Here is a 72,089-nt window from a genome sequence, read left to right on the forward strand (position 1 = left end):
TTGTCTCGGGTATCAAAACAGAGGTTTTGTTTGATTCTTGTGGGTTTTTGTCTCGGGTATCAAAACAGAGGTTTTGAATGTGTTTTCGGTTCCTCATATGAGATCAACTGTGTTTCGGTTTTGATTCTTGTGGGTTTTTGTCTCGGGTATCAACTGAGTATATTGTTCAAAATGTATCATTAATTTCTATAGTTTCAGATCTCATGTGATCATTTGGCTGATTCTTGTGGGTTTTTCTCTAAAAACAATTAGAGTACAGATCTAGGTTGTTTATTCAAACTATGATACTTATGTGTTTTAATTTCTGAATCAAATGCGAAGAAACAAATGATGGAAATTGATAAAGCGCATCAGTGTGTAGTTATTTGAACACATCAATATTGATACATGAAATGTGAAAGTTGATTTTTGGTTGTTTGAGAACTGTTTAAAAAGATGAACTAAATCAGAATTAAATTTTATACAAATGAACTGATCGGATCAGTTTCGGATTGATGTGTTCCTCATATTGATTTTTGGTTTGATTCGATGATTTGGTTCCTCATATTGGTCATTTGAATGTGTTTTATTGTACAGAATGACTGCGGATGTAAAGATACGCAAAACACCAACTACGAAGGCGAGAACACTTGACAACCTCCTGGAAGATGGTGCGGTGCACATAAGGAAGTAATTGATCAGAACGATCAATTGTATATGAATGAATATAACCCAGTGGCAGATATGTAATTAGCGAGCTCTGGAATTTCAAGGAAAATTGAAGAGCTACACTAGGGTTGTATTCATTCATATGAATGAATATAACCCAAGTGGTAAATATGTAATTAGCTACACTGGGGTTATATTCATTCATATCTGCTACATTCCGAAGTGCACCCGTCAGTAAAGATCCACAATTGCTTGTGGTGGTATGACGTTTTGTCTCTGTATTGTATGTTACGGTCTTTTGTTATCGAGTCTGTAAGTCCTGTCAAGTCTACGAAGTTGGTATGACGTTTTGTCTCTGTATTGTATGTATTAAAAGTTTACATTTAATATACAATTTAGGCTTTAATAATTTGCTATATATAGTATACATATAATTATTAGATTGCATTTATTTAAAAAAAGTTAATTATTAGATTGCATTTATTTAAAAAGAGTTAATTTGAATTATTAAATCAATGATTTCTTAACAAAAAAGCAAGAAAAGAATTTAGGGGCTCAGGTTGATATTTCACTAATACCATAGGGACGCTAAGTGTTATTAAAATATGCCAAAAGACGGTCTTACCCCTGGCTCAAATAGTCAAACAGGCGGATTGCATTTTTCTCAAAAAATTATTAGTTCAGGTTTGATATAGAAATAAGCTAAGTAATTGATAATATGTTGTCTAAAAATCAAATTATTAATCATTTCTTCATGTTTTCTAACCATTTGTGTCTAAATAACCCGAACAACATGTCATATACTTGTATATAGACTCGTATGCAAAGGCAATGTCATTTTATTGCCCATTGTGCCGTCGATCGCCTAAAACCACTTGGAATGCCCTGCCAAAGTATAGATACCATGATTGCATATCGAGCAGCAAAGGCAAAGCTGATTTTAAGGAACCTTTGCTTTAGTTCATGTGTCATCTTTTATCTTTTACGAACTATAAACACACAGGCATTCTAAGTAAAGCAGAACAATTATATTTCTTAAACTGAGTTTCTATTTTTTTCATGTCTAACTGGGATATAAGGTGTGGCCATAAGCATCAGTATCACTAATAAGAAGAAAATGACCAAAATTCTGATAAAGTATAAAATTTCAAAATTTGACAAATCAAAACAAACTCTTAAATAATAAGTCAAGAAGTCGAACACATACAAAAGAGAAATATTGATCATGATGTTTTTATTTCCATGTTTATAAACTTGGGTTATTTTTTTTCTATTACATATCAAATTAGCCCCTGAATAAAATGTCACACCCTGGCATTGCGGAAGCGTGGTTAATTTGGTGTGACTTCTTAATACCATAGCTTAATCATAACAAGCTATATGAATTAAAAATATGCAAGATCATCCATTGATAATAGAAATATTAAAACATTGTCTTAACGGGTTAACACCCAACAACCATAACTTGTCTAAACATTACAAATGCAAACTTAAAGTAAACATGGTTCAGGGACTGTGACTTGTCCAGGAAAGAGTCACAAGCCTCGAACCCTGGATGACCTTGGGCCTAATGCAGCGGAAAACAAGCCATACCGCGCCAGATCGTTAATTTCCTGAAACACATGTAAGTTGAAAAATCAACAATAATGTTGAGCGAGTTCATGCGAAAGTGAGTAAACAAACCTTTCTCTTTATCAAAAACCTGGTATGTAGCAAATAAGGAAAAAAAGAGATCACCAATGGTTTGCAAGGCCATTGATATGTGTGAAGTGCAAGTAGGGATGACTCAAACCTAGCGGATTTATGCGTCGGGCACTAAGTCACCCCGAGGTCCGTTATGCTGGACCTGGGGCTGGGCTCGCTACACCCAGATAGATCTACCGCTCCTGTCCCTCGGTCCTACTACGAGGATTAATGGCCTCAAGTTGTGCCTACCCACTCACATGATCTAAGTAGTAAACCTCCTTACGCTAACCATACCATGTATCAAGTATCCAAAATCATAGTAACATGTATTTCACCCCCGCAGTTTATAAAACTGAAAACAGTTAAGAGAAAAGGGGGACATGAACTCACAGTGAGTGCGTCACAACACCAAGTAATCCAAATATCCAACTGCTGCGCAACGACCTACATGTGCTAATTCTATTAGACGGATGGCCGTGCCTTAGCTTTATAGTTTTAATTTTTCGGGAAACGGTTAGACAACCGTTCCGTATATATACTTGGTAGAAAATCTCCTTCCCAAGGATGGGGGAATTAATACATGTGCGTTTACAATATTAAGTCTCACTTAATATATTTTATTTCTCATTCCAAAATATAATTATTTTTCTCAAAAATAATATATTTTCTCTTCGTATAATACTTTCCAAAATAATACGTCGACAAGATACGCATTCGTGAATATTTCCGTATAAAGCGTAAGTTACGTTTTGGCGATTAAGTGGTAATAGTAATTACCAGTGTAACTTATATGCTTGCCGTGTAGGCGTTTGTATTATTTTGGGTTCGACAAAGTTAGTAAATATTATTTTTACTCTAAAAATAATATTTATACATTTTCACAAAATAATCATAAACAGTGTGGTGAAAAATATATTTATCGAATAAATATTTACCACGTCTAGTTTTTGTGAAAACCCCACCTCCGATTATTTGATAAATAAAGTCATGGCGAAATATATTTGAAAATATGTCAAAAGTAGTCTAACACTTGTAAATAATTCTAAGTGTTAGATTTTTATAAAAATTTCGCCAGAGTTTCCCCTGTAACTGGAGGTGGCCACGCTATCAAGCGTATCATTTTCTTTTACAAAATCATTTCAACACTTCCTTAAATCAACCAATCAATTTCCAACACATTAAACAAGTTTCAACAAATCATACTTGCCAACTTGTATGTAAGATCGCATTATTACATGAACTTGAAATTTTTCCGAAAGTCGTAATGTAGATCACCTTATATTTAGTGGATCTATGTATAAAATAATTTAGTCTTGTAAAAACCCCGTTTTTAGAACAAATCTTCCTTTACAACTTCCCGACAACTTTTATAAAAATTGTTATTTTGTCGGATTTTTCGTTTCACAAGTTTCTATACACTTGTAGTTTAAAAATCACCTTTGTTAACATGTTATCCAACTTATATAAAACATGATTTTGTCGACACCCGGTTCTACGAATATACCACTTGTACATACGTAGATCGGCTCGTTTTAAATACTATTTTACATGTCAAAACACTTTTACACAAGTTCATGCTTCCCGTGTGGTGGAGTTTCACCTTTTAACCCTCGTACCGCTAGAAACAAGCTTATGTTAAGATACATGATCTTAACAAAGTCGGGTTAAACGATGATAAGAGCCACCACATCGTAGATCGGGTCTCTACAACCAACATATTCGAATACTACGACTTTTACACAAGACATGACCTTTTAACCAACAATATTCGAGTTTTAGTAGACTTTATAGATTCAAAAGATGGGTTTCCGACTTTTAACCGTTAAAAATCCTTTTAACCACTTTAGATACGATCAAGAGCGAGTTTTAAATGTTATACCTCTAGCTCGGGGCTAGGGAAGATCTTTGGCGAAAATGGCGTGGATAAAAGCAAAAGAACGTGGTCCTTCAACTTCCGCTTGCTTCAAGCTTCCTCGTACGTGATCCCCGACACTTGTGTGAGCTTGGAATGGCAAGACAAGAACCGAAAATATGATGGATGGGGGTGGGTGGTCACGGCCGAGAGGAGAGGGAGCAAGAGAGAGAGAGAGTGATGGTGAGATGGTGATGTCTTGTGTGTGTGTGTGTGGAGGGTATTTATAGAGAAATTTGTGCCATCGTCCAACGGTTTCCTATGCTTTCTAGATATCCACAACATCTAATAAAATAATAAAAAGTTGTACCCTTAGTTCCATTAGAATGGAACCGGCCCAAAGGGGGTGGGGTCACCCGGTTGGATCTCGATCGTTCAGTTAGAGTTCAGTTAAGTTAAGTTGGTTAAGTTTAGAGATTAACCCCGTTAGTTGTTAGACGCGTTATAAAGCGGGTGTTAGGGTAATCAGGGACCCTAACTGGCTCAGAAAAAGACTAATAATATTTTTGGCAATATTTTTATGTTCCGGGTATAGTCCGGTTGTTCGGTCGGATAGTAATCCGTTAAAGTGCTTAAGTAATCCTTTAAGCGTCGTAATTAATATTTTTAGCGACACAATTCATTCTGCAAAGTGTCAGGAATATTTCCTCATGTTTTGGCACTTTATTAATTAGCTAGAAGCTAGTGTGTTGATAAAAGTGCTGTGTTTTGTGCTTAGAGTACGTTTTAGGCACATCCAATCTCTGTATCTTATTCCTAGAGACGCAATTATACAACCCTTGTATCTCTACACACACTATGGGTGTAGTAAAATATTTCTGGCTCATTCAGGCCTTTAGAGGCAGTGTCTGCCTGATGCTGGCTATATCAGCATGTCAAATAGGTTATCCGTTCAAGTGCTACTGTGCTTTTGTGCATCATGTTTGTCACTAGAGTTCAGTAAGTAAATATTGTAGTGACGGAAAAATCAAAGTATGATGCAGATATGTACAAGTATCAACAATCAAGTAGCAGTTTATCAGAAATCTCAGTTAAGCACAGCAATTAGGCAACAATTTATAGTTAATTAAGTCGTACGGATACCTTGTTTTGTGAGGGTTGTCACATTCTCCCCCCGTTAAATAAATTTCGTCCCGAAATTTTAAATTCTGCTTGTAGAAGCAGGGTTCTCAGGAAATAAGTGGGGGTATTTCTCTTTCATTCGGTCTTCACGCTCCCAGGTGAACTCAGGACCATGCCTAGCATTCCAGCGAACTTTGACGAGCTTGACACTGCTCCGGCGGGTCTTGTTAACTTTCCAATCCGTGACCTCGACAGGTTCTTCAACGAAGTGGAGCGTGTCGTCAATATGAATTTCGTCGGTAGGAATGGCAACGTTAACTTGAGTTGGACTTCTCTTCAGATTGGATACATGAAATGTATCGTGAACATTATTCAGTTCGGCAGGTAGATCCAACTTGTATGCTACGGTCCCAATTCTTTCCAAAACCTTGAAAGGACCAATGTAGCGCGGAGTCAACTTCCCACGCTTCCCAAAGCGTGCTACACCCTTCCAGGGTGATACCTTCAACAGGACCATATCCCCAACCTCAAACTCTTAAGGTTTCCTTTTCAGATCTGCGTAGGTCTTCTGACGGTCACGAGCCGCACTAATGCGATCTCGGATTTGCGCGATCTTATCTGTAGTTTCCTGAACTACATCGGGACCTACCAATTGTTTATCACCCGCGTCAGACCAACAGAGCGGCGACCTGCACTTGCGCCCATATAAAGCTTCGAATGGCGCGGCACCAATACTGGTGTGGTAGCTGTTGTTGTATGAAAATTCAACCAGGGGTAAATGCTTATCCCAGCTACCGCCTAAATCCATCACACATGCTCTCAGCATGTCCTCCAACGTCTGAATCGTCCGCTCGCTTTGACCGTCGGTCTGCGGGTGAAAAGCTGTGCTCATATTCAGCTTTGAGCCAAAAGCTTCCTGGAAGGATTGCCATATCCTCGATACGAACCTCCCGTCTCTATCAGAAATAATCGAGAGAGGTACTCCATTGCGTGTAACAATCTCTCTCATGTAGATTTCAGCCAATTTGCTTGTATGATCCTTCTCGCGGATAGGCAAGAAGTGTGCTGACTTCGTTAAGCGATCCACTATCACCCAGATAGTGTCATGGCCTCTTGGCGTCCTTGGCAACTTCGTAATAAAATCCATGGAGATTTCTTCCCACTTCCACTGGGGAATTTTTGGTTGCTGCAGAAGTCCCGAAGGCTTCTGGTATTCCGCCTTAACTTTGGCGCAAGTTAAACATTTGCTCACGTAAATAGCAACATCGCCTTTCATCCTAGGCCACCAGTAATAATCTTTAAGATTCTGGTACATCTTATCCGCTCCAGGGTGGATAGAGTACCGCGACTTGTGAGCTTCATCAAAAATAATCTCTCTTAAACCACCAAACAGAGGAACCCAAATCCTTTTCTCAAAACACAACGTTCCTTCCCTGTTTGGCACCAATATCTTCTCCATCCCACGGAGATATTCTTCCTCAAGGTTTCCCTCCTTGAGAGCTTCCTTCTGTGCTGCCCGAACGCGTGAGGAAAGGTCGATTTGAATTATCATTTCCATAGCCCTAACCCTTATGGGCTTGATCCTCTCTTTACGACTTAGGGCATCAGCGACCACATTCGCCTTCCCTGGATGATACTTGATCTCGCAGTCGTAATCGTTCAACAACTCGACCCATCGCCTTTGCCTCATATTCAACTCCTTCTGATTGAATATATGCTGGAGGCTCTTGTGATCTGTGAAGATTGTACACTTTGTACCGTAAAGGTAGTGTCTCCAGATCTTTAAGGCAAAAACCACTGCGCCTAGCTCCAAATCATGAGTGGTATAGTTCTTTTCGTGCACCTTCAGTTGGCGTGATGCGTAGGCGATAACCTTTTGACGTTGCATCAACACACAACCCAATCCTTGACGCGATGCGTCGCAGTATACCACGAAATCGTCAGTGCCTTCTGGTAGAGCTAAGATTGGCGCGTTGCAAAGCTTATCTTTCAATATCTGAAACGCTTCATCCTGTTTGATTCCCCAATCAAACTTCTTATCCTTCTGCGTGAGGAGTGTCAACGGTTGAGCGATCTTTGAAAAGTTCTCGATGAACCTTCGATAATAGCCTGCCAAACCCAAGAATTGCCGAATCTCAGTTGGCGTCTTTGGCGTTTCCCAATCTTTGATCGCCTCGATCTTGGTTGGATCCACATGGATTCCATCTCCATTCACCACGTGTCCAAGGAATTGCACTTCTCTTAGCCAAAACTCACACTTAGAGAACTTGGCGTACAGCTGTTCTTTCTTCAGCAGCTCCAGAATAGTTCTAAGATGTTGCTCGTGCTCAGCCTTCGTCTTTGAATAAATCAAGATATCGTCGATGAATACAATCACGAACTTATCCAGGTATGGCTTACAAACTCGGTTCATCAAATCCATGAACACAGCAGGTGCGTTTGTCAAACCAAACGGCATAACGAGAAACTCGTAGTGTCCATATCGAGTTCTGAAGGCTGTCTTCGGGATACTCTCCTCCTGTATCCGTAGCTGATGGTATCCAGATCGAAGATCGATCTTTGAATAGAAGCTCGAACCTTGAAGCTGGTCGAACAGATCATCGATTCTTGGCAGGGGATACCTATTCTTGATCGTCAGCTTGTTCAACTCTCTGTAGTCAATACACATACGGAAACTACCGTCCTTCTTCTTCACAAACAAAACTGGAGCTCCCCAAGGCGAGAAGCTTGGTCGGATAAAACCCTTGTCTAACAACTCTTGAAGTTGTGTCGACAGTTCTTGCATCTCAGACGGAGCGAGTCTATAAGGTGCCTTAGCCACAGGCGCGGCGCCTGGAACTAAGTCGATGCGAAACTCCACTTGCCTTTGAGGTGGCAAGCCAGGCAAGTCTTCTGGAAAGACTTCTGGGTATTCCCTCACGACAGGGATGTCTTCGATCTTTGGCTCAGCAGCCTTCTTATCCACAATGTGTGCTAGAAAAGCAACACATCCTTTCCTCAAACACTTCCTTGCTTTCAGGCAGCTAATCATCCTTAACGGCGTCTCACGCTTCTCCCCATGAACAACAATGGTCTCACCATCATCGGTCGGGATACGTATAATCTTCTCGTGACAAACTATCTCTGCCTTGTTACTCGATAACCAATCCATCCCTACTACCACGTCGAAGCTTCCCAACTGGACTGGTAGTAGATCGAGAGCAAACTCACGCTCTCCCAGCTCGATTACGCAACCTCGAATCACCTCGTTAGCTTCTACTAACTTCCCATTCGCTAATTCGATCGAGTATTGAATATCTAACTTACTAGCGGCTAAACCAAGCATGTTCTTAAATTCTAGCGATACGAAGCTATAATCGGCACCAGTATCAAACAAAACGGATGCATAGCGTTGGTTTACAGGGAACGTACCAGTGACAACATTGGGATCCTGGCGCGCTTCCCTGGCTTCCATGTTAAAAACTCTTCCGCGTGCCTGGTTTAATTCTGGGCAATTCCTCTTGAAATGCCCTTGATCTCCACAATTGAAACATCCGGGCCTCTGCCCGTTTCCACCATTGTTTCTAGCTTGATGGTTTCCCTGGTTTCGATTCATGGCGCCCGCTTGGTTAGCATTGTTAACACGGTTCCCATCACCTCCCTGATTTCCTTGTGGGCGGTTCCCAGCACCACCACGGTTGTTCCTATTTCCATTTCCTCCTTGGCCTCCCCGGCCAGTATTAGCCCAACAGAAATCCTTCGTATGACCAGTCTTCCCACATGATTCACAAACTCTCAGGCTGCAACGACCAGAGTGATGTTTTTGGCATGAGTTGCACTTGGGGTGTGCACCCATGTATCCCTTCCCTTTCTTTCTACCACCAGCCGTATCTTGAGCTGGCGCATTCGATTATCCCTTTTTAACCACCATCCCGGTGCTTTGCTTGAAACTCGAAAACTTTCGCTTACTACCACCAGATGACTCCACATGAGTCTCCTTCTTCTTGGGCTCAACCTCAGCAAACTTGTCCAACCGAATCGCCTCTTCGGTGAGAGCCACACTCAGATCAATGGCTTCTGTGATGGTTGCAGGTTTGGAAGAAGTCACCATGCTGATTATCTGAGGAGCCAATCCCCAGATGAAGCGTTCAATCCTTTTGAACTCAGGCGTAACCATGTAGGGTACCACATGCGACAAATCGTGGAACCTCTGAACATACTCAGCTATCTTGGGACCTTCCATCTTCAGGTGCCAGAATTCGGTCTCTAACCTCTGGATTTCAGCGCGAGAACAGTACTTCTTGCGCATAAGTTCTTTCAACTCAGTCCACGTCAGTGCGTAAGCTGCGGCTTCGCCAAGGGTCTGGACCTGTAGATTCCACCAGGATAGGGCTCCATCCATAAATAGCCCTGAGATGTAAGTGACTTGTTGATCCAATGCGCACTTGCTCATGCGAAGTACGGACTCGGTCTTCTCTGCCCAGCGGACGAAAGCAACAGCACCACCTGTGCCGTCGAAGTTTATGGGCTTACAGTCCAAAAATTGTTTGTAGGTGCACCCTGCACATACATTACATCATAGGAACGGCATTAGCATCTGCTAAAGGAATCCATTTAGGCCATGGTATGTCTTAATGACTTAGGGTTACCATGAGGAGGATTTTGGTTGCCGTTAATGTTCGAGCTACTTCCGCTTGGTCCTCCTTGCGAGGCAGCATATTGAGCAATAGCAGCAGCAATAACTTGCTGTAGTTCTTCAGGAGTAGTGGGCATCGGCTGCGGCTGACGTCTTGGTGCCATCTTCTAAAGATGCGTACGTCGATTAGGCCATAATAAACATACGTATATAGTAATAGTAATAGCATATAACATCTCATGTTATCAATATATCACACACAACATCCCATGTCCCAACATCCCATGTCACAAAACATAAATAAGCAATCAAGTGAATCAGATATGGTGAGAATACGGCGATTGTTATATATATCGAGACCATAATGTGGTAAGGGTATCAGTACGTCACTGTATCGTACAATCACAAATCAAATAGGGGCTACATCACCCCTGTCAAAAACAATATCACATCAGTGTCACATACATCCAGTACATCAACAAATATCAACAAAAATCAGTATCGTCAGATGGTCTCCAAAAGGCTGTGCAGTCACAATCGCGGTCGTCTCACCATCGTCTACCACTATGGCACCGATGAGCTCTAAGCGGATGGGGGTGGAGGAGGGGGAAAGTGAGTGTAGAGCAAGCGGCGTAAATGAAGCCAATCCTCCTCCATCGCCTGCTGAGTGCGAATAACAGATGCAATCTGCTGCTCCAAGGTCAAAAGTCGGGCAGCATAGTCAGGAGGTAATGATCGAAAAGGCTGAAAAGATGAGGATGTCTGACCAAGATATGGACCTAGTGATAACTGAGCCCTCTCGAGCTCCTGGAGTCGCTGTGTATGGGAATCATGCTGATGGACATCAAGACGTCCTCTATGGTATGTCCCATATGGAATGGATGATATGGATCAGTGGGTGGCATCGGTGAGGAAGATGACCAAAGCAGTGGCATGCTGGTGGGATCGAATGGTGCTACATGAACAGAAGATGGAACAGGTGTCATCTGAGGTACGAAAGGCATAGGCATCGGTATGTGCCCAAAGGGGTGGGCTGAAGAGCCCTCTCCAGGCCCTGCTGGAGGTACAAACGGTGGGATCTGAAATGAAAAATCAGTATGATGTGCCTCAGTGTGATGTGGTGGAAGCGGTGGAACATCCTCGTCAGCCGGTATCCAACCGTGCTGAGCCTCCTCATCGGGTGGATCCATATGCTCTGCAAATAGAGCGTGCTCAGGCTCAATGGGTACAGGATCAAAAGGAGCAATGACAGGATCAACATGATCAATATGATGGTCAACAGGGACGTCAGCAATCAAGGGTGGGTCAGCAAAAGGATCAACAACATGATCATCAACTAACAAAGGGACATCATCAACAGGAAGATCGCCAACTGGCGGGTCAGCCAAAACGGGCTCAACAGGAACGTTAGCATGTACCAAGTCATGCTCATGTACAGGATCGAAAGCAGCTGCCTGCTCTGGGGCTACGGCAGGCTCTGGGTCATCAAAAGCCATGTCAAAATCAAACTCCGGATCAAAGGGATCGATAGGATCAACAGGATCCTCCATATGCTGGTCCATAGGAATATACTCAATATCGCGGTCAGGATCAAATCCTGGAGGAAAAACGGGATCGGAATCCTCAATATCGTCGTGCTCGAACACAAAGCTCGGAATGGGGGCGGCAGAAGATGCCTGATCGGGGTCCGAGTCATGAACAAAATGCTGAGTGCTCACCTCGTGAGACGGAGCAGATGCCACAGACCCAAAGGAGTCTGGGACTGGTGAGTGGACGGGCGAGTCTCCAGCTGGGGCACCAGCGATCATCAAGAGACCGCCAACGGGTAAAGGGGCTGCATCAGGAACCTCGTCCTCAAAAGGCTCGTCCTCGTAGAGATCAATGTCGCCGTCAGCCTCGGCGTCGGGTAATAACTCGTGTGCTGGGTATGAAGCAAGAGGAATCGGAGCTGGAATCACAACAAGGGGAAGATACTCAGCAGGATCGTCATCAATATGCTCATAGGCACCCTCGGGTAAAGCGAAGGGCAAGGAGTCATCAGTATGCTCATCAGCGAAAGGTATGGGTGCCGGAATCTCTGCCAGACGGCGCTGAAAGTCGTCATCGTCCGTGCTCGTGTAGTCTGAGGTATGCACCTCATGCTCCGATGACACAATGTCATCCGACACTATGGGTAGGGGTCCAGTGGTATCTGAGTCTCCGGTGTCTGATGTATCCATGTGTCTGTATCACAATCACAAGTATGCACAAATAATCAGTAAATCAGGTAATCACATAAGTTACCAAATAATAATCACATAATCCACCTAGTCCCACTAGCCTCCCAGCCTCCCAGACTGTCCTTCCTAGTCCCACTAGCCAACTTTCCTAGCCTCCCAGACTGACTTCCTAGTCCCACTAGCCAATTCTCCCAGCCTCCAGGACTGACTCCCTAGTCCCACTAGCAAATTCTCCCAGCCTCCCAGACGGACTCCCTAGTCCCACTAGACAACTACCTCGATCCATTAGATCGAGCCTCGGCCTCCCAGACCGAGCCTCAGTCTCCCAGACCGAGCCTCAGCCTCCCAGACTGAGCCTAAAAATAATAAATAAAATATGCTCAACATTTGTTTATAAAAACGTTTTGGATCTGGACTTAAGTGGTATGCAGTAAAAATGTTTTCATGAGAGCCCTAGTGATCATAGTCTAGACTCGAGAAAGAATCCTAGTTCGCTATGATCAGAGCTCTGATACCAAGCTGTCACACCCTGGCATTGCGGAAGCGTGGTTAATTTGGTGTGACTTCTTAATACCATAGCTTAATCATAACAAGCTATATTAATTAAAAATATGCAAGATCATCCATTGATAATAGAAATATTAAAACATTGTCTTAACGGGTTAACACCCAACAACCATAACTTGTCTAAACATTACAAATGCAAACTTAAAGTAAACATGGTTCAGGGACTGTGACTTGTCCAGGAAAGAGTCACAAGTCTCGAACCCTGGATGACCTCGGGCCTAATGCAGCGGAAAACAAGCCATACCGCGCCAGATCGTTAATTTCCTGAAACACATGTAAGTTGAAAAATCAACAATAATGTTGAGCGAGTTCATGCGAAAGTGAGTAAACAAACCTTTCTCTTTATCAAAAACCTGGTATGTAGCAAATAAGGAAAAAAAGAGATCACCAATGGTTTGCAAGGCCATTGATATGTGTGAAGTGCAAGTAGGGATGACTCAAACCTAGCGGATTTATGCGTCGGGCACTAAGTCACCCCGAGGTCCGTTATGCTGGACCTGGGGTTGGGCTCGCTACACCCAGATAGATCTACCGCTCCTGTCCCTCGGTCCTACTACGAGGATTAATGGCCTCAAGTTGTGCCTACCCACTCACATGATCTAAGTAGTAAACCTCCTTACGCTAACCATACCATGTATCAAGTATCCAAAATCATAGTAACATGTATTTCACCCCCGCAGTTTATAAAACTAAAAAGAGTTAAGAGAAAAGGGGGACATGAACTCACAGTGAGTGCGTCACAACACCAAGTAATCCAAATATCCAACTGCTGCGCAACGACCTACATGTGCTAATTCTATTAGACGGATGGCCGTGCCTTAGCTTTATAGTTTTAATTTTTCGGGAAACGGTTAGACAACCGTTCCGTGTATATACTTGGTAGAAAATCTCCTTCCCAAGGATGGGGGAATTAATACATGTGCGTTTACAATATTAAGTCTCACTTAATATATTTTATTTCTCATTCCAAAATATAATTATTTTTCTCAAAAATAATATATTTTCTCTTCGTATAATACTTTCCAAAATAATACGTCGACAAGATACGCATTCGTGAATATTTCCGTATAAAGCGTAAGTTACGTTTTGGCGATTAAGTGGTAATAGTAATTACCAGTGTAACTTATATGCTTGCCGTGTAGGCGTTTGTATTATTTTGGGTTCGACAAAGTTAGTAAATATTATTTTTACTCTAAAAATAATATTTATACATTTTCACAAAATAATCATAAACAGTGTGGTGAAAAATATATTTATCGAATAAATATTTACCACGTCTAGTTTTTGTGAAAACCCCACCTCCGATTATTTGATAAATAAAGTCATGGCGAAATATATTTGAAAATATGTCAAAAGTAGTCTAACACTTGTAAATAATTCTAAGTGTTAGATTTTTATAAAAATTTCGCCAGAGTTTCCCCTGTAACTGGAGGTGGCCACGCTATCAAGCGTATCATTTTCTTTTACAAAATCATTTCAACACTTCCTTAAATCAACCAATCAATTTCCAACACATTAAACAAGTTTCAACAAATCATACTTGCCAACTTGTATGTAAGATCGCATTATTACATGAACTTGAAATTTTTCCGAAAGTCGTAATGTAGATCACCTTATATTTAGTGGATCTATGTATAAAATAATTTAGTCTTGTAAAAACCCCGTTTTTAGAACAAATCTTCCTTTACAACTTCCCGACAACTTTTATAAAAATTGTTATTTTGTCGGATTTTTCGTTTCACAAGTTTCTATACACTTGTAGTTTAAAAATCACCTTTGTTAACATGTTATCCAACTTATATAAAACATGATTTTGTCGACACCCGGTTCTACGAATATACCACTTGTACATACGTAGATCGGCTCGTTTTAAATACTATTTTACATGTCAAAACACTTTTACACAAGTTCATGCTTCCCGTGTGGTGGAGTTTCACCTTTTAACCCTCGTACCGCTAGAAACAAGCTTATGTTAAGATACATGATCTTAACAAAGTCGGGTTAAACGATGATAAGAGCCACCACATCGTAGATCGGGTCTCTACAACCAACATATTCGAATACTACGACTTTTACACAAGACATGACCTTTTAACCAACAATATTCGAGTTTTAGTAGACTTTATAGATTCAAAAGATGGGTTTCCGACTTTTAACCGTTAAAAATCCTTTTAACCACTTTAGATACGATCAAGAGCGAGTTTTAAATGTTATACCTCTAGCTCGGGGCTAGGGAAGATCTTTGGCGAAAATGGCGTGGATAAAAGCAAAAGAACGTGGTCCTTCAACTTCCGCTTGCTTCAAGCTTCCTCGTACGTGATCCCCGACACTTGTGTGAGCTTGGAATGGCAAGACAAGAACCGAAAATATGATGGATGGGGGTGGGTGGTCACGGCCGAGAGGAGAGGGAGCAAGAGAGAGAGAGAGAGTGATGGTGAGATGGTGATGTCTTGTGTGTGTGTGTGTGTGGAGGGTATTTATAGAGAAATTTGTGCCATCGTCCAACGGTTTCCTATGCTTTCTAGATATCCACAACATCTAATAAAATAATAAAAAGTTGTACCCTTAGTTCCATTAGAATGGAACCGGCCCAAAGGGGGTGGGGTCACCCGGTTGGATCTCGATCGTTCAGTTAGAGTTCAGTTAAGTTAAGTTGGTTAAGTTTAGAGATTAACCCCGTTAGTTGTTAGACGCGTTATAAAGCGGGTGTTAGGGTAATCAGGGACCCTAACTGGCTCAGAAAAAGACTAATAATATTTTTGGCAATATTTTTATGTTCCGGGTATAGTCCGGTTGTTCGGTCGGATAGTAATCCGTTAAAGTGCTTAAGTAATCCTTTAAGCGTCGTAATTAATATTTTTAGCGACACAATTCATTCTGCAAAGTGTCAGGAATATTTCCTCATGTTTTGGCACTTTATTAATTAGCTAGAAGCTAGTGTGTTGATAAAAGTGCTGTGTTTTGTGCTTAGAGTACGTTTTAGGCACATCCAATCTTTGTATCTTATTCCTAGAGACGCAATTATACAACCCTTGTATCTCTACACACACTATGGGTGTAGTAAAATATTTCTGGCTCATTCAGGCCTTTAGAGGCAGTGTCTGCCTGATGCTGGCTATATCAGCATGTCAAATAGGTTATCCGTTCAAGTGCTACTGTGCTTTTGTGCATCATGTTTGTCACTAGAGTTCAGTAAGTAAATATTGTAGTGACGGAAAAATCAAAGTATGATGCAGATATGTACAAGTATCAACAATCAAGTAGCAGTTTATCAGAAATCTCAGTTAAGCACAGCAATTAGGCAACAATTTATAGTTAATTAAGTCGTACGGATACCTGGTTTTGTGAGGGTTGTCACATAAAACACGGAATAGAACTAACCTTTAACATACCCTAAAAATACCTTACGAACTCACAATTTGTAAACTATGATTCAACCCCGAAACCGACCCTGAATCATTTAAGCATGGCGTCCTGTTTCTGAACTGTTTTGGCAGCCACAACCATCGCTTATAATGGTTGTTTAGACACCATTAGCAGCCCCAAAACTGTACCTAATTGCATGTTGTTGCTATTCCTTTTCTTGTTTTGTTATGGTACTCGTTACCCCTACTATCCAATGTTATTTGACCACTGTTTGCAACATCGAGACCCACGCAGCCACAAACAACCCAAATCGCTGCTGCCCCAACACAATGATTTGCTCCAGAAACCCTAGGACACATGACAATGTGGTCTGGTTCGCTGCACTTTTATAACAAAGTCCTTATGTTAGTTTTTCAATTATAATTAAATCTCCTTTTACTACACCATTACCTATAGAGTAAACTCAATAGAAAGTATCTAATCGTAAATACGAACTCAAGTTACCAGAGACTATCATAAATAAGCGGTTGTAAATTTACCTGTTTAAAAACATTGATTTTTTTTTGTCCAAATAAGCACCAAGCAATATCAAACCCATTCCACAATGACCATTTTTATACACTTGATTTTTACACTACTAGAAAATACACTCCCCTTGACACGCGAACAATGACACGCACATATTTTATGACATTCAAAAGCGTATGTCACGAAAAAAATGTCATGGTTTACAAAATTTAATAAATCTATGACATTCTTTTTTGTGTGTCATGTTTTTAGCGTTATAAAAAAAACAAGATTTATCTTGACACACAAACAATGAAACACGCTCATTTTATGACATTCGAAAGTGACTGTCAAGAATAAAAATGTCATGGTTTTACAAAAAATCAATATATTTATGACACTTTTTTGTTTGTCACCTTTTAGCGTCATAAAAAAGACAAGATCTATCTTGACACGCGGATAATGACACGCGCTTATTTTATGACACTTAAATGCGTGTCAAGAAAAAAATGTCATGGTTGTACAAAATTAATCTATTAATCTCTTATTAAAAATACAACCTTGTGAATCGTATTTTAGGTACATTCAGACTTCCACGTGTGACCCATCCCGTTTCTCAATCTTCCACGTACAAGAGAAAGAGAAACTGTAAACTTGATGGGAGAACGGTAAGGAGTGAAAGAAAGAACCGAAAGAGAGAGAGAGGGAGATATCCGAAGCCACACTACAAGAAAAGTGATCAATAAGGACTAAATTATCAGGGACTAAAATATCAGTCTCAAATACGTAATATTTGTGACTAATTTATTAGTTACTAATAATATTGGGGACTGATTTAGGCTGGCATGGTGTGGTTTAGCTAGTATAGGCTAGTTAAAGCTCCATATCACTGCCACGTAGGAAGCAGGGCTTTAACTAACCCATCATTTAATTAACCCGGTGTGATTTAACTAAATGTTAAAAATAAAAGAAAAGAAATAAGATTGGTTGAATAAAAGGCGGTCCTCACATTTGGAATGGATAACGCCGGTTAATGGCATGAAAAACTCATGCTTGACACCCCCTCTTTAACTACCATGGTTTGATGTTAAATGCGTCAAAGTGCCGAGGTGGAAGGAGGCGCTTGGCCACACAGGCTATCAACATTATTCATAAATAATAATACAAATATTTAGTTTTATTAAACGATAAAAAAGAAATATGTATTAAAACCTTTTGTACTCGTAACTAATATATAAATCTTAATTTTAAATCTCCACATTTATTTATACTTATCGTAATAGATAGAAAAAAAAAATATAGAGATAGATATGTTTTTGATTATTTTTATAATTCATTTATATTACTATTTTTGCTTTAGTTTTTTTTCTTTCCAAAATTCAGTTTCCATCTAAATCCTCCTCTCTGCGCTAAAAATTTGAACTCTCCCTCCTCAAAATTTTAGAGATTCCCCCATACCCCGTCCTAAATCCAATTTGTATGCTCAAGTATGGTTGTTTATGCTACATTTTTGCCAATGAAGAGCGTTAAGGATGATCAATTGTCCATTAGGATGATTGATGGACCAATTAGGGGCAGTAATGGTAAATTAGGGTTGTTCATGCTACATTAGTGTCAATGAAGGCTGCTTAGGATGATTAATCGTCCATTACATAATTGATAGGTCAAGTAGGGACAAGGTGTGCAACCAGGGTTGTTCATGTTCCATTATTGTTTACTAAACAAGCTTATTTTAGGCTTGGGCTTAGGAACATTTAAGCTCGACTCATTTCGAGTTCTTTTCACTAGCTAACTTGGCTTGTTAATACCATTAGATAACACTTATGACTTATATATACATATATATTTGTTGTATAATATACTGTTCAAAAATAAGTGTTGTTTATCCAAAAATACATATATATTTGTAGTAGAATATACTGTTCAAAAACAAGTGTTGTTTATCCAAAAATCAAATTAAATTATATCATAAGTACGAAATCATTTTTTATATATTTAATTTACCTAGTTTTGATTGTGGGGTATGGGGCGGGGGTTGGGGCGTGGGTTGGCTGAAAACGCCCAAACCATCACCCCGGGTGGGCTTGGGTTTGGGCATGGCTCAAGGGGCGTGAGTTTAAGACCGGGCATTGGGCATGCCTAGCGGTCCTACGTGGCCGGCTCCTATTCGCTTGTTGGCTAGGTCATAGCGGGCTACATTTAAAATTCAAATTATAACCGTTTGGCCAAGCCAAGCAGTTCACCCACCAACTCAACTGTCCACATCGCTATATATATAACCCCCTACCCCACCACCGGCTGTCCACCGCTACCCCAACCCAAACACACTTGATCGAAACCGCTACCCACACACACTTGATCGATGGCCTCTTGGACACACAAGGAAGAGCTAGCTCTTGTCACGAGCGTCGTTGACGTAATGAAGGGCCGCCAACCCGGTGAGACCCTTAAGTCTAGTTGAATGTAAAAACACCTCTGTATCAACATCAACATCATCAAATAAAGTCTAAGTTTTTAGCACATGAAAGAATAAAATGTCGTTTTGTCATTATTATTAACCTGAAGAACGAAACTCACAGGTGTGTTTGAAACAGCAACACCTTGTATCGACATCAACATTGTTATAGCCCACAACCATGTTGCTGAAAGCCTTCCCTGCTGCTTTCCTCAATGCCTAAAACAATGGTATCTCCCCATTCTTCTGTTAACTACAATACACACCGAATAAAACCAACATTCTTTGTTACAACAACGATTATCTTTAAAGTTATCAACCTTTTTACTCCTTTGTAGTTAAAACTTGTTCAAAAAGTTCAAAATAATACACTTAACACTCCAATCAATTCTTAATGTTAAACTATGTTTATAATAATAATCAACTATGTTAAAGCTATATATGGGGTATGTCACTCAAAATTCAATAATCTCAGCATGTACCCTATGATAGAGATGCATTATCTCCGTAACTTATCAGTTTATATTCTACAAACTCTTAGTGACCAATTGGGATGAATTTCATTTTAGAATGAACATAACTAATAGGTTTAACTTCAGAACAATTATAATTAGCTCATGATTAATAACAGTTTTAAAATCTAACCATTACCTTGAACCTAATGACTTTCCAGGCAAGATCCAGGGATGTTTGGGATACTTAGCATCAACCTTTCGTACAATATCGTAGGAAAACCCAACTAGTGTTTCTAGCTTTGGTGCAGCCTTTGTTGCATTGTTAATGTCTACAATAAACCTAAATCAGAAAGGTTGGAAATAAAATTTGAATTCGGTAAATATAATAAACCTGCCACTTACGTAGATTCAGGCCATCCTCAATCATAATGCTTTTTCCTAATGTTTTCTTTGCTTTTTAGGGGGAAGATGGGTGCTTCTCTCCATAGGGCATACAAAGCACAGATTATTGGCGGAAGCACCTATGTTCCCCATAAAAAGCAAAGAACCTATGTTTTGTATGCCCTAGGAGAGAAGCACCTATGTTCCCCATAAAAAGCAAAGAAAACATTTCATGTCTGATTTGATGTTTTTGGTTGCTGAAAGGTCATCAGTCATGACCGTGTGATCATGCTTTACCTGAGAACAAATGCACCAAGTTAAGCTCAAGGTTTTTCAACTTGATCAAATGTCACTTATACCCTTTAATAAAGACCTTGTTCGTTTTTTGCACGCCCTGTTCGTTTTTTTTAATGTTGAAACAACGTTAAAACCTAAAACCCTATGCAGAAGCGTCGTTTTTTGCACCTGATTGGGCCAAGGCATCGCCTCAAAACGCTTCACGTGTTTTGACGCTTCATACCAAATAAAGCGTTTTGCCAAACGGTTAACGCTTTAAGCGAGCTTAAAGCGCGGTTTTTTAAACTAAGTTTCCAACACAAGAAAACTACACAATTGTTTTATTTCATTTTTTACTATTTTCTTCTTTAGCACACTAAATGTAATATTTGAATGTGATAGCAAAAGCAGTGTGACTTACAGGAAGTGTCTCCCATATGGCTTCATCAGTCAAATGTTCTTCATTTACTGGCAGTAACGCCTTGCACATTCTGTACATATTACAAATCTTGTTTTCAGATTATAGGGTTACTTATTTCAATATTCATTTACAAAATCACCCACAAATAAAACTAAAGCGATCTAATAATCTAAAAGAAAAGTTAACATCACCGCTTATATAACTGTTGTGGTTCGGGTAAAAGAAAAGTTAACATCACCGCTCTATCCCAAGAGTGTTAGAATCTTAAATTACCATCTTTTGGTATGAATCCACTGGACAATAAAAAAGATCCACAACCCAAAAATTCCACCCATCATTGTCATTTAACTAGCCACATTGGTTATATTTGAAAATATAGAGGTGGCAAATTCACATTATTTCTTCGTTAGTAAACTTCTTCCTCCATAACCTAATGTTTTTGAAAAATATACACAAATGAAATACATGTAAAATATAGATAGCAGGGTGCACAAATACCACAATGCAAAGTGTCGTCACTCGTTCCCACTGCATCAATGAACTCGTTTTCATAAATTAAACTAAAACAAATAAAATACAAATTAATTAACTACCTTTTTAAATTTTCCTTTGCAAGCCGTTTCAAGATCCTTCTGGTGTCCAGCTTTTTAAAACCAAAGGACTACTATACAAAGTCAATTGAAAAAAAAGGCTCACCTCAGTGGCTCTTCCATCAACATCCTGCACACACGTACAATATTTCTTCATCTAAATATCTCACAAGATATATACAGAATATACAGAATAAAGAAGAAAAGAAACCTGTTGAAAAAAATATATTATCTGTTGAACGAAAAAAGGCGGTAAAAGGAAAAACATACGCAACAAAGGAGAAAAAAGATGGGTAAAACACCTTATGCTTCGTTGGTGTTTTGTGTGTCGTTTCAGTCACATCGACTATAGTATAAGTTAAGTTAATCTAATAATAAACCTAAACATCTCATGCACATTTAATCAAACACCTTCCGTGCGCATCACATGTCAGTTTCAACTTTCAAGAATCAATCCAAACAATCACTTCATAAAATTAATCACCAATTGTTATACACTTGGATCCACCAAAAACATACCCAAACTTCAAACACGCATTTCAACAAACACCTTCCGTTCACAAATTACCAACATCACATATCAGTTCAAAAATCAATCTAAACTATCACAAGATAACAAATCGGACCTCAATCTTATATAACAATGAAAAGATATAAACAAAACCTTAAGATTGATCGGCAGTAAGCGTGGAAGAAGACAAAGGATCAGCGATTAAGAGGTCATCGCACTGAGATAAAACATCGTCGTTGGCGTTGGCAGCATCTGATCTTTTCACTTGAAGATCTTTGCAGGTGCTATCTTCCATCTAACAGATTGAGAAATCAAAACCCTAATTTTCAACAAACACCTTCCGTGCACAAATTACCAACATCACATATCAGTTCAAAACCCTAAATCGGTATGAATATTACAAATACCCAATCTTACCTCTTCGTAGATCTGACTCTTTACCGCTCTCATCCTGAGTTGAGTTTATTCGCTGACCATCGTCTTTTGCTGTGTTTCTGGTTTGTGATTATTGTTGTTTATTGTGTTTCTCATTTGTGATTGTTTGAGTTTTGTGGTGGTGGAACTGAACTGAGAGAGAAAGAGGGGATGGTTTGAATTTTGAGAGATGGTCTTGATTTGAGAGAGAGAAAGAGACAGGTATTGAAATGATATATATTTGGGCGGACTTTGAAAGATGAGAGGTAGATTTGATTTTGAATTTTGAACTTCCTCAACTTTTGTATTTTAATTCTATTTTAAATGATTTAAAAAGTATTTAAATTTAAATTAGTGATTTATGATGTAATAAATACATAAGAAAATCCTAGTTGGCATATCTAAGAGATTGACACATAAGCTTTTCATATGTCAGCACTTAATCTCCTTTTATAGAGAAGATAGATTATTATTATTACTACTACTACTGCTACTGCTACTGCTACTGCTGCTGCCTCTACTGCTGCCTCTACTGCTGCCTCTACTGCTGCTGCTGCCTCTACTGCTGCTGCCTCTACTGCTGCTACCTCTACTGCTACTACCACTACCACCACTACTGCCACTACCACCACTACCACCACCACTACTACCACTACTACCACTACTACTATTATTATACATTTAGACATAAAAACTATTTATGTTTTCTACAATAAAAGTTAAAGATAAACAAAAATTGGTAATGTGTATTTTATTCGTTACTTAAATTATAAATAAAAATAATGAATAAATAAAAGTTCTATTCCCACCATGAAGTGAGGTGTTTTTATCAATAAAAAGATTTAATGGTTAAAACGATACTATTATTACTGACCAACTAGGTTATTTTACCTGCCGCACGTTACGGCGACGTAAAAACTCAAGTAATTTGATCCCGATAGATTTAGTTTTCCAATGAAAAGTATTCTTCTGCGACCCTTCTTCCATTCCAGCATTCTTTTTCAGTACCCGACACCAGTGCCGAAGAAGGTGACAATATATCGTGTTGCGCGACGATTCAGGTTAGCTTGATTAAGTTACGGTTGCAAGCATTCATCATGTTAATAACATTATCATTCATCGACTATAGTGTCGCGCATAGAGATTATAATGTCGCGTATAGACGCGGCTAACAAAATTTAGGACATCTAGAGATACATGTTGAAGTCAGTAGCATACGTATAACGTTAATTACAAGTTTTCCTAAGGAAAGCCGTCGTGGCTACTTATATACGCAGCAGGTGATGTACTTGTTTGGTGCTTTTTGGATGTAGGCTGCCATTTCACCGTGACTTGTTTCTTTAGGTGGACAAAAGGTATGTCTATGGTTCAGCTTTTAGTCGTCCATTCCACCTTTACCCGGCCTTTTTGGTGGTGGTTGTGAATCTACAGTTAAAAAACAGTGCTGATGTCAATTATCATATAGTGCAATTTTGTTTTTTGTTTTTTTTTTTTTGCTTACCAGAGAACTGCAGCTGCCACTTTGCTGAGGCTTCGATGTTCCTTTTTGGGCTGGTGTTGTTGGGTTGGGCGCCTTGACTGTGGGGGCGGGGCTGGATGAACTTGTTGCATGAGCATCAGTAATACTAAGGCCAAGTTAAATTCATATACATACACACACAATCGTTTTGTAATACTAATTAAGGACAGGTTAATATATATATATATATATATATACACACGCCATAACATAACATGATGTTTGTAATACGCAAAACATGTCCACCTTTGCTATCTTATATTTATACAACTGTAAAACCTCATATATATTAACCATAAAATCGTACACAAAAGGTCCCTCAACTGTATTGTCTAAACAACTAACCGGCATGAAGCCACATCTTGGAACACTGACGCCCATGTTAGTAAGTTTTTTTACTCAGTTTTAGTCGACCTATGCTTGTGTAGATGATATGGAGCTCAGTATTCAGTTTAAACATATAACGTTCCATCAGTAAGTTTTCTCTAGAGGCGTTATTGGTATGACAGTCGGTTCAAGCCATTCGTAGGGCCGAGCACTCGACTGTGTGATCTTTGTCGGTTTAGTGTAATGCATTTCTCATGAGTAACAAAAGAAGCAATTTAGTTGACTGATTTCACACCTGTTACCCGGCCCAAAAATCTGAGGGTTTGCAGCTATCACCAACGAAGTAGAAAAGGCCGTTGGACCTAAACATGATTAAAAATAAAAGCAATAAGATAAATAATGAAACAAATTACGAAATATAAAGCAATGTAAATAAAAAAACAACTACAAACCTGAATAAAACTTAAACTATCACAGTTAGCAACTGATTTCTCCAAACAACAAAGAGCAAAATCCAACGACTGCTCCATGACAGCAACAATTATCAACCATTTGACCATATCCACTAATGTGTTGAATCTAGAACAATTATCATATATAACAAAAAACCACTTAATTTATAAATTTATAAGTGCAATTTAGTCTCTTATATGGGTTTATTTTTATTAATTTCCACCCCAAGTAAAAACTATAAATATAAATCCAAAAAATAAAATAAAATTGAAGGGCCCGAATTTTTGTTTCGCTTTGGGCCACCAAAACGGTTGAGCCGGCCCTGGCCAGACAGTTGCCGGACAATTAAAAGTGAGCTCGCTTAAAATAAGACCAAAACATACCAAGCATATTAGATAACAAATGCCAAAAATATTTAAATCCATAAACATATACCGAATTTGGGGCATAGCAAGTAGCATCAACTGTATATACTGCATCAAAGCTAATATTAGAAACCTACATCTTCATTAAATCAACCTGTAGCATTTTGGATAAAAAGAAATTACAATCAGGTCCCACTGTAGCAAACGTAAAATGACAAAAGAACCTTTGTAAAGCCATAGCACCACAAAATTAGCTAACCAATGCTCCGGGATATCATGAGCCAAATCTCAATCAACTGCCGGGATCGCCATAATAACCGTCACCGGAGGTAAATTCTTCTACAATGGTTTGGATCTCGCATACGTGAAATCATCCTTCGGCGGATCTTCGCTGGGCTTTTGCCCACCTCCGTCACCTGGTGGAACTCTTCAACAACATCGCGGCCGACCTAATCTCCCGTCCGATGCTGACAATCCCCACCGTCACCAGCCATGCAGTGGCAGCAAGGATGATGCTCACAATGTGTAATAAACTATAAGTAATCAACACCGTACAAAAATCCTAAATGCAATCATAGTATATCATGTAATATAAGCTTACACACTTCTTCATGTCATCTTATGTAAGTTTTATCAAACACTTTGTAACATTTCATACAACTTTTACTTTGGAATATAAAACATCCGGATCAAGGATCATCTGTTATAGGAATGATAGTGTTAACCAGTATCATACTCAAACATATGACAGATCCCAAGTTAGATTTGTATAACTAAAGGCTACAATTCAATTTTTTGATAATCGAATAGAAGCCAATCACATGATATAACACGGATTTTAATTTTGTTTAGATGTAAAAGTTGGGTCTCTAACACACATTATATTTGTCCTCCACATGTGCATAGTTATTCATTTAGGCTGGATGTAAATAATACAGGGGGTGTACATTTTTCTCCTTCTCTTCGTGTAGACATACATAAGTTCGAACAAATATCAAACAAATCTGGATGAAATCAGTGAAACAGAACCATACCTCGAAAGAAGACAAAATTTTGACAACTTTCGCCTCAAGCTTTGTCGTCGTCGGATCAGCCGGCGTTGCCTGAATAAAAAGGAGACGGTGAAGAGGAAAAAACATAAATGAAATAAAAAACTCTAATCTGAACCTAGGTTTTGCTAATCACAACTTTAAGACCTAGAAAAATTTTACCTCGTCGTTGCTACATTCGCGTTCAATGTAACCCTAGGGTTTCAGCTGTTGATCTGAATCGACGACGGGACCCCAGAACCCACAGCCGTCATTGTCGTCATACTATGACGCTTAACCCTCGTTCACCACCGCCTTCTACCATCGTTTCACCCGTCCAAACCACCACAACCCACCACCGGTGGTCTGACCAAAGGCCAAGAGGATGGTCGGCGGGAGAGAATGGTCATTCCGCCATCACCGCCGCTCCTCTCTCTCCCATTCTATCGCTGCTCTCTCTCTCTCTCTCTAATCCCGTGCGGTATGCTCTGTATCTCTGTCTCCCTGGTGCGGTGGGTTTTTGAAGAATGGGGAAGGGACGGTGGGTTTTAAGCTGGTTTTTGGATGCGTGGCATAGCTGATTATAAAAGGAAATTACAAAAATGACCTCGATTACTGTTCATTCTCTTTCCCATTCTATCGCTGCTCTCTCTCTCTCTCTAATCCCGTGCGGTATGCTCTGTATCTCTGTCTCCCTGGTGCGGTGGGTTTTTGAAGAATGGGGAAGGGACGGTGGGTTTTAAGCTGGTTTTTGGATGCGTGGCATAGCTGATTATAAAAGGAAATTACAAAAATGACCTCGATTACTGTTCATTCTCTTTCCCATTCTATCGCTGCTCTCTCTCTCTCTCTAATCCCGTGCGGTATGCTCTGTATCTCTGTCTCCCTGGTGCGGTGGGTTTTTGAAGAATGGGGAAGGGACGGTGGGTTTTAAGCTGGTTTTTGGATGCGTGGCATAGCTGATTATAAAAGGAAATTACAAAAATGACCTCGATTACTGTTCATTCTCTTTGTTTTTTATCATATATAGATTTTAGTATTAATAAGTCTTTATCTTGTTATATACATTACTATAATTTAGTATTTAATATTATTATTGTTAGGGTAGGGATCCTGTACATTAATCTAAAAGTGTGAGAAGTGTAAGAAGTGTATTATAACACTATATATAACACTATATAACACCATATAAACACCGTATAACACTATGTAACACCATATAACACTATATAACAATATATAACACTATACATCTATCATAGACATGCTATCAGACAAAATATATTGTTATATTTGTTATATGGTGTTACATAGTGTTATACGGTGTTTATATGGTGTTATATAGTGTTATATATAGTGTTATAATACATTTCTCACACTTCTGAATTAATGTACAGGGTCCTCTTCCATTATTGTTATTACTATTATTAAAGTAGTACTTGCATACAACTTTATACTGAAATTGTTTACAAATATTCTGAAAATTATTTATTGTGACATTCTAATTTTTAATTCTTAATGACAATAAAGATATAAAGAGAATTCTCATAATCAAATACAAGCTTGCGTACAAGTGTACAACTTACATATGCATATCCACAATTACATATATGTTCTCATTCCGAGTTTCAAATAAGGCACAACACAACTTCCTTACAAAGTACCAGATTCAAGTTCTTAATTTCTTTCTCTGTTATATAAAAACAGTCTCAAAGCAAAGTAAAGAACCTTTACTTCAACCTAAAGAGAACCCGATGTTCTCCTATGATATACATTGTATACACATGCTTGTTTTTTTAAATGCTTGATTCTTTCATTTGTAGATAAAATGTCGAACCTGTCAAAGCTTGAATTCGTAGCACTTGACATCTTGGGTAACAATCACCTCCCATGGACTCTTGATGCTAAAATTCATCTGGAGGTAAAGAGTCTGAGGGAAGACGATTATTGATGGGAATATGTTGGTGCACTTGTGTCTGTACTTTGTCTGTATTCGGTCTGTATATAAACGATGTCCAAAGTTAGTCTGTAAGTTGACCAAGTCAACTATCCTCCTAGTTTGACTTGGCCAATATGTTGTAATGTAAAGTGTCTGAGTCGAAGGATAAGGGATCGAAGGATGATGTGGATCCTTCGATCCCCACGAAAGATATGCTTCGAACTATGGAACTCGAAAGATTACCTTTCGAGGCTCTTGCTGATCCTTCGATAGCTTTGTGTTCGAAAGATGATCCTTCGGATCATCTATCGGATCCTTCGACCAGACCTGCTGTGTATGGGTATAAATACCCATGCAGTGTAGTGTGAAAGGTAGATGCACATAGACAGAAAGTTAGAGAGAGTTCTGTCCGAAACACACACACATCCACTTTGAGAGTTTGCAAACTGATTGTAAACATTGTGCTTGTAACCGGAACCTTCATACGTATTAATACAGTGGTGTTAATCGGTGAAATTTTGTGTGTTGTTTCTCTACTTGCTTCATCTCGGTTTGCCTACTAGCTTGGATTCCGCACTCGCTAGTGGGTTAGTATAACAAGGTTTAGGTTCGTAATCCTCCGCGAAAAGGGACCTACAAGTGGTATCAGAGCTTGGCTCTTTACCTTGTTTAAAACCGGGTTGTTCGAGTTCTTGGTGTGTTTGGACACTAGGTTTAGCACCCGTTTTGGTGGTTTTTTGTTGCTTTTCTAAACTGAAAAACGACTTCTAAACCTTCGGGAGTGTTCAAGGTTGGGTTGGGTAACTTGAAAACTTGTTTTTGAGTGTGTTGGTGAATTCCGGCCATATCTCCGGTCAGTATTCCGGTGAACAGGTTTTGGATAAGATTTCCATTTTTGGCATATTTTATTTCAAAATCGCAGTTGGTAAGGAAGGTACAGTCTGACCATTCCTTTTTGCCGAAAGTTGGCTCACCAACCACATCAACTTTTCACCAACCTGTCGTACTTTTGTCAGTGTGTCAGACCGTCGAAAGATAACTTTCGAGCTCGAAGGATCATCCTTCGATCAAGGAGATTCGAAAGATAACCATCCTTCGAACATCTTTCGAAGTCAGTGTGTTATCCTTCGAGTCAAGGAATCTTTTCGATAGATACATCCTTCGAGTTACTGTTCATTACGAAAGATAAGGATCCTTCGTGTTGGGTGAATCTTTCAAGGTTATCTTTCGAGGTTAGTGTTCGAGCCATCAACAGTGATCCTTCGAACACTGTTGATCTTTCGAACAAGTGTCATCTTTCGAGATCTGTGTACGAAAGATAAGGATCTTTCATTGTTGAATCTTTCGATAAGGGGAATCTTTCGAAATCATCTTTCGAAAGATAAGGATCCTTCGAAGTAATTGTTTGAAACTCAACAGTGATCTTACGAACACTGTTGATCCTTCAAACAGGTCGTGATCTTTCAAACAGTTTACATCTTTCGATTCATATCTGTTTTGCACTTAACAGTTTGTGGTGTTTAGGTGTGGTATTTGTATTTGATCAAAATGAGCTGTACAAGTCCTTGGGATTGGAGTTTGGACTCACAATCTAATAGTCAAGAACTCACGTCTGTTGCAGCATGGGCAAAGAGTATGTTTCCTCCAGCATCAATCAGTCCAAATCAATGGGCTTTGGTAGCAAATCAAAGTCAAAGCCTTCAAAACTTATTGATCAGTGAAAGTGAAACGGGCAGTAACAATCGTCCACCGAAGCTAAATCATATGAATGACTATCCTTCATGGAAAAACCGTTTTCACACGTATGTCCAAGGACAAAGCACCGATCTTTGGACGTGTTTCATCAATGCATTCAATGAGAATCTGGAGACTGCTGCGTCCACTTCTGAGGGTTATGCCAATATGCTTGAAAATGACAAGAAGGCTTATGAATTGGAGAAAAAGGCCTTTGCCACACTTACACAAGCACTCAACAAATACATCTACCATCAGTTCTCATATTGCAAGACCACGAAAATGTTGTGGGATGCCTTAGTTGCTAGAGGAGAAGGAAATGCAGCTGCTCGAAAGTCTCGAAGTGATTTGTTGAAGAAAGAGTTTGAATCTTTTCAGTTTTTGGAAAATGAGACTCTAAATGATATGATCACTCGTTTCTATCATTTGATTAGTGAAATGTGTGCTTATGGTATCATTTCTACTCAGCCAGAGATGGTGAACAGGTTTGCTGATGCCTTGCCTCCAAAGTGGAGCTCTTTCATCGAGCTGTTGAAGCATACCGGAACTCTAGACCAAGTCAACATCTATGAGTTCATTCAGAAACTGGAGCACAAAAATGATGAAGAAATCAGGAAAGCAAAGCGAGCTCCCGCTCCGCAAAATACAGAAATGTATCTTCCGGGTTTCGATGCCTTGGCAAGAGCAGCAGCATCTCAGCAACCTAAGTTACAGACTGCATTTGTCTCCAACACAAGCTCATGTCCGTTTCCTCAGTCAACAGCTGCTCCACCACAACCTCAACAACAACAACAGCAAGCTCATTACACAAGCCATCCTAAACCTCAACCCCAAAATCCCCACACAATCCGAGTCGACAACTCAAATCTTTCACACCTTAGCACTGAAGTTGCTAAGGAACATATGGAAATTATCAATACCATGGTCAGTGCTTACTGTGGTTTGGTAGCTGGTCAACTTGGAAACATCAACATGACCAATGAAGATTATGATCAGATCGACAAGGAAGAAATGGAGTTGATGGATATTAAATGGGCTTTTGCTAGTGCGGTTAGAAGGGCAAAAGATTTCATGGCACGAACTGGAAGAACTTCGTTGGAAGGAAAGAAAAACACGAAGTATGGGTTTGATATTAATGCCGTCACGTGCTTTAACTGTGGCGAGAAAGGGCACTTTAAACGTGAGTGCACTCGACCAACAAAACACGGCAATCACAACCCTTTCAGAAACCAGACAAATGTGAATGCCCAACAAGAAAACCGTGAACGGAGGATGGTGGCAGTGAACAACAATCAGGGACAGCCTGGAACTGCAAATCACAATCGGGCTTTGGCTGTTCAAGCTGATGAAGGATGTGACTGGTCAGTGCAGTTTGGTGAAGGAGATCAGGGAAGTGGAACTGCATTGTATGCTAAGGTCATCGAGCAGGTTCATAAAGAAGAATCTTCTGGGAGTGATGACAGTTCTGGTTATTCTGGAAGTTCGGATGAAGAAGGCTCTGTTTCTGGGGATAATCACTCAGAGCCTGATGAGAAGGAGGAAGAAGGTGAAGATATTCAGGATCTTCTGAATGAAGCTGATGAGCTTAAATGTCAGAAATCAATTCTGATTAGAAAGGCGGATACTGCATCAAAGGAAATGGAAAAGCTATTCTCTGAAGATGGAGCTTTTTCTTTTCAAACTGCCTTTATGGCAAACGGCTCAGCCTCTACTAGTCAGGTAACTTCTGAACCTCCTGCTCCTAGTATTTGTAAATCATGTGCAGAGATGAAGCTTGAATCAGAAAAGCTTCATAGTCATAACCAGAATTTGGTTATTGAACTGTCGAAATGCAAAGAGGCAAACATGGCTTTAACTCGGAATGAAAAAGAATTTAAATCTGTAATAGAAACATTAAAGAAAAATGTGTCCGAGGTTAACAAAGTAGTTTACCACAAACAAGTAAGTATAAACGAATACATTAACATTGTGGAAGAAACTAAAAAGCAATTAGCCATTGCCCAATGCGAACATGACGCGATCAAACAGAAATTGGATAGTTATTCTAACTCCCAATTTGTGCTTGATCACATCATCGATGTTCAACAACTAAAGGGAAATCAGAAAGGCATAGGGTATAACAAATGTCCGCCCCCCTTGATGAACAACTATACCAAGATGCCTGATGAGGAAGAAATGCCTCGGTATGAACCCAGTGTGCCTCTTGATGTTGAGGAGTTTACTACTGGCCTTGGGTTCAAACGGGACAATTCTTCAAACACAGCCTCTAAGGAACAAGAAACTTCACCATCCATGAAGCAAAGTCCTCCAATTATCGAGGACTATGAGACATCGGATGATGAATCAGAAGTGGCTGTAAGTGATCAGGATAAATCACTTAGCAAGATGAAAGGAGTAGATATTCCACGAGAAAATCACATTCTTTGTGATCCTGATACTCCTGAGGTTCCATCTGTTAAGAAGCAAGTGATTGATCCTGTCAAGGTTGATAAGACAGGTGTGTCTACTGTTAAAAGCAGTAATGTGTTGTACACTTTGGTTGGAGATAATAAAATCTACTCAGATCATGTTTTTCCAATTAAAAATGTAAATAAATCTTTGATTGACAAAGTCTTTGAAGACAATACAAACAAATTTTTGGGAAAAACACTTTCGGGAATTGTGGTAACACAATGTAATCTACAACCTATGGGCTGATATGTCTCTTGGGCTGAGATCACGCTGGCTGGTGATGTTTAAAAAAAAAAAAAAAAAAGGGATTGTTGACTTTTGGGTCATGTTTCAATAATGTTCAAGTATTGGGCATAGTGGGCCGTGAATACATGTTAGACATTTTTTTTTGGGCCATTCAATATTTCTTGGAGCATGTTGACATGTTGACATAATTCAAGATATTAGAATGGGAATAGACGAATAAAATTGAAAATGTCGGGCAATGTCATCACTTTGTTAGGCTCCCCAGATTGAATTAAATTGTGATTCATGATGTTGCAACTCTATTGGATTGAATTAATAGTGTTGACAGTCTTAAGTCTTGAGCCGAATTTAATATGGATCAACAAAATTTGCTACAAGGTCGAGCCGGGTCAAGAGTTTAAGATTATTATATGGGCCAAAAAAAAATTTTCCGTGAGTTGTAAAGTGGGGTCGGGTGTTCGCGAAGATGATTTGAACCGCGCTTCGAAATTTCAACGTCAAAAATTCGTACGAATTCGGGAGCGCGCGGGATGATTCGGAATGATGAAAACAAGAGATGATGAAAACTTGATTATTGAAAAATGTGGGGTAGTCACGGTTACCGATGCAAATGGCAAAAACGGTAACGCGACTATTATGGGCCAAAAACAACACGGTATGTTCGCTTCCGCTCGTCATTCAATGAAGATTGACGACAGTTCCGCTCAGTGGAGGGAATTGGTGAACATTTGACGACAGTTTCTTTGAAGTGGAAAGAATCTGTTAAGGTTTAGAGATTTTACCAAAGAAATGGGGGAATAAAAATTTTTCATATGTTGAATTTCTTCGGTAAATTTCTAAACGCAATCATAGGTATGCTTAAAGATCAAGACTTGATGCAGTTGTTATAGAATGGAACCCTTATCAAATGCCGGTTGGAGTATTGGAAGATCAGCGGAAGATCGGTCAATTGAGCCTTTTGAGGAAATTGCACAACGCTCGACTTGGATACGCGTACTTTGAGGGGGAAGTTTTATACAATGAGCATCAAGATACTACTTACCTGGATCATCGGTCAAGGGGGAATTTGTTTACACAGAGAAGATGATTACTTGACTGAAGATCGATGATTGCAGTTGCATTTTCAGCATTCGACAGCAACGGACAAGGGGGAATTTGTTGATGCAGATTTTGTGTCCGATGCTTGTCGAATAGATTAGTTATTATTTTACGCTGAATTTGTAATAGTTAGTGAAACGGTCTATCGAACGTGTATAGACCCGCTCGTTTGAAGTGGTCAAACGAGAGGGTTATTCGGTTGACCGTGTGTGTTTGCTAGACAATTTATGGTTGTTTAATGTTGGTGTCGAAGGATAAGGCATCGAAGGATTGTGTATCCTTCGATGAGCTCGAAAGATATCCATCGAAGGTTGAAGATGGACCTCGAAGGATATGGCATCCTTCGAGGTATGTGTGTATCTTTCGAAAGCTGGATGGTCGACAGATGATCTATCGACCAGTCAGTTTAATCCTTCGACCGTGCAACCCGTGTTTGGTATAAATACCAACACCTTGTCATTTGCAACACAAGAGTGAGAGCACAAGTGTGTGCAAGAGAGTGATAGGAGGTTTGAGACCTCACCGGGAGAAATCACCACTTGATTTCTCCCTGGATGTATACTTCTTTGGTATTAGTTCGGTTATCATGTAATCGGGCCGACTTGTAATGTTTTACTACCGGATTAATGCAAAGTTGTTTGTTTATCATCTCTATCTTCTTCCATCTATGAACATAATCATGAAAATCACGGTTTTGATCCCGAAACACGGACCTACAGAATAAAACCTCCCTCTAAGAAAAAAAAACTAAAGTTGTGGCATTCCTTCGTCAATTCTTCATGAAGACCTAAAGAGGAAATACCTTACTGTCAAAGACCCTCTCGAGTTATGAAAAAACATATGGGCTGATTACATCAGACTTGTGGCAAAACTGAGTTTGATTAATATGTGTTGTGGTATGCAGCTTGAAACAGCGGCAAGATAATTTCCGGTGAAAGAGCAAAACATTGCTGAAACGTAACATGAATTATGTGAAAAATATGAGAATTGTCATGGCCTTCAATATATTCACAAGGAGATAGTCAAACATAACTGAAAGTAACAATACATGAGCATAAGTTTGAGAGATAATTAACATCTGATATATTTGTATTTCCATAATATAAATTAGCAACACATTGTTGTATTATGTTGTTGTACCTCAAGCGTAGGGTGTTTTTCAAAAAAAAATTGTGATTTTTCACTTTTAACCCAAAGGTTTTCATCTTTTGTATTTTAACCCTCTTCATTTGTTTACTTTTAAACCAAACTTTTCATCTTTTGTAATTGTAATATACGAAACTTTCAAAACCCTAAAATGATAAATACTAGTACGAACTTTATCATGTCATATAATTAGTGTTTCCAACATTGGTCTATATTTTCTTTTACTACTAACATCTAAAATATAAGTAATTAATATATAAGGGTCATTATAAAATAAATAATAATATTATCTCTTAAGATATATATAGAGACATAACTATTTATTATAATAATAAATAATAATATTATCTCTTAAGAATCAAACTAACCTTGTGCAAAAGTTGTGTAGATCCGGAAAAAAAAAAAAGATAAATGATTATGACAATAAAACTAAATAAACAACAAATTAAAGGAATGAGCTAAAGAGGAAATAAAATTTCCCAGTTGTCAATCTCTTTTCCTTTCCATAATTCCTAGCAAATATGACTGGCATTCTTTCTTTAAAATAAATCAGCGACGTAAATCTCGTGATTTCGTATCCCTTCTAAAACAACCAATTTAATTGCATTATTTGATCCATTCATGCCCTATCACTCCTTACGAACTCCTTCAAAAGTCAGCCTCCTCTGTCATTACCTTCAAAACTCCCGACGAGTTTGCCGCCGCAACCACCGGTTCGAACCTATCTCGCCAGTTTGTTTCACAGGTGGGTTGTCTGGTTTGAGCCGAGTCTAAACCGTTGAGCGCCACCATCGCGATTGATCGAGTATCCGGTAAGTTTTTTTTTTTCCATTCCATTGTTCCTAATTCGGGAGCTCCATGATTGACCCTCGTTATTGTTTTTTTGTTAGCCACCATTGTCGTGTTCTTTAGGCGTCTTCGTTCGGTCACTCAGAAGCTCGAAATCGTTTGGTTTTGCTCAAATTTGTTTGAAAAGTAAGGTATTGTTTCCTTTGTTTTCATGTGGTGTTCTTCTCCTTGCTTGGTAACTCAATAATCGGATGAATAATAATCTTCGTTCGCAGTTGCTTGATCTCGTTGTTGATAGACGCAAACTGAACACCACCGGCGTTAACCTAGCTAAACCACCGTAGGGTTTTTCTTTGATCACTAGTGACTACATTGATTTCCATTCGTGTCTTAAGGTACCAGTGTTAATCCTTTGTTTTTTTTTTTTTTTTTTTTTTTTTTTTTTTTTTTTTGTATTCCCTGTGTAGTAAGTTTATAGATCATTCTCTAAAGACATATGAAGAAGAAGAACAGATAATGCATATATAAAAGTAAGCTAAATGAAGAGATTCAACCACATATGATAGTGGCTTTTAACACTTGTACAGTACAACCCTTTTAGCACAATTTTATTCTATTAGTGTTGCTTTGAAATTCTTTTACTACTGATGTAAAATCATTTAATCAAATTTTGAGGAAAATTAAATAGGACATTAATGCTAATTATCTACATATATACATATGTCGATGTTTTAGAAACCTAAAAGATGCTTTTGTAATAAACATTTAATGCATCGGCCAATTTGTATATATATGATTTTTTTTTTTTTGAATCAAAGAAACATATTTTGATAATTGTTCAACCTTGAGTGTTACACGTATACATCCATCATCACATTTGCAATTATTTTATTATTAGTATTATATCTAGCAAACATATAGTATATTACTGTAGTTATTTTTAAAGTGTTGTATTATGTTGATTAAACCTTTTTAAACTTGTCGTAACGCGTATTTAATAAGTACGAACCATTTTATTATTCATACAGATCGCTCAAAAACACAATAGTAGCAACTAAACATGTAAATGGTTTAAGAACTATAACATAACTTTTGTACTAAGTTAATAAAATAATTTAACTGTTACATAATTTAACTGTTACAGTCAAAACAATTGATACTAGTAACAAAAAGTCTAAAACGGAATATATGTATTATGTAGGTTTTCGTGTTAATTGAGGACGTTCTTGAATTTCGTGTTGTTACGTTTAAGCTAAGGTACGGATTTTGTGGTCTCTTGTTTTTAGCATAATATTGTTTTTTTTTATTCTCATAGTGCACGGATATTCGGTCCGTCACTCGTAGCGTAAAGTGTTTATTCGCTTCATAATATTGTAGTATCCATCGTCACCGTTCTATGATTTATTGTTACACATCTCGTATTGAGTTATTGTCTTTAATACGCATGCGATAGGTTACATTTCTTTTTTTTTTTACTCATTGTCGCATGTTCCCAAAAGTTTTTTTATTATTTATTATTGATCATTGGTTAGATGTGATATAGCCTTGGTGTATCCTTAGTGTATTTGCCTTGACTTGAGTGAATCGTTTTATTGACCTCAATACCCGAGCATATCCACCTATGGGGACATAGGGCGTCATCATAGGCACAGTTGACGTGCACCATCCGTGGCGGTGCGAAAGGCCCACGGCATCTCTATATTGTATTGTGTGCTAAGTGATTGCACTTATTGAGTTTTAAGAGGCGTATGGATCGATCCTAGGAGTGTAAGTGTAAATGTTAGTGGTAGTGGGATAGGTGTGAGTGCCCACATCCCCTCTACATAATGGTGCATTGGAATTGCAGCTAATGTACAAAGTGTTAGTGTTTATTGTTAGTGGCTCACATGGGTATTTCAATACACCTTTATGGTACTCATCAGTGATCATTCAGCGTATTGTATTGTTTGCATCGTTAAAGTGTTTAGTGTATTGCTTCTATCATTTATGTGTTAGTGCTATTGTTTCTCCGTTACTGGGCATTTTTTTTGGCTCAACCGTTTCTTTTTGTTGTGTTCTTTTATTATGTCTTAAACAGGTACTCAGGGAAATCGGGGAAATGTGTGAAGAGTGATAATAAAAAGCTAGAGTTGGAACAAGGAGTTTAATAAAACCTTATATTCAATAAATTTAGACACTTATGTTTTTCGGTTAAGACCATTATGTCATTTTGGGGGATTTTGTTTTTAAACCTATGGAATTTATGTTTTAATTAAGTTATTAATTGTCTCTGATTACCGAATTGTGTAACACGTCAGCCCTAATCGGGGCGGGGTGTTACAGTAATTTAACCCAAAACTTTTTTATTTATAACTTTGATCCCCCATACTTTTTATCTTTCGCAAGTTTTTCGTTTTACGTTTCGTTCTAAAATTTGCGAGTTAATACGTCGCAACGTGCGTGTGTGGTTCAACGTTTTGGTCTATTTTTTCACATTTGACAGGTGTGTCGCAACGTGTCTATTTAACCCAAACATTTCATATTTAACCCAAACATTTCATATTTTACATTTTAACCCCTTTTCAGTTTTTTTACTTTTACCCCAAAGTTTTCCATCTTTTATAATTTAACACAACACTTTATTATTTACAACTTTCGTACACCATACTTTTTATCTTTCGCAAGTTTTTCGGTTTACGTTTCGTTCTAAATTTTGCGAGTTAACATGTCGTAGCGTGCATGTGAGGTTCAACGTTTTTGCTATATTTTTTCATATTTGACAGACCCGTTGCAACGCGTCCATTTTTCCCCTTTTGAAAAGTTCGCCGCAACGGGCGTGTCGTAGATCGACTAAGTTATTATTTTCTACATTTTACGTTTCTGGTTAATTTCTTCGCATTAAAACACTGTAACGGGTGTGCGTGGTTCAATTATTTTAGTCTGCTTTTCGTTCAGTGTAGTTTTTATCATTTTATCTATTTTATTTTTACGATGTTGAGAGTCGATGTGGTTGTGGCATTGGTGCTAATTGGCACGGTTTTACAAACGTTTTTAACCTATTAAATTTTTTACTAATTTTTTGTTTCAGTTTACCCCTATACTTCCTTTACGTAAAAACTATTTTTTACGTGCATATTTTATGTACGGGTATGTGCAAATATGATTTCTTCTACATTCCGACGTAAACTTTTTTTATAGACGAGTCAGGTCAAATATAATACATTTACGTTTAAAGAAACCATTTTTACGTGCATATTTCTATGTATGTTTTCGTATAAATTCAAATTGTTCTACGTTTCGACGCAAACTTTTTTGGGAAATGATTCAGGTCAAATATAATATGTTTTCGTGTTTATTTTATGTATGTTTCGTAAAGTTTGTTTCGAACCGAGTGGAGTCAAATTACGGTTTCTTTTCTCCCCTTTTATCGAAAGCTCTAATTAATCCCTTTCGATTACATGTGCATATTTTCCTTCATACCCATTACGTTTTCTTTGTATAAGTTGGGTCACATATAATACGTTATGATGGTTCGATATGAATTCCATTTACTTTACGTTTGATCCAATCACAATGGTTATACAGGTTACACTGATTTCAACTGGATACGTCGAAATGTGTGTTTTCATATGGTTAATGTATCATGTAACGTTTGGACTAATTCATTCAATGTTTACGATGTACCCGCGCCGCAACGCGGGCGGGTCTTAACCCTAGTTTATAATAATTACTAACACTTTTAATGCATTGGTAGTTGTACATTGTGTTTTGTTAATATTTTTTTATTTTCTTCCTATTCTTTTTTTACTTTTAACCCCTATACTGTAAATCTTTTAAAAATTTGTAACAAAGCGTTTTTTATTTTTAACCCCAATACTTTTTCAGTTTCAACGTTGTTCCCCTATGCATTTCATCTTTTACAAACCTTTTGTTTTATGTTTCGATCTAAATTTTGCGAGTTAAGATGCTGCAACGTGTATGCGTGGTTGAACATTTTTGTCTATTTTTTCGTTTAACACGGCTCCGTTGCAACGTGCGGGTCCTAGGTCGGCATAGTTAATATTTTCTATGTTTTACATTTCGGTCCAATTTTTGCAGGTTAACACACCGCATGCCTGGTTCAACAATTTTACGTCTAATTTTTGTTCAGTATAATTGTGCCACAACACGCGGGTTCTAAATACTAGTTTACTATTAAAAATCACCCGTTTTGGTTTTGCCATGTACGTTGTGAATATAAGAATTTAGTAGTTTCACGTAAATAGATTCATCACCCTATTGTTTGGGCCAATCGTCTTAAGAGAGTAATCTATTCACATGAAACCTGAGTGGAAGGGAGTAAAACAAGGTTCTTTTTAACCATTATATGTTTATCCTAAATTGTCTCATATTCACAACGTACAAAAACATCTAATTGGTTTGGTAGAGGTGGTAAAATGGCTCAGGAACACACCAAAGGGGCTCAACCACCTCCACAAAACTATTACCCACCAACTCAAACCTATGGAGCATACCCAAACCAACCTCAGCCAAATGGTTCATACCCAAACCAATACCCCGTGTATCAACCATATCCACCATCACAACCCCAACCTCCTGGCCAACCGCCTTACGGATATCAATATCCTCAATCGTCACAAGCGCAATATGGCGTTGGGTATAATGCCCATCCACAACCACAACCGATGCCACCGCATTACGTAAATGGTAAAGAGAAAAAGAAGGATAAAAATAAAAAAGACAAGAAGAAGAAGAAGAAGAAGAAAGTGAAAGGCATAGGTGGGAGTTTGCTTAATTTTGGACTCGGAGTTGGGGCGGCCTTACTCGGGGCAGCACTAGGAGAGGAAATTGGTGGTGGTGGGGGTTCGGGTTCGGATTCGGATTAGGAAAACCAGAAAAGAACATTGAATTGTTTTATGTGGACTTTTATATTATATTATATTATATTATATGATGAATTAGTTATAAAATTATAAAACTATATCACAAGATGTTTGTCGGTCAACTCGTTACATAACATTAATTGAAATTAAACTTTATATATATATATATACATTAGTTACTTAGTAACATAGACTCGTAAAATAATACATTGCACTTGATTTTTTGAAATACGGTGTTGATCAATTACATAGTCTAGTCTCTTATACCAACTTTTTGTTCACGGATTTTATTTTTGTTGTTGTAGTGAAGACTTTTTAGGTTGTCCATCCTGCTTTGACCATCCATAAACAATATGCTCAAAAAGGGGTGTGTGTGTGTGTGGGGGGGGGGGGGGGGTGAGAGCAACATTCCTTATGATACAATATTTCTCATGTAAATGGAATGGCTAAAGTGTCACAAGTTAGTTAATCATGTAACAAGATAACATGGAAATGAAGTATTATGAGGACCAATTTTATCATATATCAAGCATATATGTACAATACTGCAAACATAACAATTAAAGGTGAAGAGTTTGAGAGGTGATAATGTGGATAGTCATCATAGTAGACTAGTAGAGTGTAATGATAACACGTTGTCTCCGTCATACAAACGAGTGTGGCTCGTTAAAATCTTACTAGGTATAACCTAGTAAAAAACAATTAAGAAAAGAGTGTACACTGTTCATACAATACGGTTGATAATGTATCATTAAAAACATTACCTGCCTGGTAGGATAAAATCTTGACTAAGAGAAAAGGAGCGCAACAAGTATATTATCTACATAACAAACATCTCAATTGATTTCTTTAGTTTATGAACTAACGTTGTAAGCCAATTTACCAAAATTTTAGGGAGCCCAATTGTTTTCCCTTTTGTTTTACATATATATAAAGAACTAGGTTACAACCCCGTGTATTACACGGGTTAAGTAAATAAAATATCAAATAGTTAATAACGAAGATTTAACAATTATAAAACGATATTTTAAGACACTTTTCTGATATCCAAACAAAATTTTGTTTTATATGTGATCAAAACTTGTGATGTTTGTCAAGTTTATAAATATAAAAACATTTGAACCATCGATTAGAAGACAAACTGTATCATCGACTTTCTCACAACGTGAACCCAAATTTTATTTAAATAACAGTGGTCTTAATTTATTAGTTCTAAAAATATTGTTGAAATGTTTAGATTAGGCCTATAGCAATTAGCCAATTAGATAAACTTATAGCTACAAAATAATATTTAAATTAATTAGATAAGTATAAATTATCGGTAATTATTAAGTTATATAACTTTAAAATTTAAATATATGGACTTGAGTTGCATCTTTAAAGGATGGTTATTTTTGGATAAATTTATGAGTATGATAAATGTAGTTATTATCTTTCTTGTATTTTAAATACATTAAATAAATAAATTATTTGTTAAGCAAGAAAATCGTTCCCTCCACCCTCGTTATGAAAATGCTCGATATTTGTTTTAATTATTAATATATAATTTCTAATCTAGTAATTAATATAAATAAGAAAATTGTTCCCTCCACCCTCGTTATGAAAATGCTCGATATCTGTTTTAATTATTAAGATATAATTTCTAACCTAGTAATTAATATAATAAATAATAAGATAATTTATGAAACTTTATCCGTAATTTCTTAAATATTTGAAACAAATATTAAATTTAATAATTTAAATTAAATAATAATTATCTAACAATTAAGTAAGAGTAGATGGTCTAGAATAATAACCTAGTAATTAATATAAATAAATAATAAGATAATTTATGGAACTTTATCCATAATTTTTTAAATGTTTAAAACATATATTAAATTTAATAATTTAAATTAAATAATAATTATCTACAATTAAGTAATAGTAGATGGTCTAAAATAATAAGTGTCCTTTTATTGGTTTTTTTTATTATACAGTATAAATATTTTATTATTATTATTAAATTATATCCGGTATTTGAATACAAAAGTAGGAATGGAAGAGCTATTATTACTCTCTCCTCGACCACAACATAGATGAGGTCATGACTTTTAAACTTAGTAGCTCCCTTATATATATATATATCTCCTCGACCACAATATAGATGAGGTCATGACTTTTAAACTTAGCAGCTCCCTTATACTGTACATATATCTGCTTTATGTTATGGATCTAAACCCATAACACCCATGTAGGAGTCCAAGGCTAAGCCCATGCAACTAATTGAGTCCAAGCCCATGCATGTTTCATCTTTGAATGGTCTAACCTATGGCAACGTCTTTATTTGAATAATTCCTTTCTGTTTGTTTTGTGTGCCAAGAATAGGGAACCCTTGGGGATGCCCACGTTTCCCGTAACGTATTTATGTTAGAAATAACTCGTTCATGTGACCTAACGAATCATTTGAGTAACGTTGTCAATATGACACAATTACAAGTTCCTAACATTTACTTGATGGAAGTAATTGTTATAAGTTAAAGGGACTTTACGATTTCCCTTTAGATGCCTTTAATAGAGAGAATACCAAGAGTTTATAACCAACCATGATTTATGATCATGATTATAGATCATTAGTGATAGTAGTCATGGTTTATAAACAGTTATATAAAGAACTCTTTTAAGAATACCAGAACTACACTTTCTCTCATCATCCCATCAAGACTAAGGCATCATAACGGGAATCATGGCTTCATCATCATCGTCTGTGAAGATATTCATTCCCACAAGTAAGTGCCTATAATTTCATGTTCATAATTATCTAAGGCTTGAATAAACATGATTAGGGTTCTATGTTTTTAACCCATGTTTAAAGATATAATCAACATGTGGTATCAGAGCAGTGTTGATTATATCAATCTGATCATGTTAATTGATCTATTGTCTTGTTTTCGTTATATTGATTTTCTGTTTTGCGTTTTACGTTAGCTGCAAAACATATCAATCAATATTATGGAATTGGAGTTTTGAATTATTAAAATTGATTTATTCAAGTCGATGAACCGTTTCCTTTTTTCGGAAACAATCGAACTTCTCAAATTAATTAAATTTTAGGAGGTGTAATGCTAGAATGTTTCATTTAATTTGAATTACACCTCATGAATTAATTAATTATATATTCGTGAATTATGTTACTTGAAAAGTATTTTGCACATGAATTAAATACTCATAAAATTTAGTTTTGAATCGCATATACTAAAATATAATTGGTAATTAAATCATGTCACCTATGATTCTTTCATATCCGTATATATATGAACTATGTGTGTTGAACCTTAATTGATGGGGGTTTAGATTGCTATGATGAGTTTTATATGCGGTTAATTGATCAGTCATTATATTTAAAATTTAGTGCCTTGCCTTATGTCGATGGTATCAAAACTAAATTGTATATATTTGTTGGTGTGAATCCTATCTCCAATTTCGCATGGCTCCTTTAATTTATGAAATTAATTAATTGATGTTTTCGTATGATCCACATAAATTATATATTAAGCTTTCGCATGTGATATTTTGTATAAATTATTTCTGCATAAATTTTCGCATAACGTTTATACGAATTCACATGCCTTATGTTAACTTTTGGAAGCCTTATTTTATTTGGTTTCGTATGACCATAACTTGCGAATGACTCAACTTTAATTTATGTCATTTTATGTTATTATGTGTATTGTTGGATAATGAACCCAATAACTAATTGTTTAATGACACACATAATAAATTATTTGCCTAATGTACATAAATATTTCATTTCTGGTCCAAAGGTGTTATGTTATATTTATGTGTTTTACCATATTGTGTGTGTATGTACGTTCATCACGATACATGAATTTTGGTCAAAGCCAAAGCGAAGCTAGGGTTCATGTAGAACATTGAGACAGTCTATATTTATGTGTGTTCATAATATGTGAATTTTCGTCAAAGCCAAAGCGAAGTCAGAGTTCATGTAGAACACTAAAGACGGTCTATTATTTATATCGTTCATAATGCTGAATTTTGGTCAAAGCCAAAGCGAAGCCAAAATTTAGGTAGAACATTAAGCCGAGGTTTATTATTTTATATCGTTCATAATGTGTGAATTTTGGTCAAAGCCAAAGCGAAGCCAAAATTCAGGCAGGACATTAAGTTGGTTTTATTTATTTATGTTCATAATACATGAAATTTGGTCAAAGCCAAAGCGAAGCCAAAGTTCATGTAGAACAATAAGTCAGTCTATTATGTATGTTCATAATGCATAAAGTTTGGTCAGAGCCAAAGCGAAGCCAAATTTATTTAGAATATCAAGAAAAATTGTTATTTATGTACGTTCATAATGTCTGAATTTTGGTCAAAGCCAAAGCGAAGCCAAAATTCAGGTAGAACCTTAAATTAGTCTGTTATTTTGGTGTTATAGTAGACTATATCTTCAATATAATAATTTGTGTATGTCTTACTTGATTACCCCATAATGTAAATCACTCCAAGCTTCTTCTTAAGTTTGTATCTCATCTATTTCATCCACTCTAATTTCAAAACCTAAAATGTTTTGCTTACTAAAGAGTTTCTACAAAATTTGCTCTTGTTGGATTGTTGATTATTTGTTAAGATATGATAATCCTACTGCTCTTTTCTGATAAAAGTTTTACAGAAGAAAACTAGAGCATGACTAGTGGGATAAGTCAAACATTATATCTTTTATGATAATCAAGAACCCACTTAATTATTGCTATCATGTGAGCCATTCTAGATTCTAAATTTCCTAAGACTAATTTATTTTCTTTGGAAGAATCAAACTAACTCCTAAGACGCATGCATTACTCTATATTCTTACTATAAAGATTAGTGGCATATGTGAATACATCATGATGTACAATACCATGACCCATAATTTAAAGGTTTACACATGGAAATCAGTACACTTTTCTGGTGCATTACATATAACTTTTCCACTAATACCATAAGTTGCCTTAAGAATCAACTATTACACTCAAGAGTACCAAAGGAAAATGAGTGTGTTGATTAGCAGCATATGTACAGGAAAAGGAATGCATGAAACTGGAAAATTAGATGTTGTTCATCTCACCGCCACAAAACCTGAAAGGAGGATACTTTTAAGATTCAGAGATAGTGTACAAGTACTACTTCCAGCTATAAGTTTCTTCAAAGGAAAGTCTCACTGCAGGTTTATGCCATTAAACTAGGCATGAGCATCGAGACTATCCATAATTGAATGGAATAGCTGGCTAAGATAAGTAGTAAGATATTTATGATATTTAAGTTTGTTAATGGTAATATTCTAACCAACACATGACCGGTTGACTCTAGTTCTATGTGTTTCCTTACTAGAAATCCTTACTAGAAATTAACAAATAATTAATATGAGAGTTAGTGGCAAAATTTTATGTTAAGACTGTAAGAACCATAATAAACTGTTTTACAATTGGGCTTTATGATACCTTATATATTCTGTAAATTATTCAGAATTTAGTATCAATACGAAAGCTACATTATGACATTTGTGAGGTTTGCATGGTCATGACAAAGTCACTCTTACCTTAAACTCTCATATTATTTGTCATCACAATCTGGATAAGAAACCTTATAAGATAGAACTAGATGATACTATATTTTCCACAACTTTTGTTATCATGGAAATGAAAATTTAACAAAAGAAAAATGAGATCTACAAACTTCATCCATTAAGACCAAATTGCATGTGAAATTTGGACCAGGTTAATGAAGGATGAAATATTATCAAATCTCATTTTTAGCGACTTACGAGCGTGTGTTAAAAGCCTTAATATTTAAAAGGCTAAGGGAATAAATCAAGTTCCATCAAACATTATATTTCATCGGAACATATCCCAAGATAGAATATTCAGACAATAGTCATTTATCATTTCAAATAATATTTACTTGTGTCTAACATGTCCCTTATGAATCAAGGCATTAAAGAAATTAATTCATATATACTATGATTCCTTCTAAATATGTCCCTCAAAATTTTATAACATCTGGACATTAAGGAAATCAAGTCTAACATATATGACAGGTTCCCACAACACGTACATCATTGAAACTTATCTTGTAGCATTCCTAGAGATCTAAAAGGTTAGTGGGAGCATTAAGTGTCTTAATCTTAACTTGCGAGTGAAAACTTGTTGTTACCTCAATTTGTACCTCTTGTACAACACATTGCTCCTTCATAACTTTTCTCTTTAAGAATATACTGCTACTTTAACAAAAGTTTCATTGTTGCTTAAACGTGGGCACACTCAGATTTCTTACCAAAATTTTAATACTCAAACAGAGAAACTACAATGAGTAACTTCATGAATTTGTTTCTCTATTAGAATTTATTGGTCTTCTAATGTTGACCATAAGCATGCTAAATTGTTAAAGATTTCTAAGTCAGTGGGAGCAGTAAAAGTCCTTATCAGGACTTGCCAGAAGTGCAAGAGGCGGGGGGAAAAGACCTATTAAATTTTACTCTGATTACACCTCTTGCACACCATACTGCACCAACTCTTACACATTTAGAATCTTGAAAGTGATAGCAACTTAATCAAGAGTTAATCCATAAAACTGAAACTCATAATACAACCCAATAATCATCTACGGAGGTCGTCTAGGTTTAACTTTGATGATTATGTATCCTCCTTGACTTAAGTTGAAATAGATATTGGAAAGTTTACTGGTCCTACTTCCTCTAATTAAGCCATTAGCATCAATAAATTTTCTAAATGGAATAAGAATTGTTATTTGCAAATTTGATTTTAATGTTTGGGATTTGGTTGAATTATCTAAGGGTGTTCATCACTAAACAAAATCTGAATGCAAATGTTAAGACGCTAAAAGTATGATTGATTGTTAAAGGTTATGCTTAGAAGAGAATTATTTATCAAAGAATCATCTTACCTTTCTTACAAAATGTTTCTTTGATGATCATTGTTGTTCTAGTGGCTTATAATCATTTAGAGCTACATTATATGAACATTAAAACAACTTTCCTTAAACAAAGAATTACATGTTCATAAAACAACCTGAAAGTTCTAAACTGAAGGTCAAGAACACTTACTTTGTAAGTCAATTAATTCCATGTATGGGTTTAAGGCAAACATCAAAATGTGATGAAATCTTAATGCATTTTTTCATCAAGAATTAAGTGGATTTATATACCTACCTCAAGATGAGTGGAAGCAACTAATGTAAACTTGTCCTTATATAGATAGATTTTTTTGGATAAGTATATGTTACACAAGTCAAATAATTTCTCACACATATTTTGATATAATGAATCTCGGAGATATCACTTACGCGAGAGATATCAAAATATACCGAGATAGACTCAACATGACATTAGTTTCTGTTAGTGCATTATCTGTCTATCGCCTCCGTCAATCTAGTCCGTAGCAGAAAACCGAAGAAAACGAGAGTTACATTGTTATATTTTAGTGATAGTTAGTAAAAAAGGCAAGGTGGCATAATTGTAATTAATGAGATTCCTCATTAATCCTTGGCCTATAAATAGATCTCTAGGGCTTCTAGTTTAGGACTTTTGGAGCTTTTGTCATTTTCACAACTTCTAGAGCTAGAGAGAGAAAGCTAGAGAGAGAAAGTTCATTGTACGTGATTCAGGTGCTGTACGTTTTCAGATTCGTTAATAGAATCACGTTTATATTACGTCTCGTGTGTTAGCTCGCGTTCGTGTACGGATTCCGCACGTCACACGTTCGATTACGCAATCGTTTCGGAGTCAAACCGGTCCTAACAGTTTCGTCCCATAAGCTTTACTCTAAAGCGGGCTCTTACATGTGTAACAAACAATATAGCTCTCCTTTAGAAGATAAAATGATAAATGATATTACTTCCTTATGCTTCGTTAATTAGAAGCCTTACGAAAGTTCAAGTCTATACTCGTTTAGATATTTCTCACATTGATGAACATTAGACAACTCTAGATTATTATGAAGCATCTTACGATATCTTTAAGATACGAGAAAGACTATAAAGAAGAGGTTGATTATTCTTACCTTGATTTTGTAATATTCAAAAGAACCTAAAAAGTCAATTTGGGGTAATCCTTATGTTTGCAGACAAATTTATCTCATGGAGGAGTCATAAGAAACGGTTAACAACAACCTAAATTATAATGACATAATATGTTGTTAATTAACAATGCAATTGTCACTAAATGTTGTTGAAATTTTATCAGTAGACTCATAAACTTATTAACTCCATATAAATACTATATTGAAGACTTACTGTGAAAAGTCAGCTACCTTATTTCCTCGAACAGTAACAGTTCGAGAGGTGCTGCATTAAACTTCGATACAAAATTATTGTTCGTTTATGAACAAGAAGAGGAAACTAATTATTTGTATCGAATACATTTACATTCATGATATGCTTGCGGATCCGATAACTAAGGTCTACACCCAAAGTCTTTTTAAGAGCTCATAATAAAGATGGGTTTTACTAAAGGCCTTACATAATAGCATATCGTACATATGAATGAGTAGTTATTTTTTCCTCAATTATGCAATTTGTTTGTCTATAAATACGTATGTGCACCTAATGACGTATAGACAAGAATTATACAAATTAATTTCAAAGGGCTTACCTCAGTCATTTTGGTCTTAAATTTACATATGTTTTGCTTTGGGGTTGTAACATGATTAATGTGGGTCTTGAGTTAAAAATAACTCAATGACTGTATTTTTCTTTTACATTTTCTATTTGAAACATTAATTAATGTTATAACTTGGCCAAACTTACTTATGCTTATCACAAATGATCACTCGGCCAAATGGGAGAATGTTAGAAATAACCCGTTCATGTGGCCTAACGGATCATTTGAGTAACGTTGCCAATATGACACAATTACAAGTTCCTAACATTTGATGGAAGTAATTGTTATAAGTTAAAGGGACTTTGCGATTTCCCTCTAGATGCCTTTAATAGAGAGAATACCAAGAGTTTATAACCAACCATGATTTATGATCATAATTATAGATCATTAATGATAGTAGTCATGGTTTATAAATAGTTATATAAAGAACTCTTTTAAGAACACCAGAACTACACTTTCTCTCATCATCCCATCAAGACTAAGGCATCATAACGGGAATCATGGCTTCATCATCATCGTCTGCGAAGATATTCATTCCCACAAGTAAGTGCCTATAATTTCATGTTCATAATTATGTAAGGCTTGAATAAACATGATTAGGGTCTATGTTTTTAACCCATGTTTAAAGATATAATCAACAATTTATCCAATTAGTTAGGAAGTAATTTTGAATTGTTCTTGTGGTTTCCTTTATAAAGGGACCCTTTAGCTTTTAGTAGAATATGCAGAAAGTTTCGTATCAATCTCCTCTCTAATATTCTCTTGATTTCTCTTTATTTTCTAATTTCGCCATTGAATCCTGATCGATCCACATCACTTTAAGGGCTCGTTATTATTTGCTGCCTTGAATATTGTAGTCAAAGACTCCTTGATTAGTAAATCTGCAAGATTCCTACTTGAAAAAGAAAAGAGTATCATTCTTCTACAAGCCAGGAGTTAAAAAAAAACTAGTATTAAATTCGTGTTGCAGCACACTAAACTGTTAAAAAATAGTGTCCTTACGCAAGTACTGAAATACATTATTTATGACAATGTAGTTGCTCAAATATAATCCTAAAGGGTCACACTGTTACAGCCTGATTTCTCGGTGGACCCGGACTTGAGGTTTATGCGTGACGATTGATATAGATATTCACATTTAGCAAAACAAAAGTCTTGGGATTATAATATAATTATTACAAAGTACAAATGTTTAAAAGTTCAAAAATAATACATAGACTGAAAGTATACTAAAGATCCACAGGCGGATCGAAATAACAAAAATGATTACAAAAGGACTACTAGGCTTTTGCGTGGAGTCGCAAATTCCAATATGCAATTACCGAGTAGCTCCAGCCTATTCCGTACTTGCTAACATGTGCTTAGTCTTTTGAAAATACGTCAGTTTTCACTGGTAAATACAATTAACCGACACGTTTTGAACATTTTTTTTCAAAACCATTTTTATACCATTTGGTATATCATTTTCATAAATAACTTGGGATAAACTATATCTCTTGTTGCTAGTATTAAATGCTTGTAAATACATACGGGGCCCGGAACTAAACGCCGATACATGACTAACCGATACGCCACTTAAATCCTCATTTGGGTAAGAAAAAAATATTTTATAATAGCATTAACGTCTGTCAGGTGTATGCCTACACCCTGTGCTTAAGTCGTGGCCACTTGCAATTAAGTGAGCCGTCGATATCCAGGATACTGTCGCATTAACCCCCAATGTTAAGTTATCAAGCATAACGAATTAAAACGAGTTATTTAGATTTTGGACTCATTCGTCATTGATCCCATACCCGACCAAGCAGCAAATAATTTTACCGTATCCCAAGCCCGTATAGAGAAAATAGATTAAGAGTATTTACCTGAGCTTATCTTTATAATGAAAGATATATAAGCACAATAGTTAATCAAAACAACTAACACAAGTGCAATTTACTGGAGGCTCCTAGTCTGGAATGGATGGAACTATGATCCGTTAGAATGTTAACAGGTCTTATTCAAGTCATATGACTTGGACCGGTTCACTTATAATAAATAGGTACAGTTCACTAGATTAAGCGTAGACCAGATAGAATGTGGTTTGCACCATCAAGAGTACTATGACTCGTATAATACTGGTCAAACAATCATACATTCTAATTAGAACTGATTTGGAAAGGTTTTGACCTGATTCAGCTAACTTATATAAACTATGCTATATAAGTCAACCGTACGCGCATAGGCGGCATCGGGTGATCGGACGGGTTTATATTAAGTCCAATATGCCAAAATATGTTTAATATAATGTTACATCAGTTCAAAACTCAGATACATGTTCATTATGTTTCAAGGGCATTTTAGTCATTATTTAGGCATATTATGTGGACTTGCATAAAACCCGACAAACAATATGATCAAATGGTATAACCTCAGAGGGTTTTTCCATACAATAATATGATCATAAAACAACTTCAAATCAGTAGCTAAACTAACTTAAACGGGTCAGAATAGAAAGTCAAAGTAGAAGTCAAACTGTTTGACTTTCGGTTGCGAACCGAGCTCTAAGCAGGAAATGACAGGTTGGACATGATCTAACATGTCCTAATATGTTATATAAACTGATAAAATGTCAAAAATTAAGGTTTCGATACTTATAAGTTCATTTTACATTAATTATGAAAAACTGGGTTTTGACTTTTTATTTAATAAAACATTGACCCGTCATTTGACCCACTTAACGTGATTAGCAGAAGGTGCCCTCATAGGGGATTGACACCTACATTATTATGATCATGTAGACATATTCGATTCGAACATTGTCTTGACCGAAATAGTCATAACCGAAAGTCAAAGCAAAAGTCAATTTGCTTGACTTTCGGCTAATAACTAGCATATAAACGGAAAAGAGACTAAGGAGAACACTTACAAGTGTTCAAGGGAGTGTTATAACTCTAGAGAGGAGGCCTCTATAGATCAGAAGCTGCTCCAAGAGATTAGAGAATGAGAATTGAAGGTGCAAGTTTACAAGGCTTATGAAGGCCTTTATTTATACTTGCACAAAGGTTTTGAGATGATGCCAAGTATTAGTGAGGCTTCTCATATGTTAATTAGTATCCACATAGGTGGAAGAAGCTGAAGAAAGGTAGCATTTCATGAGAGAAGTGGCAAGGAGCAGGCTGCTGCCATGCCAGCTGCATTCTGCCAGCACACCCCTTACGAACCGTAAGGGTGGTCGCTTACGGTCCGTAAGGACCTCAGTGCGCCTACAGTTATTTCAAATACCTTACGGTCCGTAAGGCATAAGCCTTGCTGTCCGTAAGGGACCATCAGAGATCAAAATAATGTTTAATGCCCTAAGGACCGTAAGGCATATGCCTTGCGGTCCGTAAGGGACCTTCAGAAGCCAAATTTGGCATTTTGTCACACCCCTCCACGTCCAAACTTCCACATTTTTACATATTTAGTATCTCTCGTCCAAATAATCTGGCATATTTGAGAGTTGATTGGACACGTGTTGAAACATAACTAATTAATTAACGATCCTTAGCTAGGTTGAGTACTTTTAGATTGGGCCTTTATTACATGATAAAAAAAAAGATGGAAGCATTTTAATTCTTCTTTGTAGAAGGCCCAATCCGTTAAACTGTTGATTCATGTCTTCCTGATGGCATTTTGGCCCGACTCTAGTTCTTCTCCTCTTTTTAACTGTCCTGAATTTGATTGAGGTCGTTGATTCACAAACAACTGGAGCCAATGGTAAACAGATTATAAAGGAAGATGTTTATGAGACTCTAAAATTTGGAAAATGTTTGGGTATTAAAATGAAAGGCTTTGGCAGTGAAATTGAGTATCATCTGTCTCAATGAATTTTCTATCTCTAAATGACTTTTTTATTGTGGCCTCTGGTTAAATCAATAGGGATGCAGATGTTTTAAACATATATGCCCTAAATGATGACATGAAATGGAGAAGCATGTGGATTTTGGAATGAATTACTCAATATTAGACTTCAAATGGTTGGGAATTGGGTCTTACACCTTGTTCTTCCTGTAAGAGAGACCGTTTTCTGTAAGAGAGACCGAGAATCACACCTTGTTCTTCCTCCGGTACCTTGATCTGCAATGGAGAAGAGAGAAAAGTGGGAATGTAGAGATTGCCGGTAGGAGAAGAATCCCCCATTTCCAGCTACAAAAGTGTGGCGGCTCCATATCTTGTGCCCTAAAAATGAGGTGAACACCTCTTTATATAGGAGACATGGGCCTCCCCTAATCTTAATGGGCCAGGCCCAATTAGGGGTTATATCTACAAGTCCCCAACCCAAAGTAGTGGAAACTACATCGCGTTGGGCCTCGCGATCAGGTTAGTAAGCAACAATAATAAATAATTAATATAAAAGCGATAAGTAACCGGAATATCCGACCACTCGGGTCGGGTCCAATACCATACCCCATCATTAGGGGACTTTGTTTGAGCTGATCGGATCGGTCACCGAACAAATCCAGCACAAAAGAAAGGAAAACAAGGAGAACAATAATTCATTTCATTAACCAAACCTACACATAATACAAGATCATCTATACAATATACAATATGTGACAACTGTCAAAAATCCAGGTATCCGTACAATTTAGTTAACCATGATTAGTGCTTAATGACTATGCTGAATTACAAATACTGCTTTCTGCTTACTACATCATACTTACATGTGCATCACATATTGCATACTGTCACATCATTTTTACATACAAACTCTTAGTGACATAAACGATGCACAAAGCACAGTTAGCGGATAACTCAAAAAAATGCTGACAATATCAGTACATAGACAAACAGTGTTTTGAGACCCTGTATGGGCCAGAGACTAAGTTTCACACTAGTATAGCGTGTAGGAAAGTAAGGATCACAAAACTGCTTCACTAGGTGATAGTTTAAGTGCCGGAAAGTGCCAAAAACCCACTTAAAGTACTGAATTCAGCATATTTCGGCAAAATTCAGCATTTTAACAAGCTAATTACATGCAAAAATATGGCAAAATGGCCCTGAATGCTTTCCTAAGTGTCGGGAATTAAAAGTGTCACAAAAGGGTACTTAAGGATCACTAAACGGAATAGTTTGACACTTTAATGAACCGGTATCTAACCGAATAACCGGACATAACCCAAAACACCAAAATTATACTACAGACATTGTTTTAGTGTTTCTGAGCTAGTTATGATCCCCGAACACCCTAACACACTATATAACATATCATATATATATAAACACTAACTGATACACTTAACTTCTAACTAAATCACACCTTGATCTTGTGTAATGTCCTCTTGATCTTGCTTGGATTCACCTAGATTTGTTTAGATTATGTAGTGTACTTAACAAACACAAGACCCATTGGACAAAGCTATAAGATGGATTATAAGTGGAGCATGGACCCTCATTCTAATTCTCACTTCACACCATCATCCTTCCCCTCTCCCTCTTGCCATTCTCGGCCGCAAACAAGCACACCACCACCACCACTTTAATCCAATCTTCCATACAATCCATATACTCTCAAAGGTGTAAGAAGGTCTACAAGCAAGCTTGGTGGTCTTGGATCTTGAAGGACCTCTCCCATTTGCTTTTATCCAACACTTTTGTCATCACCGTCATCTTGTGTTCTTCCCTAGCCTTGTGCTAGTAGTAAGGCCCTTATGATCTCTTGATACTTCATATATTGTTGGTTAATAGATGATGCACATTGTCAAACATGATGAACACTAAAAGACATAATCATAAATCTCTAACATAAGCTTATTAACATATGAAATCATGTTGATTTGTGTTTATTTGCTTCTTGATGATTGATGATTTGTGTTAGTGATGTTAGACATCATAAGGAACCTACTAGATTGTGATTAAACACATGATCTAGTAAGTTAAGGTGGTGATCTTGTGAAAGACCAAGATCATCATGCTTTATGTTTTCATGAACTTGAAAAATGAATATGATTTTATGAATGATGGAACATGTAATATGTTACTAGACATAAACTTGAATTATTTCAAAGATAGTTTTCCAAAGAAACCGAGTTAAACCACAAGATTTACAAGAACATTGTTTTTAAAAAAAACCAACCATGTTTCTAGTGGTGAAACAAGTATAAGAATACATTGTTTACAAGAAAAATCCAAGAGAATGATTTTTGGAAAAATCATCTAGTAAGTTGTAAACACCTAAATTCTTTAAGAATGAGATTTTTAAAGAAATAAACACACTTTAAAGGGTAACTAAACCTACTAAACACACCACCAAGTTACTACAAGTTTTTATGAAAGTTCAAGTTCATGATTATTTTGTAAATAGCTTTGTCTTTGCACATGGTAAGTGTAGATTGATTGTTGATTGCTTATGATGATTTTTGAAAAGAAAATGATATGCTTTGATAGCATGGACACCTCCATTTTTAGGGGAAACTATGGCAAAATTTTCTAAAAATATAAACACTTAGAAAAATATTTTCAAACAAATGTTACAAGTGTATTTTGGTCATGAGCTTTCAATATAAACTTTGCCATAATTTTTGTTACAAAAATACAAATATTGGAGGTTGATTTTTGTAAATAAAAATAAGTAAATATGTATTTGAAATGTATATATTTAGAAGACACATGTGTGTGATTATTTGTATACTTTGTGTATTAACTATATTATTTTAGGGATAAAATAATATAACTTAACAAATACCAAGAATTTACAATCCAAAATATTACCAAGAATCACAAGGAATAAATATACAAGTTACACACAAAATATTGAGAAACCGAACAAGAAATATAACTTACCAAATATTCCGAAAAATATGTTTATAAGTATATTTTTGGTAAATAATATTTTGGACACCGAAAGAATGAAAATGGGATTTTCATAATTATCACAAAGTTATATCGTATTTTGACAAGAAGGAAATATATAATTTTTGGCGATTAAAATATATATGTTTTCTTGGAATTATTAAGAAATATAATACTTTTGGGAAAAATATACATTTTCTTAGAATACATTATTTTTGGATGAAATAAGTTTATACATATATATATATTTTTTTAAATGAGACTTGAAAATATATTGTTTTAGAAATATATATATTGGATATTCATTAAGAAAATACGTACGCACCGGAATACGACGCCAATGTATGGCAAGATACAAATACAAATACAAGAATACGAATATACATGTATAAGATACCCTCATCCTTGGGAAGGAAATACGGATATAAATACTTGAGAAGTATTATTACGAAAATATTGTTTAACAATTCTTCCAAAATTTATAAATATAATTTAGAGTTAAAATATTAATTATTTTAACAAATAATTATATTCTTGGAATACTACCGAAGACACTATAAAACGTAACTCAAAGACACTAATCTTTACCAAGTCAAGGCACGGCCCGCTCGTCTAACGGACCGTAGTACGCATGTAGGTAGTCGTGCGTTCTAGAGGAAGCTTTGAGTTACATCGGAAACAAGGAAGCAAAACTGTGAGTTCATGTCCCCCTTTTCTTTTAACTGTTTTCGGTTTTATAACTCTCGGGGGTGAAATACATGTTACATACTGATTACTAACAATTATAAATGGTGTGATTAGCTAAGGAAAGTACTGCTAGATCACGTGAATGGGTAGGCGATTAACTTAAGACCATTAATCCTTGTATAAGGACCGAGGGGCATGAGTGATAAATCTATTGGGTGTTGCGAGCCCCACCCATGGGCCTGCGAGTTGGCCGCATGTGGTGACTATGTCGTTCCGCCGGAGGGGCCGGTACAAAATACGCTTACAGGTTTGAGTGCTTCCTATACCATGTCACCTATATTAATGTATTAGCTACACATTAATTGATCTGTTTCTCCTTATTGCTTCATACCAGTTTACAAGTACATACATACATACATACAAAGGTTTTCAAGGATGATTTGTGCACACATACTAAACACATGAACTCGCTCAACTTTTGTTGATGTTTTCAAACTACATGTATTTCAGGGAATTAGTAAGTGGATCTGGTTGGCGTTGAAAGTTTTATGCTGCGATAAGGAATAAAGATGTCATCCATGGTCTTTGGGTTTGGTCAGTGTGTCTTATTCCTGGATGAGACACTTGACGAGTCCTTAGTGAACTCATAAACAATTTGTATGGTTTGTAAAACTTGAATTTGAAGTCTACGTTTTAAACAATGTTATTATGTTTTAAACTCATTTAATGGATGACAAATCTATGGTTTTATCATATAGTTGTTGTTATGATTGAATGCAATGGTATTAAGAAAGTCACACCATAATCATGCTTAAAAGTCAGGGTGTGACAGCTTGGTATTAGAGCTTCGATCGTAGCGAACTAGGATTCTTTCTCGAGTCTAGACTACATCATTAGGGCTCTCACGAAAACGTTTTTACAAACATGTTTTCATTGCATACACGAAACGCCCAGATCAAGGGAACAGACATTTTTACAAACAAAAGGCACGATACACATTTCAAAATTTATGTTTATGATTCAGTCTGAGAGACTGGGAAATTCAGTTTGGGAAGTTGGGAGTTTAGTCTGAGAGACTAGGAGATTCAGTCTGAGAGACTACGTAGTTCAGTTTGGGAGGCTGGGAAGTTTAGACTGAGAGACTAGGGAGTTCAGTCTGAGACACTGGGAAGGGTAGTCTGAGAGACTGGGTGTTTAGTTTGGGGGACTAGGAAGGATAGGAAGTTTCATGAAAATAATGTGAATACATGATGAATTGTCTTTGTTTGCAATACACTAAGTGTAAATGATTGCTATGAATATACATGCTAGGATTATTGGGTACCAGCATGTTGGACCGTTGTTTGACCCTAAAACGTCAGTCAAGGTAGCTCATCCTCACATATAAAGGCGGAAACAGAATATGCAAGGTAACAACAGCTTGTCCTATTAATTCCACTGCTTTTATTGGCTTCCTGAGTAAATTTTGACAGAGTTTCGGCTCCTAAGCACACACTTACGCATTACAGATCCGCTGATATAACAACCCTATATATAGGCATGATGGTTCGCTTATATGACAGGTCATATAAGCGGACCTGTTTCACTATGACACAAAAGCGGACCACATTAAGCCCTAAAAGCGAACCTCTATACTAATGACCTTAAAAGCGGACCTATGTCTAATTTACATAATATTGACATTTTGACCACCTGTTGACCAATCTTGACCTCAGACTTCTTGTAGACGTAGTCAACAGACATCCTATGCATCAACAGACTCCCCCTTGAATGTTGACGTAGTCTTTATCAGTCTTCAAATCCGTAGTCTTCAGTCTTGATCTTTTCACCAACTCTGTCTTCTCTTCGTAAGCATTCTTCACAAGTTCCAGGACTGTCTCCTAGCTCTAACTTCAAACTTCCCATTATCTGTTGATCCAGACTCTCCCTTTCACAAACTCCCCCTCTCGGTATGCTGAGATCTAAGGTATCTGGTTCAAGCTTTGACAATTTACCTCCTTGGGAATAATGAAGTTCAAACCTGTTTCTCAACCAATAACATTACAATCTATCTTTTCAAACAATAAAACACAAACTCAATCAGCTTTATCAATTCACTCAAGTATTCAAGTTCAAATTAATGACCCTGAACACCTGATTAATCTACCAAGTTCAATTTAATGACCCTGGTTGATCTTTTGACGAATCAAACTGATTTAGTAAAATCATTTTAATTTTTTTCTGAAAATAACAAGTATCAACTTAATGAACTTGTTTTTGACTTTGAAAAACAATCAAACTTCCAACAATATAAGCTCTCCTCATTCTTCAACTCAGAATCTCTTGCATCTGCTTCATCTTTCTAGAATCCGACAATCAACTTTCCACTCTGGTTTGTCTAAAATAAAGCAGAAAAATAAAATCTTTTTGATTTTAATGTGCACTAAACTAAGAAATGAAATACAGAAAACTTAAATTGCAGAAAGTAAACTATTTACAAGTTTATTTTTGGCGAGCGTGTCAGGGAATCATATCAGCTTTTCAGACCGATTACAAGTACCGTTAAGCTACATTACATACACAGACTTAAACAATTCACCTCGATTGTCGATATACTGATCCATCTTAAATTCTCACACAAACTTCAATCTATTGAGGATACCGTTTAAGTGTTTTAAGAACTTAGATCAATTCATGTGTCCCACCTCTTGAATATACTCCCGTATCCAGAAACCCAATATTCATTCTTACAGGCAAGAATACTACAATGATGTCTGTACATAAATTAGGGGTTAAATGCGAGAACTGAGGGATCTCAGGTCAGAACTTCCGTTCAGCAAAGAGATATCAGTTTCGACTTTGCAGTATGTCCCCTTTAGAGGATCTTTTCAGCGACAACAGATGATTATCAATTTTATTGTCTAATCAGCTGAGGGCTTTATGCTATATTTCAAGCATTTTGGATAAAGTATTAGCCAAGGACTAGGTCAGAACTACCGTTCAGCAGAAGTCCCGGAATAATACCCCAGACATCATAGAGTATAAACACCTAGTATATCAGAATACGAGACCTTTCAAACGAGATTTCAGGGGTTACCTATATATCCAAGTAGTGTTCCCCACGAATTTCACAAGTTTGAAATTTTAGGTTTATATCCCGAATAAATCTACTAAATGTACGAAAACCTATCGACACATCGTTAATGAGACTGTTTAACTCATTTTGTCTTTTCAAATCTTTAGCATACTGTAATTGTCTAGCCGATGTACTATCATTTTCCCTATATAGACAAGCTCTTTTTCAATTTTATCATGTTTTTGTATTTTTGCATTTTTTACTGTTTTTGTATTTTTCTGAAAATAAACTATGTACAACTATCTATCTCCCCCTAAATACCAAAACATGTAAAAAACCGACAAACCATCGCAGATTGTTTCTCGTCTTCATCCGCAACAGTACTCTCATCAACGCTCACAACCCCATCCGACACCGAAAGCAATTTCATACCATTAAGTTTTAACAAATATTGAAACCGAATTTTATCAAAAGCTTTGGTATGCAAATCAGCTTTTTGTTCGTCAGTGTGGATTTTCTCAATTCGTATCAACTTTTTCTCAAAGCAATCGCGAATAAAGTGATGACGAATTTCGATATGTTTAGCGTGATGTACTGGATTTTTAGTTATATTAATTGCGGCCTCATTATCAACAAACAGAGGTGTGTTAAGAAACTGCAAACCGTAGTCGCGCATCTGTTGCTGTATCCACAGGATCTGAGAGCAGCAACTGCTAGCAGAAACATACTCCGCTTCACATGTAGATAGCGCCATAGACGTTTGTTTCTTACACTGCCAGGTAACCAATCTCGGACCAAAGAACTGGCATCCTGCAGTTGTTGATTTCGCGTTAACTTTGCAGCATCCGAAATCCGAATTGGAATACCCTTCGAGCGTAAAATCACCTTTTCTAGGATACCATAACCCCAATGACGGAGTACCTTTCAGGTAACGTAATATCCTCTTGACAATAATCATGTGCGATGCTCTCGGGTTAGACTGAAATCTTGCTGCGAGGCACGTTGGGTACATGATGTCAGGACGTGAAGCAGTCAGATACATCAAAGAACCTATCATGGAATGGTAAAACGTTTCATCAGCCCTATCTCTGGTGAGATCTGGGTGAATCCCATGATTAGTCGCAAGTGGGGTAGCAGCTGGAGTAGAACTTGACATTCCAAATTTCTCTAGAATATCATGCACGTACTTCGTTTGATGAATGAAAATTCCCTCAGGAAGTTGTTCAACTTGTAAACCCAGAAAGAATTTCATCTCCCCCATTGATGACATTTCGAATTTCTGCTTCATCACCTGTTCGAAATCTTTGCACAATTTCTCATTCGTTGACCCAAAAATTATATCGTCCACATAAATTTTTACTATCAGAAGATGACCATCAACGACTTTCGTGAAGAGAGTGGCATCCACTTTTCCACGTATGAACTGGTTAGCGAGTAGGTGTTGAGACAAAGTCTCGTACCAGGCTCTCGGCGCCTGATGTAGACCATACAACGCTTTGTCCAGCAGATAAACTTTGTTCTTGTGGATTGGGTCAGTAAAGCCCGGCGGCTAACCAACATAAACCTCCTCTTTGACCTTCCCATAAAGAAACGCTGATTTGACATCCAGCTGATATACTTTGAAATTCTTCCAAGACGCAAATGCTAGGAAAATTCTGATAGCCTCTAGTCGTGCGACAGGAGCATAGACCTCGGTAAAATCAATTCCCTCCTGTTGACTAAAGCCCTGAACAACGAGTCGAGCTTTGTTCCTAACAACCACTCCTCTATCGTCCCTCTTACATTTGAAAACCCATTTTGTATTGATTTTCCTTTGACCATCCGGCAAATCAACTAACTTCCACACCCCCAACTTTTCAAACTGACTTAACTCTTCTTGCATCGCTATGACCCAAGAGTCTTCAGTAAACGCCTCTTTGTAAGTTCTCGGTTCAACCTGAGAGATAAAACAACTTAATGAAAATTCAGTTTGTAAAGGTGCTACTGTAGAATAAAAACATGTTAAGCCCTGGTCAATTTGACGTCTCGTGCGAACGCCCGATTGCAATTCACCTATGATTAACTCCTCTGGATGATAAGAAAGAGTTCGCGGCATCACTTCGCTTGGAACTTCTACATTTCCCTCCAGATTAGTAACATTCTGCTCTGCATCTTGTTCACCAACTTGGTTTGTTTGACTTGACAACTGGATCTGCTCCGCCTCAAGATCTGAATCACCATGGTCAAAAACTGGCATGTTATCAGCTTCTTGAACATCATTCACCTCCGACTGATTACCAGGAGCAACTTCATCATCATGTTGACCATCATTACTAGGACCTGCTTCATCGTCATTTGAAGTTTCACGAGGTCTTCTAGAATACTCTGCTGGGAACCTGAGCTGCGACTCATACTTTCGCAAAATATCCAGCTCATCAAAGAAATCTTCTTCGTCCTCTGATTCTTCTCTCATGTCAAACGAATCCCAAAGTTTGTCATAATGATAACGCCATGAATCACCAGGATTCTGTGGTGGCATAGTGTAACCTTGACATTCAACATTCGCTGCATCAATAATCTGCTTCTCGCTTGGAATGAAGATACGTCGCAAAGGACTTGAATAACCCACAAAGATTCCCTCAACGCTCTTCGGACCAAACTTTCCTTTAGGCTCTATCACCGTACAGGGTGACCCAAACGGTTCTAGATACTTCAAATTCGGCTTGCGTTTATTGAGTAGCTCAAAACACGTCTTGTTGAATTTCTTTACAGTAACAACTCTGTTGAGAGTATAGCATGCAGCAGAAACAACTTCAGCCCAGAAATTTATTGGTAACTTAGAGTCTGCAAGCATCGTTCTGGCTGTTTCGATTAGCGTCCGGTTTTTGCGTTCTGCAACTCCATTCTGCTGCGGAGTGTACGGAGCACTAAACTCATGCAGTATATGTCACACCCCCAAAATCCCACACACGGAGTACCACCGCTTGGGAGCGTGACATGACCAGGATCAAGCCATCAATCATATCAAACATAGCATTTAATAATAATACAAGTTATTAAAGTAGTTCATCATGACATGATCGATGTTTCAAAACCAAGCATTGTTTAAGTAGCGGAAGCATTGTTATAAACCCAAGTTAAAAATACTGAAATGTCATAAGTGTCTAACAAAGTAATACGATCCTTGTCCACAACGACCGGCTCCTCTTTGTGCAAGCTCCATGTACCTAACGATCTGCAAGGCATGTAACAGAATGATCAACAAACTAGTTGAGCGAGTTCACAGTAAGTAAGTGCGTAACAGTAAGTAACGGGTGGCCCTACTCGGCCGATAGTAAGTTGTATAGGTGGGGGCTTCCCATGTTATGTGACCACTAGACTATTCGTATCAACTACTCGTATCATCCCTGTTCTTCTTCCGAGAACAGTAGCGCGTATGAGGTGTACGTAGGTTTTACGCACGTATCCTTCACAACCGAGGATAGGAGACGCGGGGGTGTACATGGGTTTCACGTACGTATCCTTTGTACCGAGGATAGAAGTAAGTAATGCGTACACGTAGGTTTTACGTGCGTGCCTGACATCCGAGGCAGTAATTGGCATATGACCACGTAGGTGTTATTCTAACCTACGGAACCGTCCTGACATCCGAGGATCATGGTAGGTGATAGTCTAGGAAAAGCATATGTACGTTCTTAGTCAATTGTAACCTTTATCCCATTCCCACGACCCGGGAATCCCATGCCTTAGTAGGAGTGTGAACTCACCTGGGTTTGCTCGGCAGACAGTAAAATGCTCAAGTATACAAGTAAGGGATCAACCACGTCCTATCATGGTTACTTATGCAAGTTAGGTTCGTATAATGCACGTGGGTTTCTAACACGTATTGATCATGGCAGTTCACACATATTTCATAGCAGTCCAATAACAATCAGTTAAACAGAATCCAAGTGTTCGGCCCAAACAGATAAGCAGTCCAATAACATAACAGTCATAAGATTGGGCCCGTGACAGTGTAGGCCCAAAACAGTGTACGTGCAGCTAGTCTCGAGTCGCAACCGGCGATCTCGAGTCGCAACCGGGATTACGAGTCACAACAGCTGATTACGAGTCGCAACAGGAGGTTGCGAGTCGCAACGGACGGTCTCGGCTCGTCATGGTCTGGTTACGAGTCGCAACGGGACTCGCAACCATGGTCTCGGCTTGTGCTGTTGTGGTCTCGAGTGGGGTACCGACTCGCAATCTGAGTCGCAACCGTGTACGTAACTGGTTTCCAAAATTCCTGTAACAATCATTCCGTGATTCTAGCAAACAACTTAGGCAGTTTCGGAAATCAGATCAAACAATGATTATTCAGCATTCAATCATATTCATAATATCTTCAAATCATCACCAATTAGCATGTTCATAACAACATCAAAACAAATAATCGGATTATCAACAACCCTAAACCGAATCATAATCATATCATCATACTAGCATGCACCCTAATTCTTTAATCACAGCCGATTATCAAACAACATCCGGACCAATTCAATTCAATAATCATGCAGCCGGTTCACAATCATTAATTTCTATTATCATAAACAACATGTTAACACGAATCCTTCGGGTAACAAGTCATCATCAACATACAAATAATAACACACAACCAATAACATAATCACTAACCGGATTAAAGAAGGAGAAAAGGGTGATCCGAGTCGGGGATGTTCTTGCCGTCGGGTTCCAAGCAACCGAGAGAGAGAGAGAGAAAGCCTAGGGTTCTTGTGTGTGTGTGATGTGAATTGTAACAATTGAAAAAAAAAGAACCAAGTCCCTAAGTGTTTTGTTGTTTGCGCATAGTGGGAGTGGGCCGAGCCCACTCGGTTGCCTAATGGGTCCGTGAACAAGGTGTGGCCCAAAGGGCTTGTGTGACCGGTTATAATGTGCAATCGGGTTTGGTTCGATTAACATGTAAACACGTAAAACACTAAACACATAACGACCTTCAATAAATCACATAACATCCATTAGTTCAAAATGCCACATAAACACGTAACGTTACATCAAAGCAAGTCTAAAGTTCGAGTTGTCACATTATCCCCAACTAATTGGAAATTTCGTCCCGAAATTTGGTATGCACTCACTGAGGAAGCTAGGTAAGTTATAGCGTTCACTGGTTTTCCTGGGGTGTCACATCCTCCCCCCGTTGATCTGGAATTTCGTCCCGAAATTCCGAAGTAGTAGCTTCAGCCTCAGTAGTGGTTGCATTGGTTCCGAATAACTGGGGGTACTTTTCTGTCATCCTGTCTTCGCGTTCCCAGGTGTACTCTGGGCCACGTTTGGAGTTCCAACGAACTCGAACAAGAGGGATTCTCTTGCTTTTGAGGACCTTCACATCCCTGTCCGTGATTTCTACTGGTTCCTCGACGAACTGCAACTGCTCGTCAATAGTGAGTTCCTTAAAAGGAATGATGAGGTTTTCATCTGATAGGCACTTCTTTAAGTTCGATACATGAAAGACATTGTGAACTGCTCCGAGTTCAGCTGGTAGGTTCAACTTGTAGGCTACCTTGCCAATCTTTTCTAAGATTTCGAATGGTCCGACGTACCGCGGATTCAGTTTGCCCCTTTTGCCAAAACGTACCACACCCTTCCAGGTTGAAACTTTCAGTAAAACTCGGTCCCCGACCTGAAATTCCAAAGGCTTTCTACGCTTGTCCGCGTAGGCTTTCTGACGGTCGCGTGCTGCCGCCATGCGTTGTCGTATCTGTGCTATCTTTTCTGTGGCGTCCACTACAATCTCTGGACCTGTAATCTGACTATCCCCCACCTATGCCCAACAGAGAGGTGACCGGCATTTACGTCCGTACAATGCCTCGAATGGAGCGGCTTGAATGCTGGTATGGTAACTGTTATTGTATGAAAACTCCACCAATGGGAGGTGCTTTTCCCAGCCGTTGCCGAAATCGATAACGCATGCCCGAAGCATGTCTTCAAGTGTTTGAATCGTTCGCTCAGACTGCCCATCCGTCTGAGGATGATATGCTGTGCTCATGTCTAATCGTGAACCAAAAGATTTATGCATTGCTTGCCATAGCTCTGACGTGAATCGTGCATCGCGATCCGAAATAATAGAGGTGGGCATTCCGTGCCTCGAAACAACTTCTTTAAGATAGACGTCTGCGAGAGTGGAGAACTTGTCCGTTTCCTTTATCGGTAGGAAGTGTGCAGACTTGGTGAGTCGATCAACTATGACCCATATTGTATCGTTCCCACGCTGAGATCTAGGTAAGCCTGTAACAAAATCCATGGAAATTTCTTCCCATTTCCATTGAGGTATCTTAGGCTGCTGAAGTAGACCAGCTGGTTTCTGATATTCAACCTTGACTCTCGCACAGGTCAAACATTTTCCAACATACGTAGCGATGTGGGCCTTCATGCTAGGCCACCAATAAGTAGTGCTGATGTCGTGGTACATTTTATCTGACCCTGGATATACCGAGTAGCGAGACTTGTGAGCTTCATCCATTACAAGTTCGCGTAAACCGCCATAGAGAGGGACCCAAATCCGGCCCGTTACATAGTAGGCGCCGTCTTCCTTTTGTTCCATTTGTTGTCGTGAGCCGCGTAAGGCTTCGGCCTTGACGTTTTCGGGCTTCAATGCTTCTACCTGAGCATCTCGTATCTGTGTAGGGAGGCTAGACTGTATCGTAAGCTGTAGCGCTCGCACGCGCCGTGGTAGAGTGTCTTTCCGACTGAGGGCATCAGCCACAACATTGGCCTTGCCTGGATGGTACTTGATAGCGCATTCATAATCGTTCAGTAGTTCAACCCATCGTCGTTGACGCATGTTCAAATCCTTCTGCTTAAGGATATGCTCGAGACTCCTGTGATCGGTGTAAATCGTGCACCTGGTACCGTACAGGTAGTGTCGCCATATCTTAAGCGCGAAAACAACAGCTCCCAGCTCTAGATCGTGCGTCGTGTAGTTCCGTTCATGAACCTTTAGTTGACGAGAAGCGTAGGCTATCACTTTATCACGTTGCATCAACACACATCCAAGACCCTGGATGGATGCATCACAATATACTACGAAGTCTTCTGTGCCCTCTGGCAATAAGAGAATAGGTGCGCTGCAAAGCCTATCCTTTAGATACTGAAAAGCAGTTTCCTGCGTTTTGTCCCAACGGTAGGTGACACCCTTCTGTGTCAGTAGCGTAAGTGGTTGCGCGATCTTTGAAAAGTCTTTAATAAACCGTCTGTAGTAGCCTGCCAAACCCAAGAATTGGCGTATTTCCGTTGGCGTTCGTGGTGCAGGCCAGTTTCTGATCGAATCTACCTTGGATGGATCGACGTGAATCCCATCCTTGTTTACCACGTGGCCTAAGAAGTGGACTTCACGAAGCCAGAAGTCGCATTTTGAAAGCTTGGCGTACAATTGTTCCTTTCGAAGGAGTTCCAAAATAAGGCGAAGATGCTGCTCGTGCTCCTCCTGACTCTTGGAGTAAATCAGGATGTCATCGATGAAAACAATGACGAACTTGTCGAGATAGGGTTTGCACACCCTGTTCATAAGGTCCATAAATACAGCAGGCGCGTTCGTAAGTCCGAACGGCATAACCAAGAACTCGTAGTGACCATAGCGAGTTCTGAATGCTGTCTTGGAGACGTCCTCATCCCGGACTCTCAGCTGATGATACCCTGACCTTAAGTCTATCTTCGAATAGTAACACGACCCTTGCAACTGGTCGAATAAGTCGTCTATGCGTGGAAGAGGATAACGGTTCTTCACCGTCACCTTGTTGAGTTCACGGTAGTCGATGCACATCCTGAACGTACCGTCTTTCTTTTTCACGAAAAGTACTGGAGCTCCCCAAGGCGAAGAGCTTGGACGAATGAAGCCCTTTTCCAAGAGTTCTTGTAGCTGCTTTGACAATTCTTCCAATTCTGATGGAGCTAGGCGATATGGTGCGCGAGCTATGGGTGCTGCTCCTGGAGCGAGCTCGATTTGAAATTCGACCTGACGACGAGGCGGTAAGCCAGGTAAATCTTCAGGAAACACCTGAGGAAAATCACGTACAATTGGAATATCCTCCAATTTCTTTTCCTTTGCTGATGCGTCGGTAACGAGTGCCAGGATGGCAGTGTGCCCCTTTCGTAAACATTTCTGAGCCTTCAAGAAAGAGATGATGCCAACCACAGCACCACTCTTGTCGCCTTGGACTTCAAGAGGTTCTTGACCAGAACGTGGAATACGAATGATCTTCTCACTGCATAAGATTTCTGCCTGGTGTTGGGATAGCCAATCCATCCCAACCACAACGTCGAAACTACCCAAAACTATGGGAATGAGATCAATAGAGAAGGCTTGGCCAGCAAGGATAAGGTTACAACCCTGAACTACGTGCGTGGCTTCTAGACTTTTACCGTTAGCTAACTCTACTACATGTTTGGTGGGTAAAAGTGTTGGTGCACGTTTTAGCAGTTGACACATTTTCACAGACATATAGCTTGTATCCGCACCCGAATCAAACAAAACAGTAACGTAAATATTGTCGAGGAGAAACTTACCCATAACAACGTTGGGATCGTTCACTGCGTCGCCACGACCTAGTACGAATGCACGGCCCCTTGCCTCGTTGCCGTTGTTGTTTCCTCCGTTGTTGTTGCCGTTGCCCTGGTTGTTGTTGTTGTTGCTGTTCTGGTTCCTGTTGAGCTGTGGGCAGTGTCTCTTGATGTGGCCTTCAGCACCACAATTGTAGCATCCTTTGTTGCCCTGTTGTGGGTTAGGCTGAGCGTGAGGCTGCTGCTGATTTTGGTTCGCAGGACGGAGGCTTCTACAGTCTTTGGCCTCGTGACCCATCTTGAGGCATCTTTGACAACGACCCTTGGTACACTGGCCGTTGTGGTGCCTGTTGCAGTTGTTGCACTTTGGAAGATTTCCGCGATATCCACCCTGCCTGTGGCTGCCTGACGACTGTTGGTTAGGGCTTTGATAGTTGTCAGTCTTTCGCTGCTGATTCTGGGACTGAATCGAAACTGATGCTTTGCTTGAATCCCCCTCCCATTTCCTCTTATTGTCACTGAGGGTAACGGGAGTAGCTGAAGGAGTAACTGTAGCAGTAGCGCTGACACGCTTAGGCAGTTTATTCTGATCCACTGCCTGATCGGTGATGCGATGAGCGAGACGCTGGATTTCCTGGATGTTGTCGAGGTTAGCCGAGGTAACGTGGCTCTGGATTTCTGGTGCCAACCCCTTGAGATACATCTCGATACGCTTGTATGGAGGGTCTACCATAGTTGGACACAGCACGGCCAGCTCGTTTGACCGCTTGGTATACGCTTCAATCTCCGACCCAACCATTTTCAGATTATACAGCTCGTCTTCCAACTTGTGAATATCTTCACGTGTGCAATACTCACGCTTGATAAGTTCCTTAAAATCGTTCCAGGGTGTGGCGTTTGCAGCTGCCAACCCCAGAATTTGCACCTGCGCATTCCACCAGGTTAGCGCGATTCCTTCTAAAGTGCCGGTGGCGTATTTCACCCTGCGTGCCTCAGGGCATTCACACATTTCGAATACTGATTCTAGCTTCTCGAACCAGTGGAGGAGTCCAACCGCTCCTTCTGTGCCGCTGAACGTGCCGGGACGGCAGTCCATAAAGTTCTTGAATGTGCAGACAGGCTGCTGCGCGTGTTGACCTATTGTGTACGAATAGGGCAAAGTTAAATATGAGAGTGAATGTAGGATCTAGAGATCCTAGTGTGTGCCTATACTGCAGGATATACTACCTGCTTGAGCTGCTGCAACTGCCGCAGCAACTTGAGCTTGAACGAGAGCCTCTAACTGGGCTTGTGTCATGTTAATTCTTCCAGCCATTGATCTTCATGTCAAAGGCGAAATAGGTGAGAAAAGTTCGCGAATAGTGCGATGACAGAAAAGTGTAAGCACGTAAGGGTTCTTAAGCAATAGCAAATAGTGAGCATTGTAGTCTAAGCATACCACGAGCAAAGTTCTAAGTAATTCTAGCAAGTAGGCAATAAACATAAACCTTATTACCTAAAATGTCGAGTCTTGCACGTGGAGCGAAGCGTCGTTGTGGATCGTTGAGAGCACTATTCGGGTTATAGTCTGGTTTTAATAAAAACTTTTTCCCGTATTAAAACCAAGTTCTCTATAACCAATGGCTCTGATACCAATCTGTCACACCCCCAAAATCCCACACGCGGAGTACCACCGCTTGGGAGCGTGACATGACCAGGATCAAGCCATCAATCATATCAAACATAGCATTTAATAATAATACAAGTTATTAAAGTAGTTCATCATGACATGATCGATGTTTCAAAACCAAGCATTGTTTAAGTAGCGGAAGCATTGTTATAAACCCAAGTTAAAAATACTGAAATGTCATAAGTGTCTAACAAAGTAATACGATCCTTGTCCATAACGACCGGCTCCTCTTTGTGCAAGCTCCATGTACCTAACGATCTGCAAGGCATGTAACAGAATGATCAACAAACTAGTTGAGCGAGTTCACAGTAAGTAAGTGCGTAACAGTAAGTAACGGGTGGCCCTACTGGGCTGATAGTAAGTTGTATAGGTGGGGGCTTCCCATGTTATGTGACCACTAGACTATTCGTATCAACTACTCGTATCATCCCTGTTCTTCTTCCGAGAACAGTAGCGCGTATGGGGTGTACGTAGGTTTTACGCACGTATCCTTCACAACCGAGGATAGGAGACGCGGGGGTGTACATGGGTTTCACGTACGTATCCTTTGTACCGAGGATAGAAGTAAGTAATGCGTACACGTAGGTTTTACGTGCGTGCCTGACATCCGAGGCAGTAATTGGCATATGACCACGTAGGTGTTATTCTAACCTACGGAACCGTCCTGACATCCGAGGATCATGGTAGGTGATAGTCTAGGAAAAGCATATGTACGTTCTTAGTCAATTGTAACCTTTATCCCATTCCCACGACCCGGGAATCCCATGCCTTAGTAGGAGTGTGAACTCACCTGGGTTCGCTCGGCAGACAGTAAAATGCTCAAGTATACAAGTAAGGGATCAACCACGTCCTATCATGGTTACTTATGCAAGTTAGGTTCGTATAATGCACGTGGGTTTCTAACACGTATTGATCATGGCAGTTCACACATATTTCATAGCAGTCCAATAACAATCAGTTAAACAGAATCCAAGTGTTCGGCCCAAACAGATAAGCAGTCCAATAACATAACAGTCATAAGATTGGGCCCGTGACAGTGTAGGCCCAAAACAGTGTACGTGCAGCTAGTCTCGAGTCGCAACCGGCGATCTCGAGTCGCAACCGGGATTACGAGTCACAACAGCTGATTACGAGTCGCAACAGGAGGTTGCGAGTCGCAACGGACGGTCTCGGCTCGTCATGGTCTGGTTACGAGTCGCAACGGGACTCGCAACCATGGTCTCGGCTTGTGCTGTTGTGGTCTCGAGTGGGGTACCGACTCGCAATCTGAGTCGCAACCGTGTACGTAACTGGTTTCCAAAATTCCTGTAACAATCATTCCGTGATTCTAGCAAACAACTTAGGCAGTTTCGGAAATCAGATCAAACAATGATTATTCAGCATTCAATCATATTCATAATATCTTCAAATCATCACCAATTAGCATGTTCATAACAGCATCAAAACAAATAATCGGATTATCAACAACCCTAAACCGAATCATAATCATATCATCATACTAGCATGCACCCTAATTCTTTAATCACAGCCGGTTATCAAACAACATCCAGACCAATTCAATTCAATAATCATGCAGCCGGTTCACAATCATTAATTTCTATTATCATAAACAACATGTTAACACGAATCCTTCGGGTAACAAGCCATCATCAACATACAAATAATAACACACAACCAATAACATAATCACTAACCGGATTAAAGAAGGAGAAAAGGGTGATCCGAGTCGGGGATGTTCTTGCCGTCGGGTTCCAAGCAACCGAGAGAGAGAGAGAGAAAGCCTAGGGTTCTTGTGTGTGTGTGATGTGAATTGTAACAATTGAAAAAAAAAGAACCAAGTCCCTAAGTGTTTTGTTGTTTGCGCATAGTGGGAGTGGGCCGAGCCCACTCGGTTGCCTAATGGGTCCGTGAACAAGGTGTGGCCCAAAGGGCTTGTGTGACCGGTTATAATGTGCAATCGGGTTTGGTTCGATTAACATGTAAACACGTAAAACACTAAACACATAACGACCTTCAATAAATCACATAACATCCATTAGTTCAAAATGCCACATAAACACGTAACGTTACATCAAAGCAAGTCTAAAGTTCGAGTTGTCACAGTATACCTCTTTCGTCACAAAATTCTTCCATCTTACTGTTTTTGAACTCAGTACCATTATCACTGCGAATTCTACAGATCGGCCTCTGGTACAGATTCTCAATTCTTTTAAACAACGTTACCAGGCTGTCAAACGTCTCGTCTTTGGATTTCAAAAACATAACCCAAGAAAATCTGGAATAATCATCAGTCACGACCAAGCAGTAGGAATCTCCTGTTATACTCTTGACATTCACTGGACCAAACAAATCCATGTGAAGTCTTTCCAAAGGTCTTGAAACTGAATTGACTTGCTTTGTAGGGTGAGACTTTTTCTTCTGTTTTCCTTTGACACAACTTATGCACTCCCCTTCCAGATGAAAACCTTTGACATGCACTCCTGTGACCAAGTCGTTATGCACTAAGTGATTCATCTTCCTTAGGTGAATATGCCCCATCTTTCGGTGCCATAACCTTGATTCTTTTTCCGTTGCTCTAGACACAAAACAATGAGCCTGACCCGTGGTTGTAGTAGCGACGCTCATGTCCAACACGTACAGATCGTTGACT

General features: G+C 38.3%; 2 long non-coding RNA genes across 6 annotated transcripts; one reads left to right on the forward strand and one right to left on the reverse strand.

Moving 5' to 3' along the window:
* Positions 1-23,180: 23,180 nt before the first annotated feature.
* Positions 23,181-26,322, reverse strand: LOC110915570. 4 transcript variants are annotated; one of them, XR_004860887.1, is made up of 8 exons: positions 25,961-26,313; positions 25,784-25,852; positions 25,009-25,282; positions 24,820-24,903; positions 24,384-24,510; positions 24,227-24,293; positions 23,587-23,677; positions 23,181-23,510 (listed from the first exon to the last, which is right to left on the reverse strand). It is a non-coding gene; the product is annotated as an uncharacterized LOC110915570 (long non-coding RNA). The 4 variants fall into 4 exon arrangements; XR_002579054.2 differs by having other exon boundaries at positions 24,993-25,852; positions 25,961-26,322; XR_002579053.2 differs by having other exon boundaries at positions 24,974-25,852; positions 25,961-26,322.
* An 8,538-nt stretch (positions 26,323-34,860) lies between these two features.
* LOC110918268 lies at positions 34,861-37,448 on the forward strand. Of its 2 annotated transcripts, none has more exons than XR_002581189.2 (5): positions 34,861-35,203; positions 35,282-35,371; positions 35,456-35,575; positions 36,382-36,437; positions 37,258-37,448. It is a non-coding gene; the product is annotated as an uncharacterized LOC110918268 (long non-coding RNA). The 2 variants fall into 2 exon arrangements; XR_002581190.2 differs by having other exon boundaries at positions 35,282-35,366.
* Positions 37,449-72,089: the final 34,641 nt, after the last annotated feature.

The sequence above is a fragment of the Helianthus annuus genome, chromosome 6, assembly GCF_002127325.2.
Source record: "Helianthus annuus cultivar XRQ/B chromosome 6, HanXRQr2.0-SUNRISE, whole genome shotgun sequence".
In the NCBI taxonomy this organism is placed as follows: domain Eukaryota; kingdom Viridiplantae; phylum Streptophyta; class Magnoliopsida; order Asterales; family Asteraceae; genus Helianthus; species Helianthus annuus.